Consider the following 71,020-nt stretch of genomic DNA (forward strand, 5'->3'; position numbering starts at 1 on the left):
AAATAAAACATAAAGAAACGTTCTCATGTGGAGGTCTGAGACAAACACAACTCATCCATTTCCGGTGCTTTTATTCACTTCCTGTTTGCGGTCAGTCCAGTTACGCTATCTCCCCACCCTGACGGGGGTCAGTTAGGGCTAACATCATCGTTATCTCCCCACCGTGATGGGGGTCATTGGGGGTCAGGTCATTGATGGCAGACAATATCGTTATCTCCCCACCCTGACGGGCAGGTGTGGGTGGAACGTGTGCCCGACCCCCACGCCCAGCTTCCTGTGTGATTACAGTAACTCAACCTTCAGTGAACAGACGTGTGGGTGACAGTTGGTCGTCTGATAAAGGTGTCTAGTTGTTTGTCTGTCCTGTGGTCAGTTTGTAGTGTCTGTCCTGTGGTCACTTATTGTCCAGAGGTCAGTTTTATCCCGTGGTCAATTGAAAGAGGATTTCACATAACAAAAACAACTAACTAATCTTAACAGCTTGGGAAATTTTTAGTTTATAAAAAAAATTTTTTTGTAGAAACTCATCAGGATGTTTGGCTTCTAAAAATGTGATGAAATTAAAGTTTGAAACTCCGCACTTAAAGCGACTTAACATGACATACCTTGCCCTCTGCGTCCCACAAAATCTAACTCACGAGTCAATCAAGCGTAAAGTTCTTTGCTCACTGACGTGCCTCAAGGTCATTATAATGTAAGCCTTAACGGTTGGCCTATTCGCGACGTTTGTCACGCTGCAATGAATAACGTTAAAACATATTTCCTTCAAAGATTGGTGAATGTGACGTCACAGCGAGGGAGACTATCATCCTAGTGCGAATGGTTCGAACATGTAATCATCGAGTCAAATATTGATGAGCCATCAGTTTTCAAAATCAAATTTCACGCAACAGCTGTGATCCCACCTACTTACAGCTGAGCCAAACAAAATCAATTGATTAAAAATGTGCCTAGATCGATACAATAGATTTGTCCGGCCATCTTGAACTTTAGGCTCTCTCGCAAGATTCTGGTAGAGCCTTGATCCTATTAGCCGTCTCGCTACGTTTGTTAGTCGGTATGATTGGTCTCTTATGGCGGTGCTACATTGATGCGGGAATTCCCTGAAAGTGAGATTGGTTACGGGAATTCCGTTAAAGTGGGATTGGTTACGGGAATTCCCTGAAAGTGGGATTGGTTACGGGAATTCCGTGAAAGTGGGATTGGTTATGGGAATTTCCTGAAAGTGGGATTGGTTATGGGAATTTCCTGAAAGTGGGATTGGTTATGGGAATTTCCTGAAAGTGGGATTGGTTATGGGAATTTCCTGAAAGTGGGATTGGTTATGGGAATTTCCTGAAAGTGGGATTGGTTATGGGAATTTCCTGAAAGTGGGATTGGTTATGGGAATTTCCTGAAAGTGGGATTGGTTATGGGAATTTCCTGAAAGTGGGATTGGTTATGGGAATTCCCTGAAATTGGGATTGATTATGGGAATTCCTTGAAAGTGGGATTGGTTATGGGAATTCCAATGGTAGATACAAATGACAGGCCAATGGTAGATGCAAATGAAAGGTCAATAGCAGTTACAAATGACAGGCTAATGGTAGATACACATGACATGACAACATGCCAATGGTAGATACAAATGACAGGTCAATGGTAGATACAAATGACAGGCGGCCAATGGTAGATACAAATGACAGGCGGCCAATGGTAGATACAAATGACAGGCCAATGGTAAATACAAATGACAGGGCAAGGATCTATGATTGTGGACGAGTGAAGGGCAAAAAGCTAAAGATGCAAACTTTAACACTCTGCACTCTCAAAGCTCTACGGCGATTATTTTGATTGCTTGAAAGAATAAGAAGCCTGGGACCATACAATGGTGTAACATCAAGCCTATGTAACATACTGAGCAAGGCAGACTTAATTTCACCCGTAATTTACTAGGTAGTTAGTCTCGATACACCATATGTGCCGAGATGAAAGGAACTATACCTGCAGCTAGTACTGACAGAAGTATTACTGCTAATTAAAGGAACTATATCTGGATCTAGTATTAGTGCTAATCAAAGGATGAACGTCTGCCAGGTTTGTGACTGGTGGAAGAATAAGTCACGCTAGGTGGCGCTGGCGACATCCTGTAACATCCCAGCACGACATCATTGATCGGCTCTCATAGGGGTGAGACGGAGGCAAGGGGGGGGGGGGGGGTTAGCTACAATTTCAAGGCTAATAGGAGGGCGCTGGAATTTCTCATTGTAATTACATTAATTATGTTTGTTTATGAATGACAACGACGGCGCCATTTCAGAAAATAAGATGTGAAATATTATCACACTTTACTAATGGCACAACAACTAACAATGTGTATAGAAAGTAATTAGTCCTTGAATTAAAACAACAATATTTATAGAAAGTAATTAGTCCTTGAAATTAAAACAACAATGTAAATATAAAGACCTGTACTGATAAACACGTACAATCTCGATTTGTATTTCAACATTTCAATGTGTTAAGTGGGGACTAGCACCCGATTTCATTGCGTGCTAAAATATCAGAAATTACTGTAATGAAGGCAGACAATTTGTGTATGAACAGTTGCAAGAATTGATTAAAGGTGAATCTACCTTTGTAAAATAGATTTAGCCACAGTAAGAGAGTTATAATCGCATTAATTAAATACAGCTAATTAAGTGTCCACCAACACAAATGTGCTACTGTGCACGTGTGCAGCTTATACTTTCCTTATCCCCATTGATGAAAAGCACTAACAAATGTGCAGGTGAACAAACGGTGTCAATAGTACAACTACAGGTGCAAATATGTTCGTTAAATGGTGTCAATAGTACAACTACAGGTGCAAATAGATTCGTTCAGCGGTGTTAATAGTAAAACTACAGGTACAAATACATTTGTTAAACGGTGTCAATAGTAAAACTACAGGTACAAATACATTCGTTAAATGGTGTCAATAGTACAACTACAGGAGCAAATACATTCGTTAAACGGTGTCAATAGTACAACTACAGGTACAAATACATTCGTTAAATGGTGTCAATAGTACAACTACAGGAGCAAATAGATTCGTTCAGCGGTGTTAATGTAAAACTACAGGTACAAATACATTCGTTAAATGGTGTCAATAGTAAAACTACAGGTACAAATACATTAGTTAAATGGTGTCAATAGTACAACTACATGAGCAAATACATTCGTTAAACGGTGTCAATAGTACAACTACAGGTGCAAATAGATTCGTTCAGCGGTGTTAATATTAAAACTACAGGTACAAATACATTCGTTAAATGGTGTCAATAGTAAAACTACAGGTACAAATACATTAGTTAAATGGTGTCAATAGTACAACTACATGAGCAAATACATTCGTTAAACGGTGTCAATAGTACAACTACAGGTGCAAATAGATTCGTTCAGCGGTGTTAATAGTAAAACTACAGGTACAAATACATTCGTTAAATGGTGTCAATAGTACAACTACAGGTGCAAATACATTCGTTCAACTATCTGGTAAAAACTTCTTCAAGCTTCAATTCATCAGTGTATCGTGATAACTAATGCATTGGTTCGTAGATAAGCTGTATTGAAAACATTGTTTTAATTAGCGTAAGATGCCTAGATTAATGAATGCGCATGCACAATGTAAACTATGCAGGCAGGTATGGTTAGGGTTAGTGGTCAGGTATGGTTAGGGTTAGTGGTCAGGTATGGTTAAGGTAAGTGGACAGGTATGGTTAGGGTAAGTGGGCAGGTATGTTTAGGATAAGTTCGCCTAAAGTTTGATGCAGCTACGGAGAGCGTAGGCCCCGGAGTCAAGTTTAAAAATTGTGCAGTATGGGGATGTGTACACTGATGTAGGCATGCAATGACGGATTACGGGGGGTGGGATGTTGAGGCAACAGTCTAGGGCCCCCGATTTTAAATTTTTACTTGTCGGGTGGTCAAGTGAATGTCACAACCACATTGTGAATGTCACAGCCACATTTTTTAAAAACTAGACGACAAACGTACCCTAATATAAACTGCTCTCCGTGAATTAAAAAAAAAACACACCAAGCAAAATATGTGACAACAAAGGCATACCAGATATGAATCCAATGTTTGTATTATAATTATAAATAATATAAAATCCGCAATATGTTTTATAATTAGTTCACTGTTTCATCCAAATGTAAAACCTGAATAAAATGTTTTAATTAATTCCATGCTCCTACTTTATGTAATACATGAATATTAATTAGTAAACTAATATCATCTGATTAAAATCTATGTCTCTACTTCATTATCGTGTCACCTTGCCTGACTAAAATCTATGGGCACCTGGTGCGGCCAGAGGTTGTCACGTGATAACCGTCCGTGTCGTTGTTTCTCTCTAACCTGACACGTGTTTCACCTGCTTTCATCACGTCTTACCTGACATTTACCTGTTTCACCTGCTTTCATCACGTCTTACCTGACATTTACCTGTTGTACAAGTCTTTAAATCAGGCCTTCTCTACTAAGTGTGTCAGATTTTCATTTTTTTTCACTTAAAAAAAATAATTTGGGGACTATAAATAGATATATAAATCTCTATTCACGCCCCCCCCCCCCCCCAACATTCTACATAGCAGCATATGTCACAGGTACCAGGTAGCCTGACAATGAACGCTAACACAGAATAGCTCCCGCTTGTTTGTCGCACCAACTTTGGCTACATTATGAGGATCAGATGTTGATTTTAATAATTAAAAAAAGATTGTAAGGAGAGGAGATGGGGAGGTTGGATTAGGGCAGCTACTTTAGACTGTCCATGTATGTCTGTGTGCTATAGCTAATCAAGTAAGTCTTTAGACAGTCCATGTATGCCTATGTGATAGAGCTAATCAAGTAAGTCTTTAGACAGTCCATGTATGTATGTATGTGTGATAGAGCTAATCAAGTAAGTCTTTAGACAGTCCATGTGTGATAGAGCTAATCAAGTAAGTCTTTAGACAGTCCATGTAGGTCTGTGTGCTATAGCTAATCAAGTAAGTCTTTAGACAGTCCATGTAGTTCTATGTGATAGAGCTAATCAAATAAGTCTCCATCTGACAATTTCACAGTCTACTTACCTACAAGTTACTTCCCTGTTGCCATTTTGCTGACTAAGCAAAAAAAACTAAACTGATTTTGAGTGTTCTACTGTATCACCCATCGTCTTCATTAATAATCAAGTTAAATAGTGTCCGTAAGCATTATTAATCAAGCTAAATTGTGTCCGTAAGCATTACTAATCAAGTTAAATAGTGACATTAAGACTTGTTTGAATATACTATAAAGTAAATATCATTTTAATGCCCAGAAATTTGTAAATGATTTAAAATACGATAATGTTAAAAGTGGTTTGTCACAATTGTCTAGATGCCTGTTGTGTCACAACAATTTTTAATACACTCTAAAATATAACCAGATATAATTCATTATGTACGGCTCTTTGTTTTTAAAATAAGTTTTGAAAATATTTTTTCAATTTTTTTTTTTTTTTTTTTTGCACGTTTTGCATGAGTTTAGATATTATAAGCTCTGGTTGTAGAGCTAAACACCTGTCTAAATAGGTTAGAAAAGTTCACTTACCACACCTGTCTAGATAGGTTAGAAAAGTTCACTTACCACACCTGTCTAGATAGTTTAGAAATGTTCACCTACCACACCTGTCTAGATAGGTTAAAAAAGTTCACTTACCACACCTGTCTAGATAGTTTAGAAATGTTCACTTACCTGGGGAAGAAACTGATGATTTTTAAACACTAAACAATCTTTAATAATGTCTTCCAACAAACATGTGTTTAAATGTTTTCAAACTTTGTGTTGAATATTTTATATTGGTCCGAACGTTTGGCTCAAGGCTGCTTGCTGAAGTCAAAAACTAGGATGAAGGGAGCTAACCCAGCTAGTCCACGCAGTGAGTTCTGTCCCTTTGATTTATTGTCTCGTGTTTATGCTAAACTTGGTTTACCCTCCACACGGCTCAAAGTGTGACTGTCGCGTGTCGCGGGGCGTATTACTAGTCCCCACACAAACCAGCCCCCACACAAACCAGCCCCCACACAAACCAGTCCCCACACTAACCAGTCCCCACACTATCCAGTCTCCACACAAACCAGTCCCCACACAAACCCCACACAAACCCCACACTAACCAGTCCCCACACTAACCTCGCACATTAACCAGTCCCCACACCGATCCGAGAAAAAAATTAGTTCATTATATTAAAAAAATTTTGTTACAAAAATTCTTCGAGTTAAATAATCATACTTTAATTTGAATCTGAAAACTTGTTGAACTGTTTTTAAATATAATTAAATTGGCTGGTTTAAATCTAACTCTTGGGACAGGAGAAATGTTTAGACAGACTTCTTGGATGGTAGCAGTCGACTAGACAAGGGAGGGAACCGGTTGGCTAAGCGAGTCAAGGGAAGCCACTGCACTACACTTTAGATTGTTATTCTTTTTTTTTACCTCCATATTACTTTCTCGTTGAGTAGGTATTGTAGACGTGCAGAAAATAAATATCGCGGTTTTTACAAGCCTCGACGTTCTAGACCTTCATGACTAGCAATTTTCTATCCGTCTGTATGTCTGTCTATTTGTATGTGAGCACAATAACTTGAGCCTAGACCTCATGACTAGGAGTTTTCTATCCGTTGTCTGTCTATCGGTGTGTGTGAACACAATAACTTGAGCATCGTTTCAGTCAGATGGACGAAATTTTTATATGTAAGTTTCATATCGTATATGCAGGTATTTGTCGCATTTTTAGCAATTTCCAATAGCCGGAAGTGGCATTCTATTTCCAATTTCTAAAAAACCTTTAGAATTTCACTTTTTTAAATCGATTTTTGCTAAAGAAACATATTGTAAAAACTTTTTGCCAATGTATTTTCGCAACAAAAAAAAACGTATGTACCATTTCTATAGCCAGATTTCTCTGAAAGTGACATCTAAACACAACGACTATACAATAAAGTTTGGTCAGGCTGACTCCCTTTTTATTTGTTAAGAAAACACATTAAATTAAATGTCATAAATTACCCGTAACTCATATCTTTTTAAAACCACATCGACCTGAGTATTTTATTTACCATCGATTTTTTTCGTGAGTGAAATATAAAACAGAGATTTGTTTGCAAGTAAGAGCAGTTGTCAGGTTGTTTTATCCCTAGTTCTGAAAAATGTTAAGACACAATTTAAGTAAGTGAGGGGATGTTTTTTTTAGAGGGTTTACAGTAGTTTGTAGGTTTCAGTAAACATCTTGAAGTGTAAGCTTCTATGTCATTTTAAATTAGGTTTGTATATAATTTCCTTCAAATTTATAGACCCTATTTTTATAGAAGCCAAGAGGCAAGTTTTTTACAGCCCCTATAAACAACTGCGGAGTGTGGAACAAAAGACACGGTGTGAGGTGGGGGGGGGGTTAAAGCAAGGGTCTACACCCCGGCGTGTTGGCCCGTGGGGGCCACGCACAGGTGGGGGCCGCGCATAGGTGGGTGTAAATCAATAGTTTATAGGCAGGTAAATAAGTCATTTTCATCATCACTACAAATTGGGTCAAACTAGGTCACAAAAGTCGGTCAATGGTGACCCTGACCCTCGCGCATCGCTCATCCCCAAGTGCACCTCTCACTTCCTTATTCCAATACACAAGTGCACATCTCACTTCCGTATTCCACTCCGCAAGTGCACCTGTCGACTCTGAAGTCTAATCCCCAAATGCACCTCTCAGCTCTATTGCACAATTCCCTATTGATACAAGACCAATTTTATACAAGTTCACATCAACAATCAGACGTGGATACTTGCACGTGTATCAAACTTGTGGCCTCTACATCCTGTGTATGATCTTATCTTCGATTTCTTTTTATTGCATTCTGTGCATGATCTTATCTTCGATTTCTTTTTTTTTTTTTACTTTTTTAAACAACTCACACACAAATTAACGAACGGACGATATTTCTCGCTTAAAGTAATAAACCTTTTGAAATAAATCACCACCAACCCACCTCCTCCAACCCACCTTCCCCAGCCCGACGATTGAAGTATGTGCTATGTGATAAACCTCATTGAAATATGATGAGGGTGAGTGTGACGTTTATGGCAAGTTAACAAATTGTCATTGATGCTCCTCTGACTCACGTGATCCCAACAGCCAATCAAAAAATTGTTTTCGCTTTCTGGACTGTGCGGGTTAAACAAAGTGGTACACAGACACACTAGCGTGTGGGCGGGATGGTATGGTAAGGTTGACATATATACATACACATACAAACATCCCATTGTTGGAAGCATTAAAAGAAATATATATATATATATATATATATATATATATATATATATATATATATATATATATATATATATATATATATATATATATATATATATATATATATATATATATATATATATCGATGAGATCTTTGCCGGTCTTTACCAAAAGCCATTCCCATCAATGAATGAATAAACGTGACACCCCCCCCCCCCCCCGCCCCTATTTCAGGCAAACACGTCGTCTGTCAGTGACACATCGTTTCCTGATTCCCTTCTGCTGTCGACAACACCCAGCCGCTAGAAGTGATCTTTTTCTGCTAATGCCAAGGTCATTCAAATAAGATTTCGTGTTTTCTGCATGGGGACATTGGATAGAATTCTAAACATTCGCCGTCATAGAAATCAAGTACCAGTAGTTAAAAAAAAATCACCCACTTGTTTACAAACAATGAAATGATATTTTTTTCAAGATATACTATGTAAATATGTATAAAACTATTGTATGTGGATGTATGTAGGTACAGTTGTAGCTTCGAGAGATACCGGAAGCTAGCAAACCGAAACTAACTCAGATCGTGAAGAAAATCTCCAGAATCTAAGAACTGACTGCTAGAACAATGATGCATTGGAACTGATGGCACCAAAGTCACGGAGTGGATTCTTTGTTTTTATGCTTATAGCTATGCCTGCCGGTAGAAATTTTAAAATTTTACGAGATAGCTGTAACATGACTGTAAGATAGCTGTAACATGACTGTAAGATTGCTGTAACATGACTTTAAGATTGCTGTAACATGACTTTAATCTTATTTATGCTGGCGAGAAGGGTATAGTGTTTTACTACTAGGTATGGAGGGTGTTTCACTGTCATCACTGTCAGATATGGAGGGTCACGTCACGTGGCTAATCGATCACGTGGCCTGCTGATCACGTCACGTGACCAACTGATGTGCCTCCACAGAAAGTTTTTAAAAAAAACGCTGACACAAACACGAGCCACCAATCACTGACGTAGGTCAGTATTAAGTCAGTGACGTAAGTTGCTGTGTCGAATCACCCAATTAGCAGAAGACTTTGAAAATGTCTGCCCAGCTAAGGCGGGGGGTGACCAGGAATTAACTTCCCGCCTTTGTTCTCTCTAACAAAGTTACACATCTAATGTGCCGGGGTGTAGATAGATATACCTGCAGGGTGTTGATATATATACCTGCCGGGGTGTAGATAGATATACCTGCAGGGTGTAGATAGATATACCTGCCGGGGTGTAGATAGATATACCTGCCGGGGTGTAGATAGATATACCTGCCGGGGTGTAGATAGATATACCTGCCGGGGTGTAGATAGATATACCTGCCGGGGTGTAGATAGATATACCTGCCGTGGTGTAGATAGATATACCTGCCGGGGTGTAGATAGATATACCTGCCGGGGTGTAGATAGATATACCTGCCGGGGTGTAGATAGATATACCTGCCGGGGTGTAGATAGATATACCTGCCGGGGTGTAGATAGATATACCTGCCGGGGTGTAGATAGATATACCTGCCGTGGTGTAGATAGATATACCTGCCGGGTGTAGATAGATATACCTGCCGGGGTGTAGATAGATATACCTGCCGGGTGTAGATAGATATACCTGCCGGGGTGTAGATAGATATACCTGCCGGGGTATAGATAGATATACTTGCCTGGTGCTAAGTTTACCTGTTCCAAGAACTATATTACCTGCAGCAGCGAAAGAAATTACTTCTTATATAATTTAAATTTATGCAAACTTTATGACTTAATGTCCGTGAGACATTTAATACAGACATAAAGTGCGTTTGTTTTTGTTTGTACAGCAGCCGACCTACACTACAACAACACCACAACAACACCACACCACCAACAGCGGTTCTTACACTATCGCTAGTGAGGGTCCACAGCTCCACGCTACGTTTGATTCAAACCCTATCGGAATGTTTGGGGCTAATTCAACGACATAACTACAACATTAGTCTAGAGATTAGACGACAGACCGACAAAAGACGTTTAAAAATAAGTTGTGAATGAGATGGGGAGAGGCTGGAATGACGTGGTCCAAAGTGAAGAGGATAGCAAATCGAGTTTGTAAAAAGTTATCCGGACCCTGGACTGTCATAATGGCGGACAGGAATAAGAACTGGCCGGACTTTCCATTACTAATCATTACTTCCATTCCCCAATATTTTGTGTGCATCAAACACGAAGTCACATCATCAAAGTGTGGGGGGGGGGGGGGTTGTACTTTTATTTCTTTCTTCTGTAAACTATTTAAGCTACGTATTGTACGATACGTGGAAGTGACAGCTTTCTGTGGATATTGATCAGCTGATTCAACTATAGCGAAACTTTATTATTGCAAATAATGCTCTGAAAGTTTTTGGGGACGGCACAGTTCAACGTAAGATTAACTTTTGTCTGACCATTGGTCAGAAAGTGGGGGTACCACTGTCTTATGGGACCTCAGTCTCGTTTTACGTATTTTAAACTACTAAGTTCTAGAACTGTTAGTGTGTTCGCTTCGTGATCGCTAGAAAACAGAAGAACGAACTACTAGGAAAACAGAGGTCAGTAGTCGATATGTAGCCACTAACCTGTAAGTACAGCATACACAACATGTGAATAGTGCTGAAGGAAACTAGTAGGTCTACTCGTACAAATAACACCAGCTTTGTTAAACACACGACATGTAAAATGAAACTAGTAGGTCTACTCGTATACATAACACCAGCTTTGTTAAACACACGACATGTAAAATGAAACTAGTAGGTCTACTCGTATAAATAACACCAGCTTTGTTAAACACACGACATGTAAAATGAAACTAGTAGGTCTACTCGTACAAATAACACCAGCTTTGTTAAACACACGACATGTAAAATGAAACTAGTAGGTCTACTCGTACAAATAACACCAGCTTTGTTAAACACACGACATGTAAAATGAAACTAGTAGGTCTACTCGTACAAATAACACCAGCTTTGTTAAACACACGACATGTAAAATGAAACTAGTAGGTCTACTCGTACAAATAACACCAGCTTTGTTAAACACACGACATGTAAAATGAAACTAGTAGGTCTACCCGTACAAATAACACCAGCTTTGTTAAACACACGACATGTAAAATGAAACTAGTAGGTCTACTCGTACAAATAACACCAGCTTTGTTAAACACATGACATGTAAAATGAAACTAGTAGGTCTACTCGTATAAATAACACCAGCTTTGTTAAACACGCGATATGTAAAATGAAACTAGTAGGTCTACTCGTACAAATAACACCAGCTTTGTTAAACTCACGACATTAATGCCACTTGTTTGGGTAATGACTCTAGTAGTCGCAGTATGGCTGTATCAATTTATGATGATAGAATGACATTTATGCTTATTGAAGCGACATTCGTACTTAAAAGCACATCAAACTAATTTATAGCACAGATAATTAATTGACAGGTAAGAGCCAATAAAAACCTAATGCTGCATTGGTATTCTTTTTATATCTATTATAGGGTTTATTTTTCTTTAAATAACGTCTGATGTTATTCAAAAGGAATATTTTTTGTTTAGTTTCTTGTATGTTGGACTACATTGTATTCATCCGCAAGGAAAAAAAATGGGGTGGGGGCTTTAGGTTATATATGAGGCGTAAACTTCAATCGTGGGGCGGGAGGTTGGGGGTGGGGGTTCTAGATATCCACCAAGCATTATCTCCGTTCAGTACCTGTGTTGTGTCAATTGGAAAAAAATATTTGGTGGGTGTTTTTTTTCTTTCATATTAAATTTGTTTTTCTGCGTCTCCCTCTTTTTCTTGAGATTTGTAAACTCCGCGAAATGTCATAGCTAATTATTGTTGCCGATTTCCTTAATTTAAGGCCTATCTATCTCCATCGCCAGCTTCTTTTCCCAATTACTTTCTCCGTGTTTTACACGAGTTCCTTTTTATTTTTTGTTTAGTTTCTTTAAGTAACTGCCCAAATATCGCAACTGATGACGTCAACACAACTGCCTAAATATCACAGCTGATGACGTCAACACACTGACCCCCAGCCCACCTTGACCTTCTACAACTGGTCAAGTTCTCCACGTTCTCTGTTGTTTTCGTCTTCGCGTGCGCTTCATTTCTGCCATTCCTTACGTCATACCATTCGCCCTTACCCTTGAGCAAATAAAACAATGTATCACCTGGTAAGGAACTGATCTACGCTTGTTTTCCTCATTGCCCGGCACGATGTGCAGTAATTAGACGCACTTCTCACAAGCGGTGCATTCTATCTGGGCTGAGAAATAAGCTCTTCACCGGTGACACAATACTCCTAACATAAACATCCGGTAACTCGAGTGGCCAGGACAATTTTACTAAATGTCACATAGCGAGATTTAAATTGGTTTGTTTTTTTCACAACAAAAGGTGATTTTTGGGCCGACAGAAAATTAAGTTAAACTATGCCAGTGTCTGTTCTAAGAAATGTAAAAGCAACGGGCATATTCAAACCGTTTTTTTTTAGTTTTATTTTTACGACACGTGACCGTCAGCATAGACACAAAAATTAATTTTATTACTTCCATACTACAGCTGGCGGTCTCATCATGTATCGCCCCCCCCCCCCCCCCCCAATGATCTCCGAAACAACAAAAGGCCTTTGTTGTTTTTCCGACTAACATTGTGTATTGTACTTAGCCGCCCAATATTGATCAGAATGTATGATAGATAACAGTGTAAAAACATTGTCGTCTGCAGTTACTGGTTAGTTGTGGTACTCAACCTACTAGTTAGATTAGGAGGAGGGGGGGGGGGTAGCTAATGGTGGAGATTTATATACAGTACTGTCAGGAGGGGGGGTAGCACCGTCTATGATTATCTTAAAGAGGTTCGGGCAAATCACAAATCACTAGTTTGTTGTGATGGCCGCGGTGGTTTTATTTTTAGAAAAAAAAAAATTCTACTAACTTTGTATAATATTTTAATAAGCAGTTTATGGGTGAAATTTATTACTAAAAACAATGTGTATACATTTAGAGAAAATCAATCAATAAAACATTGGAGTGATGCCGTATTTAGTAAGAAAATCAATCAATAAAACAATGGAGTGATGCCGTATTTAGTAAGAAAATTAATCAATAAAACATTAAAGTGATGCCGTATTTAGTAAGAAAATTAATCAATAAAACATTGAAGTGATGCCGTATTTAGTAAGAAAATCAATCAATAAAACAATGGAGTGATGCCGTATTTAGTAAGAAAATCAATCAATAAAACAATGGAGTGATGCCGTATTTAGTAAGAAAATTAATCAATAAAACATTAAAGTGATGCCGTATTTAGTAAGAAAATTAATCAATAAAACATTGAAGTGATGCCGTATTTAGTAAGAAAATTAATCAATAAAACATTAAAGTGATGCCGTATTTAGTAAGAAAATTAATCAATAAAACATTGAAGTGATGCCGTATTTAGTAAGAAAATCAATCAATAAAACTTTTGAGTGATGCCGTATTTAGTAAGAAAATCAATCTATAAAACATCAAAGTGATGCCGTATTTAGTAAGAAAATCAATCAATAAAACAATGGAGTGATGTCGTATTTAGTAAGAAAATTAATCAATAAAACATTAAAGTGATGCCGTATTTAGTAAGAAAATCAATCAATAAAACAATGGAGTGATGCCGTATTTAGTAAGAAAATTAATCAATAAAACATTAAAGTGATGCCGTATTTAGTAAGAAAATTAATCAATAAAACATTGAAGTGATGCCGTATTTAGTAAGAAAATCAATCAATAAAACAATGGAGTGATGTCGTATTTAGTAAGAAAATTAATCAATAAAACAATGGAGTGATGCCGTATTTAGTAAGAAAATCAATCAATAAAACATCAAAGTGATGCCGTATTTAGTAAGAAAAAAAATAGCAAGCGGCAGCGATACAAATCACTGACTTTAGAACTAGAACTGTTATTTTAGTTGGGCATTTAGAAATGTCTGGTTAGTAAAAATGTTTCCAATATTTGTGTACTTTTTGGTAAAGGTATTTCAAATTATTCGACTTTTTATCTTTTACAGATATTTTTATAAACATGTGGGTTGTTTTATCTTATTTTGTAATGACAGATGAACGATCTTTCAATTAGAAATACAGCAAAAATGACATTTAATGTTTAACAAATTAAAGCCTCTACCCCTAAATGGTCTCAGTTTTAGATAACAAAGTGGCGAACCCATCAGCGGATGTGGCCGGTGTTCTGAAAATGATAGCAGCTAGGTCTAAGCTTTTGAATAGGAAATTTAAAAAGCTATAAAAAAAAACTACTTACCAGACGTTTCGAGGAGTAGATTAGTGTAAAGCAAATCCTTGAAAAAGTTATTACAGTTCCAAAAATTTTATTTTGTCAGAAGTAAAAAAAATTTTTCCACAAACTCAGTGTGTAATCGATTGCGTGTAAAAATGACTTGAAAGTTTTTTATTTGAGCGAGCCAGGTACGCTGGTGACAGGTGCGCTCTGGGTCCTCGGTCGTTATGGACTTGATTGTTTCAGTGGTGTAGAGGACCCAGGAGACAAGATATGTCAGGTCACGTCTTGGTCACGTGGGACCTAGGCACCAAACATCGAATCAAAATCTCGAATCAGCTGTAGTGTTGGGATGGAACAGATTAACTTAGCCGCAGTAGAATTGGACTGCGGTTAATTTAATTAGCCAGTTGATTTAGCCAGATGAGTTAGCCAGATGAGTTAGCCAGTTATTTTAGCTGATTGTCACTCTGTCATCGGACGGATTCTTACGGTGCTTAGCCTGGGAATTCATCTTAAATATAGAACATGTTTGTTGCAAGTAAAAAACAACAAATCCAGCCTTACCGAATCCACAAAGTTTTTATACCTGAGTGTTCCCTGATTACATTGACATCCACAACAAATCACAGCTAGTCTGTCTGTTTGTTTAACCCTTTAAATCACTGCTAGTATGTTTCTTTAACCCTTTAAATCTCCACTAGTCTGCTTGTTTAACCCTTTAAAACACACCTAGTCTGCTTGTTTAACCCTTTAAAACACACCTAGTCTGCGTGGTTCAAACTGTTGTGGTCCTTTCACAGTACTCTGCCACCAAACTTTAAGATCTCACCAAACTTTACTCTGTCACAAAAACGTGGATTGGATGTTGATCAATGCGTAAAGCTAATTGTATTATGACTTGCAAATTGGTCATTGTCAGTGTAGTCACTACTGGTAAACCAGTTTCAGCTTGTTTTTACTGGAGCAGAAGTGGACCAATCTCGGCCGTGAACGCCAATGTTTTGTCTTCTGACATCAACACGACAGAACGCCTCGATTAGAAATTCATATTTTGTTTTCCCGCGCTTATTTCCTGTGGTGCTACATGCGTAAATAAATCTTAATTAACGTAATGAATGTGAACTGTTAATTTTTCTACATGTTTAATTAGTGACCCAGATGATTAACTACACTTCATCTAAATGTAAATTTAGCTGCACGTACCATCTCTATTATACCACTAAACGTCTAAATACTTTCCCTTAATTTCAATAGTCTTGAAAAGTCTATGTAATCACAGATAATTTTTTTATAAATCTTTTTAAGAATATGACAAGCGATAAAATTATAGTTACATTTTAAAAACTTAAAGCTATTTGGGAACCATCGATTACACTCATTTTCATTTTTTTGGATTGGATATAAGCCGTTGAATATAAACCGTTGAATTATTTCATCAATTCAAATATTTTTAAAAACCTCCCTCTACCTCTCTTTGAGTTCAACCAGATTCAACCAGAATGGCCAGGGAAAGTAAAACAATGAAAGTCAAAACAATTGTTTTCCATGATAAAATTTATATATATATGTGTGTGCGTGTGTGTGTGTGTGTGTGTCTGTGTGTGTCTGTGTGTGTCTGTGTGTATGACTTTTCAAACATTGTAGACTAGACCACGTGACACCATTTAGGAGAAACACCTATTGGAAAAAGTAACAAATTTACTGAGAGTATAATGCTGTATTGAGTTGTACTAATTATCAAATTGTAGTTAAAACGACATTAAGTATTGATGTTTTGATACCATCGAAGTGGTAGGGGCACCACCGAGAGTAAAAAATACCGACAAATCAAAATTAACAACGTATCTGTTACATTTTCACATTTTGCTCAAATTATAGACTAAATAAATTAATTTAATAGCCCGATCAATATCACTGATCAGATACATTCATCAATTTACATAATTATTTTAAAATAAATTAAAATAAAGCTTCAAATATTCCATTTATAAAATATTGTTTTGACGTCACACTTGCTTAACCCCCGTCACAAGCTCAAACAGCCCTCCCCACTCCCCTACGAACCTCCGTCACATATGGTCACAAGCTCAAACAGCCCCCCCCCCCTCCCCTACGAACCTCCGTCACATATGGTCACAAGCTCAAACAGCCCCCCCCCTCCCCTACGAACCTCCGTCACATATGGTCACAAGCTCAAACAGCCCCCCCCTCCCCTACGAACCTCCGTCACATATTGTCACAAGCTCAAACAGCCCCCCCCCCCCTCCCCTACGAACCTCCGTTGTGTGTGGGTTTCAAATAAAATACTTGAGGATTACAATTGTGATTTAACCAGAGACCCCTGCTGGAAGTGTTAAGGAATACACGGTCAATTAACCACACGTCAGCAATGTGTGTCAACAAATGCCGAGATAATTAATTACCAGCTGGAAGTAGTTAGTCAGTTCTTTGAAAGTGGGATGAGGTAAAAACCTTTCAATTAAATTTTAACTGACGCTCAGCACAGCGACCCCAAATTACGACATAAGTTTAGTGTCAGTACGTTCTATTTTTAGTGGCGTCACAGGTTAAAATTGCCAGTTGTTTTTTGTTTGGTTTTTTTTTTGTTTTTTGTTTTTTAAAGATTTGAAAGTTAATCTGATGTTTCTGATGTTAGATTCGCAATTGCATTTGAATTATAGAACCCGGTTTTGTGTTTCGCTTTTTTATGAAAGTAAATGCCAAGTGTATTTTTGTATTGTGAATTGAGTGTTTGCATTTTCTGTTTGTTTTTGTTTCCTGTGTGTTTATATTTTCTGTGTGTTTGTATTTTGAATGTTTGTATTTTCTGATTGTTTGTATTTTCTGTGTTTATATTTTCTGAGTGTTCGTATTTTCTGAGTGTTCGTATTTTCTGAATGTTTGTATTTTCTGAGTGTTTGTATTGTCTGAGTGTTTGTATTGTCTGAGTATTCGTATTTTCTGAATGTTTGTATTTTCTGAGTGTTTGTATTGTCTGAGTGTTTGTATTTTCTGAGTGTTTGTATTGTCTGATTGTTTGTATTGTCTGAGTGTTTGTATTGTCTGAGTGTTTGTATTGTCTGAGTGTTTGTATTGTCTGAGTGTTTGTATTGTCTGAGTGTTTGTATTGTCTGAGTGTTTGTATTGTCTGAGTGTTTGTATTGTCTGAGTGTTTGTATTGTCTGTGTGTTTGTATTGTCTGAGTGTTTGTATTGTCTGAGTGTTTGTATTGTCTGAGTGTTTGTATTGTCTGAGTGTTTGTATTGTCTGAGTGTTTGTATTGTCTGAGTGTTTGTATTGTCTGAGTGTTTGTATTGTCTGAGTGTTTGTATTGTCTGTGTGTTTGTATTGTCTGAGTGTTTGTATTGTCTGTGTGTGAGAAGCTGACATGCTGCTACCAATGGACCACGTCAAAGTTAAGTTAGGCTCATGTAAGTAATGTTTAAGACGAGGCAAACAATGTATCTGTATCTAGAAAAGCAAAGTGGGAGATGTTTGGTTTGTTTGTTACTCACACCTATTAGATCGGGTACTTACAGGTACGTAGTAGGGAAATAGTTCTTGCAAAAGTTTGCTGTTCACTCTCTATTTAACGGGACAATTAGAGTTATCTCAATAATCCAGTTTAAAATTACTGAAAACTGACCTAGAGTGACTGCAGCCTTATATAAACTCAACAGTTTTTTAGAGTGCTTGAATTAGATCCATCACTTGCTGATGCGACAAAAAGTTGATATTTGGCAAGGAGATAGCTCTGGTGCTGTAGGCAACTAGAAAAATACAAGATTCTTAGAAATCTAATATTAAGAGGCTAATACTTGAATGCTTTTACTCCTCAATTGTATCTATTTAAAGGGACGTAACAGTGTCAAAGGAGTTCAACTTCGTCTGAAATTTTAATTTTTAATTTGATTATACAAAAAATAAACGATAATAAAATGTGGAGAGAAGAAAAACATCTAAAATTTATTCTATACAATTTTCAAATAGGTGAGAAAATTAAATCATCTTTAATAATTGCTATTAGAGGAGGCCGCTGTTGTCCAATTTTCGAAAAAAATAAGTAGCTCTTATAGCCTTCTGTACTATGTTGCAATTTAAGTAGAATATTAATTTTTATGCAGAAAGGTATACATTAAAGCAGTCGCCCTTCATATCATGTAAATGTTCCAACATCAGGTAAAATTATATCCCCATTATTATGATGTAACTAACATTTTTTCTGTATATATTAAGAGCGCCTTTACTTGAAAATTGTATAAATTCCCGAACATCAGGCAGCGCATCGTATATGATGTTTAATGAGCACATAAGTCACGGCCGTTTGACAAATAACTTTTCCCTAAAATGCCAGTGCAGGGCCTGGCCGGTACGGCTAGTGTTTTAATAAAATGAAAACTAATTCCAAATTTTTTTGTGTTGTTGTTAGAAGTTTAGTTATTCTGTCACTCGGTTACCATTTGACATCACGTGATGGCCGTACTGATACACGTTTGTATGAAACCACGTGGTCTGATCTCTGCTGTTTTCAACTGCCATTCTCGGCTTCATGTACAAGAATAATCAACGTGCCGGAATTTCTGATTCAATACATCAACCGTATCTACACATCATCTGGTATTATCATCACACATTACACATCACCTGTAATTACCAACACACATTAACCTTAACTACACACCATCTGTAATTACCAACACACATTAACCTTAACTACACATCTCCTTTAATTACCAACACACATTAACCCTAACAACACATCACCTATAATCACCAACATTAGTTACGCCAAGAAATGTTTCACACAAACCAAACAGTGACATTAACTACACAATCACGTGGACTAACTACACGGCATCATTAACTACACAATCACGTGGACTAACTACACATCATCATTAACTACTCCATCACATTTAACATAAGCTACAGTCGAACATCTGTGACGCCCTTCGTTACGGATTAATGCTACGACATCCGTTCACTGCAGTAACAGAGGCAGACGATTTAGCTAAATGTGCGTGGTGTGGTGTGGTGTGGTGTGGGGATAGTGGTCACAGATGTGTGATGGTAGGTCAGTCTTGTGGTCGGGATAGGTCAGTCTTGTGGTCAGGATAGGTCAGTCTTGTGGTCAGGATAGGTCAGTCTTGTGGTCGGGATAGGTCAGTCTTGTGGTCAGGATAGGTCAGTCTTGTGGTCAGGATAGGTCAGTCTTGTGGTCGGGGTAGGTCAGTCTTGTGGTCGGGGTAGGTCAGTCTTGTGGTCGGGGTAGGTCAGTCTTGTGGTCAGGATATAGCCAGTTATGAGGGGAGATAAGTCTGTGGGGTAGGAGGTAAACCAATACACCCATTAGAATGTTTGCAGTTAGTTGCTCCCGAAAATAAATTTAAATCCCAAAGTATGAAAGGAAATTAAATTTATCAATGTGTTGTATTTTTCTTATAGTTTGGCGTTATTATATAGAAACGAGATCTCAGAATGGACCACTATTTGCATGAGGATTCTACCATGTTACACTATTCCCACGAAGATTATTGGTTTACGTGCCTGCCATCTCTTAGTTTAAACTCTGTGTCTAGCTTGTAAATCGATATGATAAACTAGCTCCAAATACATCAACCCTTGTGTGAAAATAGACAACATTGATTGTCACAATAGACGTCATTGATTGTCACAATAGACGTCATTGATTGTCACAATAGACGTCATTGATTGTCGCAGTGTGTTATTGCATCAGTCCTCTAATGTAGACATGAAAACGGGAGGTTTTTATGAAAAGTCAGTTTCTTCAACAGCATCTTTAGCCCCTACCCCAAGAACCACTCGCAACCAATACCATACTAAATTTTAGCCCCTATTTAACTGCCCGTAGCCCATACTAAACTGTGTAAATCCCCCCCCCCCACACACACATTTTTGAAGAGATAATGATAATGATATTACTTCGAAAGGTTAATAATTTTAGAACCGCTTTATGAAAGGCGAAAGTACAAATTATACATAGCAATACAAAAATCTGTTTACAATAATAGCTTGAGTTTTTTCAAAGCTGACTATTGGTCACCTTGGATTGGCTTTGGTGGGCCGAACACCCGAGCTATTGATGTGTACAGCTGGCATCCGTCTTCGTCCTGTATTTCAGTGTAACACATGTTGCTTGTGTTACACGGTTAGACCTGCTCACAACCCCTACCCTCTAGATCCAGTCAGTGTTTCTTCCAGACTTTTTTCTCCATGGGGGGGGGGGGGGGCACTTGATATTTTCGGGGGGGGGGGGGCGGTTAACAATTTCCGGGGGGGGGGGGGGGGGCGGACACTAGTAAAAGTATATGTTTACTATATAAATTCCATCTCATGGGGGGGGCGGTAGACTTTCTTCGGGGGGGGCTCCGTCGCCCCCCCCCCCCCCGAAGAAATGCCTGGAAGAAACTCTGGATCCAGTACCGGCCTTATTTTAGTACAGTCTCGCTAGGCTGGGCTGTCTTACTGAGGAAACCCCTTCTGTGTCGTTACAATAATGAAGCCCCATAAATCATCGAACTTTGTAATATCAAAAAATGAAATATCAAATTATTGATCAACGACCTCCCATTAAGCGGTGAAGGTTGGTAAATATTTATCTCCAAGATGCTGGCCGGGCCTCGCTTACCTCTCCTGTCACAACCTCGTTCTGGGAGTGACGCACTTACCGTGCCCTAATTACATTAAAATCTCGACTTGCCAAATTGACATCGATATGCTAAACATGGTGTTCCAAGATTTCGGTTGGAACAGGTTTGGTCTAGGTTTGTTGTCAACGTTTGACCGTCCTAAGCTCTGGCCAATGACCTACAGTTTTGTTTCGCTCTTTTTTTTCTAATTACAAACATTATTAAAACGTTAATTACACGCATATTAATTAGACTATTTTTACAGTAAGAAATCTTTAAAACGTTTTTGTTTAATTCAGTGGCGTAGCGAGGTCGGGTGTCACCCGGTGCGGCACTTAATGGTGTCACCCCCCCCCCCCCCCAGAGGCGTAGCGACCCTTCCCGGGGACAAATTTTCAAATTTTCGATTTGCACCGCCCTCTCAAACTTTTGATTTGCATCCCCCCCCCCCCTCAAGTTTTCGATTTGCACCCCCCCCTCAAACTTTCGATTTGCACCCCCTCTCAAGTTTTTCTCTATATATTTTGCTATTTTTTGCCTTGGTGTCACCCCCCTAAATGGTGTCACCCGGTGCGGTCCGCACCCCCCTCGCTACGCCCCTGGTTTAATTAGGTCTAGGTCTGATTATGTTTATTTTTATAAATTATATTTCAATCAGTGAGAGATAGGCTCTGATTCAGAGAGAAGGTCACTCAATCTGTCGTGTGTCAGAGAGAAGGTCACTCAATCGACAGTGACTCACAAAGCTCACTCAATCTGTCGTGAGTCAGACAGAAGGTCACTCAATGTGTCGTAAGTCAGAGAGAAGGTCACTCTATCGGTTAAGACAGCCAGAGACTGGTCGTCGTGAAGTGCAGATATATTTAAATAGTTTTTATTTTCATTCGTTATTTTAGTGCTGTTTTTGTAATTCACCACAACACTTTCGAACAATTTATTTTAATATTCCCTGTGGTGGGAGGGGGGGGGGGGAGGGGCACCTGCCATTCCCTGGCCACTATTTCGGTTGTCGACATCAGCAGTGATGGGGTTAACACGTTTTAGTTTGAGAGTCAGCTCTATCTTTGCGCATGCCAAAAAAAACGTTCTCTTGATTTAATTGGACACACAGCGGATCCAAATTTGTTAGAAAAATCTGGTTATAACCAGATCTGTAAACATAACCCCTAAATAAACCATCCCGTTAATTAGTTACACTTCTTAATTAACTAATTTCTCGGATCTAGAAGCGTGGGTTTTTTTTCTGGAGTATGTTTTTTTTGTTTTTTGTTTTTTTTTTTTAGCTTTAAAAATATTAACCAGGGCAACTGTTCACATTAACCCTTGACAGACTGTTCACATTAACCCTTGACAGAATGTTAAACAAGTATTTTAACTTGCACATATGAGCGATTATACTTTTTTAAAGTTGATAATAGTTGATAGAAGTATCTTAGTCAATGGACAAAGATACCGCCCCTAATGATTATAGTTGTTTTTGTTGTTTTTTTTTTTTTTAACTCTTCCCTCGCCGTCGTTAGAGGATGTCTCCTTAAGAGAGAAATAGATGCCAAAATTATGTTAACAGCGGTACGGCATTTTCTGTCAAAGTCGGCCATCTCACTGCAACACGGCCGACTGAGGCCAACATGGTAAAAACGAATATCTCAGGCCAACACGACCATCTCTGCCACCACGACCATCCCAGGCCAACACGACCATCCCAGGCCAACACGACCATCCGAGGCCAACACAACCATCCCAACACGACCATCCCAGGCCAACACGACCATCACAGGCCAACACAACCATCCCTGGCCAACAGGACCATCCCAGACCAACACGACCATCTCTGGCCAACACAACCATCTCTGGCCAACATGACCATCCCTGGCCAACATGACCATCCCAGGCCAACACAACCATCCCAGGCCAACACAACCATCCCTGGCCAACACGACCATCCCAGGCCAACACGACAGATTGAGGCCGCCACAACCATCTCTGGCCAACACAACCATCCCTGGCCAACACGACCATCTCTGGCCACTACAACCATCCCAGGCCACCACAACCATCCCTGGCCAACACAACCATCCCAGGCCAACACAACCATCCCAGGCCAACACGACCATCACAGGCCAACACGACCATCCCAGGCCATCACAGGCCAACACAACCATCTCTGGCCACCACAACCATCTCTGGCCAACACAACCATCTCTGGCCAACACAACCATCCCTGGCCAACACGACCATCCCAGGCCAACACAACCATCCCAGGCCATCACAGGCCAACACGACCATCCCTGGCCGACACGACCATCCCTGGCCAACACGACCATCCCTGGCCAACACAACCATCTCTGGCCAACACAACCATCTCTGGCCAACACAACCATCTCTGGCCAACACAACCATCTCTGGCCAACACAACCATCTCTGGCCAACACAACCATCTCTGGCCAACACAACCATCTCTGGCCAACACAACCATCTCTGGCCAACACAACCATCTCTGGCCAACACAACCATCTCTGGCCAACACAACCATCCCTGGCCACCACAACCATCCCAGGCCAACACAACCATCTCTGGCCACCACAACCATCTCTGGCCAACACAACCATCCCTGGCCAACACGACCATCCCATGCCAACACAACCATCTCTGGCCACCACAACCATCCCTGGCCACCACAACCATCCCAGGCCAACACAACCATCTCTGGCCACCACAACCATCTCTGCCACCACGACCATCCCAGGACAACACGACCATCCCAGGCCAACACGACCATCCCAGGCCAACACAACCATCCCAACACGACCATCTCAGGCCAACACAACCATCCCTGGCCAACACGACCATCACAGGCCAACACAACCATCCCTGGCCAACAGGACCATCCCAGACCAACACGACCATCTCTGGCCAACACAACCATCTCTGGCCAACATGACCATCCCTGGCCAACATGACCATCCCAGGCCAACACAACCATCCCAGGCCAACACAACCATCCCTGGCCAACACGACCATCCCAGGCCAACACGACAGATTGAGGCCGCCACAACCATCTCTGGCCAACACAACCATCCCTGGCCAACACGACCATCTCTGGCCACTACAACCATCCCAGGCCACCACAACCATCCCTGGCCAACACAACCATCCCAGGCCAACACAACCATCCCAGGCCAACACGACCATCACAGGCCAACACGACCATCCCAGGCCATCACAACCATCTCTGGCCACCACAACCATCTCTGGCCAACACAACCATCTCTGGCCAACACAACCATCTCTGGCCAACACAACCATCCCTGGCCAACACGACCATCCCAGGCCAACACAACCATCCCAGGCCATCACAGGCCAACACGACCATCCCTGGCCGACACGACCATCCCTGGCCAACACGACCATCCCTGGCCAACACAACCATCTCTGGCCAACACAACCATCTCTGGCCAACACAACCATCTCTGGCCAACACAACCATCTCTGGCCAACACAACCATCTCTGGCCAACACAACCATCTCTGGCCAACACAACCATCTCTGGCCAACACAACCATCTCTGGCCAACACAACCATCTCTGGCCAACACAACCATCTCTGGCCAACACAACCATCCCTGGCCACCACAACCATCCCAGGCCAACACAACCATCTCTGGCCACCACAACCATCTCTGGCCAACACAACCATCCCTGGCCAACACGACCATCCCATGCCAACACAACCATCTCTGGCCACCACAACCATCCCTGGCCACCACAACCATCCCAGGCCAACACAACCATCTCTGGCCACCACAACCATCTCTGCCACCACGACCAACCCAGGACAACACGACCATCCCAGGCCAACACGACCATCCCAGGCCAACACAACCATCCCAACACGACCATCTCAGGCCAACACAACCATCCCTGGCCAACACGACCATCACAGGCCAACACAACCATCCCTGGCCAACAGGACCATCCCAGACCAACACGACCATCTCTGGCCAACACAACCATCTCTGGCCAACATGACCATCCCTGGCCAACATGACCATCCCAGGCCAACACAACCATCCCAGGCCAACACAACCATCCCTGGCCAACACGACCATCCCAGGCCAACACGACAGATTGAGGCCGCCACAACCATCTCTGGCCAACACAACCATCCCTGGCCAACACGACCATCTCTGGCCACTACAACCATCCCAGGCCACCACAACCATCCCTGGCCAACACAACCATCCCAGGCCAACACAACCATCCCAGGCCAACACGACCATCACAGGCCAACACGACCATCCCAGGCCATCACAACCATCTCTGGCCACCACAACCATCTCTGGCCAACACAACCATCTCTGGCCAACACAACCATCTCTGGCCAACACAACCATCCCTGGCCAACACGACCATCCCAGGCCAACACAACCATCCCAGGCCATCACAGGCCAACACGACCATCCCTGGCCGACACGACCATCCCTGGCCAACACGACCATCCCTGGCCAACACAACCATCTCTGGCCAACACAACCATCTCTGGCCAACACAACCATCTCTGGCCAACACAACCATCTCTGGCCAACACAACCATCTCTGGCCAACACAACCATCTCTGGCCAACACAACCATCTCTGGCCAACACAACCATCTCTGGCCAACACAACCATCTCTGGCCAACACAACCATCTCTGGCCAACACAACCATCTCTGGCCAACACAACCATCCCTGGCCACCACAACCATCCCAGGCCAACACAACCATCTCTGGCCACCACAACCATCTCTGGCCAACACAACCATCCCTGGCCAACACGACCATCCCATGCCAACACAACCATCCCTGGCCAACACAACCATCTCTGGCCAACACAACCATCTCTGGCCAACACAACCATCCCTGGCCACCACAACCATCCCAGGCCAACACAACCATCCCTGGCCAACACGACCATCCCAGGCCAACACAACCATCCCTGGCCACCACAACCATCCCTGGCCATCACAACCATCCCTGGCCAACACAACCATCTCTGGCCAACACAACCATCTCTGGCCAACACAACCATCTCTGGCCAACACAACCATCTCTGGCCAACACGACCATCCCTGGCCAACACGACCATCCCTGGCCATCACGACCATCCCAGGCCATCACAGGCCAACACAACCATCCCTGGCCAACACGACCATCCCAGGCCATCACAGGCCAACACAACCATCCCTGGCCAACACGACCATCCCAGGCCAACACAACCATCCCTGGTTACCACGACACGACCATCCCAGGCCAACACAACCATCCCAGGCCAACACGACCATCTCTGGCCAACACAACCGTCCCTGGCCACCACAACCATCCCAGGCCAACACAACCATCTCTGGCCAACACAACCATCCCTGGCCACCACAACCATCTCTGGCCATCACGACCATCTCTGGCCAACACAACCATCTCTGGCCAACACAACCATCTGTGGCCAACACAACCATCCCTGGCCACCACAACCATCTCTGGCCAACACAACCATCCCTGGCCACCACAACCATCTCTGGCCAACACAACCATCCCTGGCCAACACGACCATCCCTGGCCAACACGACCATCCCTGGCCATCACGACCATCCCAGGCCATCACAGGCCAACACAACCATCCCTGGCCAACACGACCATCCCAGGCCATCACAGGCCAACACAACCATCCCTGGCCAACACGACCATCCCAGGCCAACACAACCATCCCTGGTTACCACGACACGACCATCCCAGGCCAACACAACCATCCCAGGCCAACACAACCATCCCTGGCCAACACGACCATCCCAGGCCAACACAACCATCCCTGGCCAACACAACCATCCCAGGCCAACACAACCATCCCAGGCCAACACGACCATCCCTGGCCACCACAACCATCTCTGGCCAACACGACCATCCCTGGCCAACACAACCATCCCAGGCCAACACGACCATCCCAGGCCACCACAACCATCCCTGGCCAACACAACCATCCCTGGCCAACACGACCATCCCAGGCCAACACAACCATCCCTTGCCACCACAACCATCCCTGGCCATCACATGCCAACACGACCATCCCTGGCCAACACGACCATCCCTGGCCAACACGACCATCTCTGGCCAACACAACCATCCCTGGCCATCACAGGCCAACACGACCATCCCTGGCCAACACGACCATCCCTGGCCAACACGACCATCCCTGGCCAACACGACCATCCCTGGCCAACAGGACCATCCCTGGCCAACACGACCATCCCAGGCCAACACAACCATCCCTGGCCAACACAACCATCCCTGGTCAACACGACCATCCCAGGCCAACACAACCATCCCTGGCCACCACAACCATCCCTGGCCATCCCAGGCCAACACGACCATCCCTGGCCAACACAACCATCCCTGGCCAACACAACCATCCCTGGCCAACACAACCATCCCTGGCCAACACAACCATCTCTGGCCAACACAACCATCACAGGCCAACACAACCATCCCTGGCCAACACGACCATCCCAGGCCAACACAACCATCCCTGGTTACCACGACACGACCATCCCAGGCCAACACAACCATCCCAGGCCAACACAACCATCCCTGGCCAACACGACCATCCCAGGCCAACACAACCATCCCTGGCCAACACAACCATCCCAGGCCAACACAACCATCCCAGGCCAACACGACCATCCCTGGCCAACACAACCATCCCTGGCCAACACGACCATCCCTGGCCAACACAACCATCCCAGGCCAACACGACCATCCCAGGCCACTACAACCATCCCTGGCCACCACATCCATCCCTGGCCAACACGACCATCCCAGGCCAACACAACCATCCCTGGCCACCACAACCATCCCTGGCCATCACAGGCCAACACGACCATCCCTGGCCAACACGACCATCCCTGGCCAACACGACCATCCCAGGCCACCACGACAGATTGAGGCCACCACAACCATCCCAGGTCAACACGACCATCCGAGGCCAACACGACCATCCCTGGCCAACACGACCATCCCTGGCCAACACGACCATCCCTGGCCAACACGACCATCTCTGGCCAACACGACCATCCCAGGCCAACACAACCATCCCTGGCCAACACGACCATCCCAGGCCAACACGACCATCTCTGGCCAACACAACTGTACAGTCAGCTAAACAAATCAAGGAATTCTGTATTAACATGTGGAACTTACTATAGAATGCACACTACTGAAACTATAGGAAAAAAGTAATGACTTGACAAAGACGGCACAAGTATACAAACACGGAAATATTTTTCCTGGTTTATATGCCAAAAACTGGTCTGATTCCATTAATAAACATGGTGAGAATTGACAAGCATATAAAGATAATAATCTGAATTTAAAATGTAACTTTGAGGTAAAAATGTAATTTTTTGTAGGTCTAGTCTGCATACAAACATTTTTTTTTCTCAGTTCCTACAAGTCTTAATGCCTGAATATTTTAAGGTATATATTAATTATCATAATTTAGTTTGTAATGTTCTATACAATATAGGAACTTTTTACTTTGGAGCTACTCTGCATATTTTTTTAAATTAATTTTTAGATAAATAGATACATAACCCAACAGTAGATTTTAAAAATCAAAACAACAATTTTGAAATGCTTGTAGATCTATATGAAATTCATTTTTATTTACAAAAAGTGTCACACAATTTCATGATGTTATAAATATCAATGTATTTAAAAATTCAATATAATATAATAAATAGTAAAACTGACTGGATTTTATTTTCATTTTAAAAAGTACTTAATGCTGTCAAGGCAATTAATATCATGATAAGTTAATGGTACACTGTGTTGATGGAGCTTTGAAAGAAAAAAATATTCATGCCTTGACTGGCTAAAGATGTTCAGCAGTTAATAGTGACCTTCACCTTCTGATGTTCAGCAGTTACTAGTGACCTTCACCTTCACACAGCTGGCTAGAAGAGACCAAGCCAGCCATTCTTTCTCTCTACATACACTGTGTTTTCCTCTGATGGCCAAAAGCTGTTACAAACGCAGTGAATACAGAAGCCCAGGACCAATCCAACTATAAGAAATGGCCAGCCCACTTTCAAGTTCAATGGCTGGATTCTGGGGCAAGGCAAAATCAGAAAAATCAAGCAGAAAAATTGATAAAACAAGTTGTCCACAGCCAAAAGAAAGGTCATTGGTTGGTTTTTGTCGGGCTCAACCTCAGCATCTGGAACATTCTGCACAAAAGTTTCTTTGCTCGTGTCTGGTTCGTGGGGGACGTGGGACACGTCCAGCGGGATCTGCGATGACAGACGAGTGACGTGACTCTTCACAGCCAAAACATTTTTGTTGATCTGTGAAAACCCACTGTGGACAAAGTCCTTAAACTCTTGCAGCATTAGTTGCACGGCTTTTGATTCTGCACACACCTTATTTTTACTCACATCTTGAACCTTGACTAATTTATTAAACATGTCACTCTGAGCAGAGCCTAACTCTTCTCTGAAAAAACTCTTTTCCATTTGGGCAGTGTTGTGCAGCATGTCCTTAACCTCCTGAAGGCCGGCTCTGAGGTTTTGAAAACTTTCAGCCGTGTGAGACTTATTCTCCTCCAGCAAACGCTGGAACAGTTTGGCCTGCTGATGCATCATATCTTCATACTTTTGGTGCCTCTTTTTCTCTTCCTCGTGAAACAATTTAAATTGAGCCTCTTGTTCGTTCAACTTGTTCAGTAGCTCATGGTACTCTGTTGGTGTGTTTGATGTCCCTGAAAATAGTTATTTAAATACAGAAATATAATTTGCTAAATCAACAGAAGTACAGGGATCATAAATTATTTTACAAGTATTATACAAGGGGACTGAACTCAGCTAAAAGAAATCTTGTGACTTTTTCAATCTTTACATTTGAGTTCTTTTTTTGCAGTTTAAAAAGAAATTAATTTAGATCTATTTCCTTTTTATAACAGAATTTTATCTATGCATATTACCGAAGATTTACAAAATGTTGAAGCACTAACTTTCACTACTGTACTAAAATTTATTTTGATGATGTTTCATTTTTAAAGGATTTTTTTAGACTGAATGTTTATTAATGAATGTTTACTAAATAATGATAACTGTATTGACTACAATTGTTTGGTAAAATAAAAAACAATTTTTAAGGACTGTCAGTGTTATCAGCTAAGTAAAAAAGATGTTGACTTACGAGAAGATAAAGTAATTGTACTGTTGGTACTTTTCTGAAATGACACAAAAATATTTGCACAATCTAATATCAGATTACAGTTTAGGAGTCTCACCATGTGTTTAGGTGTATCACCATGTATTTAGGAGTGTCACCATGTGTTTAGGAGTGTCACCATGTGTTTAGGAGTGTCACCGTGTGTTTAGGTGTATCACCATGTATTTAGGAGTGTCACCATGTGTTTAGGAGTGTCACCATGTGTTTAGGAGTGTCACCGTGTGTTTAAGAATGCCACCATGTGTTTAGGAGTGTTATTAAATGGTGTCATAAGTCATATGTAAAAACACATTATGAAGAAAAATTGCAGCATATTACCATAACATAGTGAACAATTACAGTATAGCCATTACATACTGAACAATTACAGTATAGCCATTACATACTGAACAATTACAGTATAGCCATTACATACTGAACAATTACAGTATAACCATTACATGATGAACAACTACAGTATAACACAATTATATTGTAAACAATTACAGTATGACCGTTACATACAGCTGCAGTCTAACCATTGCATACTGAACAGTTACAGTATGACAACTTCAACCTCTCAAATTGACAACATTGTCAGCACAGAGAAAATTGACAACATTTTTAGTATCAAACAAGAGCTAATTTGTGTGATGATCTGTTACGCACCAGTAGCCTTTTGCCCTTCAGCTCTGATTCTACTAAGCGAAAAAACTCTTCCTTGCTCAAGCCGTTTGTCAGTGCATGATTCAAACGTTCCATAATTTCCATATTTCTCTCTGTGCTTCTGCAGATAGAAGATGTATTAGTATTAAATCAATGACTCCAAATTCAACCTGCTTTTCTGTCTGCATGTACAGCAGTGCTTTATCCTCTCCTAGATGGGTTGATGTTCCCAATTAATTAGCCTCATGTGACCAGAGCTTTGGGAACAAAATTCAGACTTTTGGGTCAACAGTTTAGTGCTTTACTATCAGGCAATGCAATCCCTCAGAGGGGCTGATGTTAATTTAGGGCCTAAATACCAAAAGTATTAAAATATGTAGGCCTAACCTACCCCAGCAGTATCTGTTAATTTTTTTTCAGTTAGCATTCTTGTTTTTTGTTTAGTTAATTTAAACCTACCTACATTATTATTATAATTAGGGCCTATGCCTAGATATATATTATATGAAGGAATTTATTTAATTCTAAAATAGTAATTACTATAATATTAACTAGTAATGTATACAAATTCAGAGGCGTCGCGATGTGGGGGCGGGGGTGCGGACTGCACCGGGTGACACCATTTAGGGGGTGACACCAAGACAAAAAAATGCAAGATATATAGAATAAATAAATGGTTTTTTGCCAGTTCAATAAATGGTTTATTAGAGTTAAAAAGTAATTTAAGCAGCACAAATTTATGATCCTGACAAGGGGGGTGGGGGGGGGGGGAGAAAACAATATTACATCCAGCTGTATTAATAACCGAGTATGAATGCACATCATTAGTATTTCAGCTTTTTACCAGGGGGGAGTGAAAACATCTTCAAAATTTACAGTGGGAAAAAAAAGGGGTGACACCGTGAGGTGCCGCACCGGGTGACACCCGACCTAGCGACGCCACTGATACAATCATCATACATACATTCTAGTCATTAATTACAATAGCAACTGAATTAATATGTATTATGTAGCCAGCTGGAGTGATAAGTCCAAATCAAATAGTTAGGCTAGAGTACAGATGTTACTGATGTATCATAATATGATAATGACTAAGTCCGAGACATTATTGTATGTCGTATGACTGTATGATTGGGTAATCTATCGTTTTAGGTACGTAAAATCGCCCGCGACTAGTAATGTGAAAAACAGGTGACTCCTTACATTTTAATAATTATTTCACATTTTGAGGAGGATTTATGTTTTGAAAAATACAAAAATGTTTCCTTGTTTTATTTATGTACCTGTTTTTAAACAATTGAATTAAAACTTTTAAGTAATAAATGAACACCAGCAATATTTCCAACAGATGCAACCATGCTCATTTACTATAGCAGCCATCTTGTTAAAGTTTTATTTTTATAGACTTATACCGCGAGATTCAGGCGGAAGCCACTCTATTTTACAAATGGTTGCTGTTTATATAGCAAATCTTTCTTGCAGACACTGCTGTTTAAAGTTAATTTCTGGCCTATATTGATATATTTAGCGATTGATTTAGGTTTATTATTCATTTATCTATAATATTTGACACAAACATATCACAATATACTTCTATTACAGCCTTGACAATGAGGTAACGTTTTCGTACATTAATAGCCGCGGGCGATTTTACGTACCCAAAACGATAGATTACCTACCTATGAATGATTATGATTGATAATGTTGAGTGTGACAGTTGATGTTAGTTGTGTGTTTACTGAATCAACACCTAGCCAGCTGCTAGAAAAAAATTAGAGCTGGGCTATGAAAACTAAACTAACATGGACATTTTGACATAATCATTGCAACTCCCTCTCAACTCTCTTTTCTCTAGGTCTTACCAACTAATAAATGATGCCGGCCAGTTTATGAGAGGGGATGTAAACAAAAACAATGAAAGGCAAAAGTACAGGGTAAATTAAAATATCGACTATAAGTCGTTGTATTGGTAGTCTAATTGTCGACCATAACTGCACAGAACTGAAAACAAACGTACATTTCTAGTGATGAAAAATTTAGGAAAATTGTTTTTGCAAAATGTTTAAGGAAATATTAATACGAAGACGGAGTTAATTTGTTCAATACATATAATCTTAGATTCAAAACGCAAATAGTTATGTTAAAATAAGTAGGCTAAAATAGATAGGCCTATATTAATTAGGTAGGGCCTATATTTTATTATTTTTGCTGCTTTTTTTGCAATATTTAGGTTGATTGTGGTATTTAAACTGTATGTACAAAACTTGAACTAGCAACAATCAACATTACACGAACCTAAATACTAAACTCACGTATTTCCAGTTTTATTTCTAGATTCTTGATCTAGATCTAGTATTGAATTATTATTTTTTTCATTTAGCATTTAGATTCTAGATCCTAGAAGCATCTAGAAAAGAAAAGATGGAACAGCCGTTTAATGAAAATTATCCGCCACCTTATGAACCTCCGCCCAAGTGGATTCCAGCAGAAGAGGTAAAATTTTAATTTAAAGTTAAAGACTAAAGTGACTAAAGTCTAAAACTCTAAAGTCAACTAAAGTGATAAATAAAAAAGTCACATTTGCGCGGATCGCTCTGCTGTCCGTTAATTTCGTTAAACCTACTCTCTAAAGTCTATGTACTATATTACCACTAGTGACTAGATCTATGTACTAAGTAGCACTCGATCTAAAAGAGAGAGAAGTGAAGACACAGACAATCTCAAATAGAAATTGGGTTCATTATAATATATAAATATAATCATTAGGAGGCCTATATGAATATCTATGACTTATTCTTATAGATCTACTATACGCCTGCCATGGTTGGATTTTTCTCCAGCAGGCTAGAAAACGTAAGCAAGCAATCATGCGAGTGAAAAAGTTTGGAAATTTTATAAAAATTTTAAAAGTTTGAAAAAAAAAATTACACTTGACATTTTCAATATGAAAAAAATAGATTTCAAAAGGTACTGTATATAGGCCATGCTAACCCCGGGTTTGAACTCTGAGCTTAAGGGCTATGAACGTAACTACCGCACGTCGACTCTACCACACCAGATGTGCTAGTAAACAAAATAATAAGCTTTTTTAATTCAGATGGCAAATCCCAAATTTTTGAATGCGTCCTACAGAATTCAAATAATACTCTGAACGATCAGCGATCCGCGTCGTCACTTCATAAATTAAAACATAAGTGCTGATTGGTTTGTTTCATTTTTTTTATTTGCTTAGAAAATTTATTGAAGCTATAGGGCCTTTATGTTTAAAAGAACCAAAATGCTATAAATAATGGATTTTTTAAAAACGTTATTTGTTATTTGAAATATTTTATTGTTATGAATTATTTGAAACAAAAATAGATTTAATTAATTGTTTTTGACTAAAACATTGTTGCATGGCAAACGATTCAAATGAAGTAATTATCAAAATGGCAACCAACGTGTAATTAATATGGAGGGAAATTAGTAATTACTATAGACAGCCAGCCTTCTACCACTTGATGAAGCAAAAATGGACTCCAATTTATAAGGTGGTAGCTATGACTATAAGCAAACAAACCCAGAAAACTGAAATTACCAAACCATTGTTTTGTTTCTTGTTGCTTATTGATCTAGTATCACTCAAGTCAGTCAGAGTTTCTTCCAGGCATCTCTTCGGGGGGAGGGGGGGGCAGAGCCTCCCGAAGAGAGTCTACCCCCCCCCCCCCCGAACGAGATGGATGTTATATAGTAAACATACACTTTTACTATTGTACGCCTCCCCAAAAAATGTTGACACCCCCCCCCCCCCCCCCCCCCCCCGGAGAAAAATGTCTGGAAAAACACTGAAGTCAGTGGCTGGATAACAAGCACGTGTGTTGAAAAAACATGAATGTGTTTGACATTAGACTGTAAGACTTGTTACTGAAATATCTTGAAAAGCTGAATGATGACAAAATTATATATCAATACATTTATTTACCATCCAAAATTTTTAACTAATTAAATATTTTTTTAAGTGAATGCACCATAGAGATTACAACAACGATCTGCAAATGTTTTTACCTCGAACTATATATCTGAAAAGACAAAAGGCTTCTGATGCTGTAAGTACCTGATATTCCAGTGCTCTACACAAAACTACATGGTATCAAGGTTTTGTTCCTTTGTTATTTTGGTTAAGATTGGGGTAGCGATGCCACAAAAAACAATTTCAGTAGTGTCCTGTTGTAGAATAGTTGTTCTTGATCAATGAAATAATGAGTTTTAATTAGCCATTTCAAAACAATTTGTCTGCTCTTAAACGAGGCATTAGAATATACACTACAACTGTTGTTAAACAAAGTTACTCTTTGTAGAAGTTACATATTTGACTTTTTCATCTTTTTCAGCTTGGCTTTAATATCCGAGGTGGAAAAGAACACAATTTTGGATTTTTTGTTTCAAAAGTAATTTTACATTTTTAAGAATATATTTTAAAGCATTGTGTTAATTTTCTGAATAATGCTGTTATCTTCATTTATCTTATTCATTATTTTTTGTGTGTGTTAATCTTAAAAATCCTAAGCAACCGACCTCTAATATTGTTAATGAATTTATGTTGTAGGTAATGCCAAATAGTGAAGCAGAAAATCTGGGAATCAAAGAGGGTGATCAAATACTCAAAGTGAACAATATTGATTTTAGCACCTTAGACCATGCTGAGGTAAACCTAAATAATTTAATAGATCTATATCAGTGTAGTATTTTGACATCATAGACAATGCCAAGGAAAGACTGATTAAAATAAAGTTTAGCAGATGTGCCCACTTTTTCTTTATTTGATTTGTCTATTTAATTAAAACATGTTTGAAACTTTTTAGGCTGTCAGGGTTTTAAAATTCAGTACAAGTATAGAAATGGTTGTCAAATACTTTCCTTTTGGTGAGTACTTTGTTGTAAAAGTAAGTCTTGTAAAATAAATTAATTGAAGCTATTTTGTTTTGCTAAAAAAAAGCCTACTTTTTTTAAAGGTAAAAGCAGTTAATGTTCTGAGGTTACTTGTTTATTTTTTATAGTAAATATAACTATTTTCTGTAGGTTATCAAAGAACTTATGACAGAATGGAATATCACACACAGTCTGTGTCTTCCTCATCTCAACGATGATCACACACAATCACATTTCACACCAGTAAGATGACACAATCACATTACATATGACAGGATGGATCATCACACAGTCTGTGACTTCCCCATCTCAACAAGGATCACACACAATCACATTTCACACCACACAGTCAAATGACACAATCACATTTCACACCACACACACACAAATGACAATCACATTTCACACCACAAACTCTCAAATGACACAATAACATTTCACACCACACACACAAATGACAAAATCACATTTCACACCACACACACTCAAATGACACAATCACATTTCATATGACAGGATGGATCATCACACAGTCTGTGTCTTCCCCATCTCAACTATAATCTCGTACAATTACATCAAACATATTCACATCACACAACTACATTACATGGTCATATTACACACAATCTGCATATGTAAGCAATGGAGACTCACTATCTCTTATTTATAGCACATAGACTACTGTGCATGAACTTAGAGCAGGTTGTATTATTTATATGTACATATAACACTGATGAACCTTTTTTATCCAAAGTTGTTTTTTGATGACAGTAAATGATTTTTGTTTGATTTTGATAAAATATGTAAGGTATTTAATCTTATACCTTTACAAATTTATTATTTTTATACTGAATTCTCTCTATGCCTTCTTGTGTTAGATGAATCACTTAACATTTAAATAGCTGATTGTCAACTAAACCTGCTGGCTAGTATCAACTCTGTTAGTGGAAATGATGCTTGCATGTATGAAAATATTCAATTGATAAAGGTTGGTTGGAAACAGAAGTGACAGTTTGATTTATGTTTTTCGTATGGATTTATTTTGCATTAAAGGATGAAAAGCGCACAATATTATTTTTTAAGTTCTATATATAAATAAATAAAAATATATTTTAATAACTTGATCCACATTGCATTTCTGTTTTAAAATAGATTTGAATTAAAGTCTTGTGAGCCTTGTGTAAGTCAAAGGATTAAGTTTACTGTGACACTGCTATTGATTAGATAGAGGAGAGGCTCATCCTACTATGGATGTGACCAGCCATACTAATAGGGGTGTGACCAGCCATACTAATAGGGGTGTGACCAGCCATACTAATAGGGGTGTGACCAGCCATACTAATAGGGGTGTGACCAGCCATACTAATAGGGGTGTGACCAGCCATACTAATAGGGGTGTGACCAGCCATACTAATAGGGGTGTGACCAGCCATACTAATAGGGGTGTGACCAGCCATACTAATAGGGGTGTGACCAGCCATACTAATAGGGGTGTGACAAGCCATACTAATAGGGAAGTGACCAGTGGTTTAGGAGAGGGTCATCCTACTATGGATGTGACCTGTCATACTAATAGGGGTGTGACCTGTGGTTAAGGAGAGGGTCATCCTACTATGTGGTTTCCAAATTTGTCATCGTTGCTCCAGCCTTGTAAAAACAATAAATATTGTCACCTCCCCACTCCTAATTTACAAATTATATATTTACTCAAATGTTTGTAATAATTAGGATAATCCATCCTAATCGATTGAAACATCTGTGGATAAACAATGTTGGAGACAAAAAAAATTTTAATTCAAGTTTTTCCTTATTTTCTATATTGGTGTATTGCTATTCATATTACGTGTGCATTATGTGAATATTTTTGCAATGTCACTGGATCCGTCTGGATGTACCTCCCACCTTTGATACTGAGGCAGAGGTAAACACGCTTCAAATTATGGATTATATCTGGGGAAAAACAATAAGTATAAAATATGTGTAACACTCCAACATCAAGTAGGTAACAACTAATTGTTTCTTTGCTTAGCACTGCAACATTGTGAAGGAGGATATTTTCTATATTGGTGTATTGCTATTCATATTACGTGTGCATTATGTGAATATTTTTGCAATGTCACTGGATCCGTCTGGATGTACCTCCCACCTTTGATACTGAGGCAGAGGTAAACACGCTTCAAATTATGGATTATATCTGGGGAAAAACAATAAGTATAAAATATGTGTAACACTCCAACATCAAGTAGGTAACAACTAATTGTTTCTTTGCTTAGCACTGCAACATTGTGAAGGAGGACGCAACATTTTATAGCAATGTAGTGGCCAACATCAATATTTTAAAACAACGTAACAGTCAACATTTTATACCAATGTAGTTGGCAATTGGAATTTAATATCTGGCAGTTTACCCATAATTAAAAATGTTTTAAACTTAACCATATTTTAAATATACAGATATACATATATATATATATATATATATATATATATATATATATATATATATATATATATATATATACATATTTATATATTTCACTAGATTCATCTGTTTATCTGGATGGAATATTGCAATATATATTTTCCAGAAGAATTTATTACATGTAAGTATTGTAAGGACGGAAATATGTTTAAAATCTATGTGAAAATTGTCATCAATTAACTCAGAACCATTAGGTTCTATCAACTATTTATAACAGTTTCATCTTCAGTGAGGCTCTAACTGTAACAGCTAACCACAAAATAGTTTTGGCTGACCACCACCAAAGTTGTAGCACCCTGTTTAAATCAGTTAGATCTTAACTTGTTGATAAGTTGAGTTAAATATTTACTGCAGTGCAATACATGGGGCACATGATTGGTTTTAAAACCACATTATTAATATTTTCATTCAAAATTAATTACACCTACAAAACTATAATTAAAAACCTTGACCACAAGAGAAATATTAGCGTTAGCCAATTTTATTTTTTTTCCACCTGATGACAGATGTGTAAAGGGGAACAACTTCGATAGCCTATCGAAAGGAGAAATGCATCTGGTCTATGGAAGACACTCGCCTTGGGCGGAGAGGTCACTTTTTGTGCTTTCATATTTATTTCCCCCCCCCCCCTCCCCCCCCCCCCCCCCCCGAACGAAATAGAAAAAAAAATGTATACAGAAAAAAATATACTTACTTTAACTAGTGTACCCCCTACACAATAATTATTAATCAGGGTATCATATCATTCATACATGTTTCCTGGGGTAGAGGGTGGTAGATCTAGATTTAGACTTTCTAGGTCTAAACTAAACGGTTTCATTTTTCAAAGTGTATGTACTTGATTCTAGTAGGCGAGATTTTGGCCTACAATGTAAAGCCTGGATACATTCCGCGCTAAGACGGAAGTATTATTTTAATTATTTATTAGAGCTAGGCTACCTCCGTAGTCCGTCATAACCTGTAAGGAAAAAAAAAAGGGGGGGGGGGTACGCAACTAGACCAAAGTACTGCTCAGATCTACGAGGATGTTTATTAAATAAACTGAAAGTTTCCCCTTCACTTAATTGATTCACTTCATTTTGAGTGTCCAGTAATTTAAAAAAAAGCAATGTTAACCTAGTTCTACTAACTCATGAGTGTCATTTTCACTTCGGAGTTTATTGCAGACGTTGAATTAGGGCTAGGGCCTATATTAGGCCTAATATTTTTAAATGAAATATTTATTATTTTGTTGACTGTTTTTTTCTAACTTGAGTAAGTAGTAAGTAACTAGATGTCTAGATCTAGATCTCTAGATTAGGTGACAGTGATTAGGGCTTAGGGCCTACACATCAGCAGACATCTAGTTAAGTAGTAAGTATAGGCCCTAAATACACTAAATAGTTTAAATACTAAATAGGCCTACACACTACACTAAACTAAGCTGACCTACTAAACTGTAGAGTAGTTAGATCTAGAACTCAGTTAGTAGATCTATGTAGTCTAGATCTAGATCTAGATCTATTTATAAAATAAATTAAATTGGCCTAACTAAATTAGCAGTAAACAGTAGTAGTACTGTAGTAGGCCTACTTATTTAATTAGCTAGACTAGTATTAGATCTGGTACAGCTTCTTCTAGTTATCAGTTATAAACTTACATTAATAATTAAGTAAAGTTAGATATCCAAAATTTAATAATTTATCTACAATAGCCTAGAACTAGCTGGACTCTAGATGCTGTGCCTTAATGGATGCCTTAATCTCAAATCTAGATTTTTTATAGAGAAATCTTAATCTAGCTAATCAATTTCATTAATGTAGATTGTAGATCTATATACACTATATTACTATATAGTATATATAGGCCTATAATAGCCTATATACTATATAATAAATATGCCTAATTATATATAAAAATAAAGTTCCCTTTTTGAGGCTGATAGTCCATGGTGTAAATGTTTATAATATAGGCCTATATATGTAATAATAATATATATATAGGCCTATAAACTATAAACATATATAAAAACTATAGGCCTATATTGTACTATATACTTTATATATTATATAATATATAGGCTTATATAATACTATATATATATATAGTCAGAGGCGTAGCGAGGGCGAGGCGAGGAGCGCGGACTGCACCGGGTAACACCATGTAAGGGGGTGACACCAAGGCAAAAAATTGCAAAATATACAGACTATAGATAAACATCGTTACCATCAAGTCTGCAGTGATTAAAGCTTATACACATACATGTACCCGTATGTTGAATATATTTAAATTATAGGCTTATGTAGACTGACACACACACATACACACTAATATATATATATATATATATATATATATATGTATATATATATATATATATATATATATATATATATATATATATATATATATATATATATATATATATACTTTGTTTCTGGGGGGGGGGGGGGTGAGACCATGAAGTGCCGCACCGGGTGACACCTGACCTAGGGATGCCACTGTATATAGTATATACCTATATACTATATATATTATATAATATATAGGCTTATATAATACTATATATATAGTATAGGCCTATATATATTTATAGATAGGCCTATATATATATATATATATATATATAAGGCTTATATATATATATATATATATATATATATATATATATATATATATATATATATATATATATATAATTTCAATGGCCAATAGTGTATGTAGGCCAGTGTATGCCTAGATGCAAATGATAGAGGAAGGTAATACAGATATAGATCTAATTATTTGTAGATCTAGTTTGTTGCATAGACCTGCTTCTTTTTTTTAATCAATTAGATCTAGTGCCATAGACACTCATTGACAGTAGGCTCACTGTGTTAAAGTATAAAGTATTGTTATAATTGGTGATGCTGTGTTAACATTTTGTTATAATTGGTGATATTGTGTTAAAGTGTATGTTCTAGTACTCTAGTAGTAATGAATTTAGTTGTCAGGTTTTTCTTTTATTTTTTAGTATACTCATACATCAATGACTTACCTGACTGACTGAGAGAACCACACAACTTTAACTAGATCTTAATATTTGTAATGCATTAGTTATTTTTGCAGAATGAAATCTATTTGAAACGAAGTGGTTGAGCTGTTAGCATCAAAATGTCTGGGGAAACAACCACTCTGAAGGACGCCCTTCAAAAAGTGGAGGAGTTGGGGGAAGTTCACCTCAGGGATCAGCAGCCATGCATTGAAGCCGTCTCACTCTCCATCCAGTACAGAGCTAATTTTGACACAAACTTTGAGGACAAAAATGCTTTTGTTACTAGCGTGGCCAAGTATAAGGAGCAGGCTACTCTACAGGCTGATCTGGTAATCAATCCGTTTTTATTTTAATACACAATTTACCCTCTAAGTATATTAAATTGTTTTCACAAAATTAGAAATATTTAAAACGTTTGAAAAATTGTGTTTAACTGTCGACAGAATCTTTTGCTGGAAGAGGGGGAAGAATATGCAATTATGCTCTACACATGGAGGTGCTGTTCACGGGGAATTCCACTGTCTGAGGTAATTTGTTAGTCTGTCATAGATAGGTAATTGGTAATGTGTTAGTCACTGGTAATTTGTTAGTTACTGGTAATTTTTTTAGTCTGTCACAGGTAATTTGATAGTTCTGTCACCAGTAATTTGTTAGTCTGTCACAGGTAATTTGTTAGTCTGTCACCAGTAATTTGTTAGTCTGTCACAGGTAATTTGTTAGTCTGTCACCAGTAATTTGTTAGTCTGTCACCAGTAATTTGTAGTCACTGGTAATTTGTTAGTCTACCACAGGTAATTTGTTAGTCTACCACAGGTAATTTGTTAGTCACTGGTAATTTGTTAGTCACTGTTAATTTGTTAGTCTGTCACAGGTAATTTGTTAGTCACTGGTAATTTGTTAGTCACTGGTAATTCGTTAATCCCTCAGTGGTCGTTACCCTACCTTGGGAGTTAATGAAAATGTTTATCATTGACTCATTTAATGAATAACAAAAGTTCAGGATACTGTTTTATTGTAACTTGAATTTCCAAAAAAAATCTATCAAATGAGATATACAATATAATAATTTTTATCTTTCTCTTTTGCCATGGAAGATCATTAGTTGATAATGTAAACTGATTTCCAATATAAAAATATTCACAACTAATTAAACTTGTGACATGAATTTTTTTCTCTGTCTCGTGATATTATTTAATGCACTGTAGGCCAAGACTCTGATTTAAATTTTGCTTTCAGGTTAAAAGCAACAGCCAGGAGAACAGAAAAGAGATCTATGAACACACTGTAGAAGTGTTGGAGCCTTACATCCTCAAACTTAGAAAGTTTTTAAACTTCCAGGTCTGAAGAGTCTGATTTTTTACATTGGCCATTATATTTTGTTTTTATTTATTTCATTTTACATAGGCCATTATATTTTGTTTTTATTTATTTCATTTTAATTTTTTACATTGGCCATTATTTTATTTTTTTAGTTATTTCATTTTTTTTTTAAAATTCTGAATCATTTTTTTGATGGCATCATTAAGATTTTACCCATCTGTAAATGCCTGCCAGTTAAGGCATGTTATAGAACATAACTGCATGTCATTTGTGATAGAATTGTATTTGTATTGTAAATATGTTGCAGCTTTGTCACTAAGTTCTCTAAAATGGCACAAGGGATGCTTGAATGTTTGTACTTGAATGATAAAAAAAGAATTTAAAATCAATATTAAAAAAACAAACATAAAAATTACTAGTACCACATTTGTCAGCAGGTTTAACTTTAAGGTTCTAAAACTCTATCATGTTGACTGCCACTTAAAATAAATATTTCAATACATTTTGTTTGTATTCATTATAATTTTTTTTTAAATATTAAATATAGAATATAAACATATAAAATACAATTTGACATTAAGGCAAGCTAGTTCCAGCATATGTCACTATTTTTATAGGGAAATGTTTTACAGGTGAAAGCAATTGTCACTAGTTTTATAGGGAAATGTTTTACAGGTGAAAGCAATTGTCACTAGTTTTATAGGGAAATGTTTTACAGGTGAAAGCAATACAGCTCTTCTGTGATGAAATCAAGCGTTTGTCTAATAAAGGTGCCAAAAATGACTTTGTATCTGAAGCGTACCTTCTAACTTTAGGCAAACTGCTCAACATGTTTGCCGTCTTAAATGAATTAATCAACATGAAGTCCAGTGTCAACAATGACTTTGCTGTTTACAAACGGTAACAGTCGCCTCCCTTGGAGAAAAACCCAGATGCTATTTTTAACATCACCCTTTATAACCGCTCTTTACAGCTTTAATTATTCAAATAACCGCTTCCACCAAATATTTTCAACAGCTTCATTTCCTTTTTTCAACACGGCTAGAAAAATTTATATATATATATATATATATATATATATATATATATATATATATATATATATATATATATATATATATATATATATATATATATATATATAAGCTGAACTTTCAAATTTCCCTAAACTTTTTAAAAAATTACTTTGGGTCAGTGACATAGGCAGGATTTTGTTTTCAAAAAAATCTTTTTTGATATTAAACTATCTCTATGTTTAGAGGTATCATTTTGCATGTTTGGGGGGGGGGGTGTTAACACCATTCTGCCTACACCACTGCCTTGGGCTATAAAAATGCATGTTTCCTGTTATAGGCAAATCCTAAGCAAGAGCTTCATGACATACTGAAAATACTAAAAATTATGCTTTTCATGTAGATTGCTAAACCCAACTAATGTATAGTTAAAGAGACTATTTTAGTCTAGAAAGTACACCAAAAACTGGTTTACATAACTTGCAGTTCAAACTTCCTTGTTTGTTATATTTACATGTGTCTTGTACTGGTGAAGTGAGAAGTTCAATCAAAGATAAAATGTAGCTCATCTGATTGTACAACCATGGCATATGAAGGGCTTGTATGGTCTATGAAAATTTGCCTTTTTATTTTCCCTAAATTAGAGCTGGGAGGACTGACATGGCATCCTTTGGACACAAGTCCCAGATAATCACATTTATTGTTAGATCTTCCCTTGTCATATACTATTGACCATATGACTACATATATTGTTAGATATTCCCTTGTCATATTCTATTGATCCACACGACCACGTATATTATTATATCTCTCATACTAACCCATGGCTTTTATCTCTAGACTAATTTTTCTGTTTGCTGTCCCCATGATTTCCACTCACACTATTTAGTGCAGAAATGTCATTCTCTACCTGCGTGGTAGTGATTAGAAATAAAATAATTTACAATCAGATTCTGCTGTGATGGCCTCTGACAAATGGGAACATAGAAATAGTGGGCTAATCGGCCATATTGTAAGTGTGTGCTAAATGGCTATCTTACCACTGGGGACATGAGATGACCAACTGACCTCTGAAGATGCAGTACTTAAGTGTATTGAAGTGCATCTGTTATTACCTGTTAAAGTATCTTGCATTTTATCTCTGTATATTTGCATACTGCATCATTATTAATGGACATAAAGGCTCTATCATATTAATTGACATAAAGGTTCTATCATATTAATTGACATAAAAACTCTATCATATCAATTGATTTAAAGGCCCTATCACATTAATTGATTTAAAGGCCCTATCACATTAATTGATTTAAAGGCCCTATCACATTAATTGATTTAAAGGCCATATCACATTAATTGATTTAAAGGCTCTATCACATTAATTGATTTAAAGGCCCTATCACATTAATTGATTTAAAGGCCCTATCACATTAATTGACATAAAGGCTCTATCATATTAATTGACATAAAGGTTCTATCATATTAATTGACATAAAAACTCTATCATATTAATTGACATAAAAACTCTATCATATTAATTGACATAAAGGCTCTATCATATTAATTGACATAAAGGTTCTATCATATTAATTGACACAAAGGCTCTATCATATTAATTGACATAAAGGCTCTATCAAATTAATTGACATAAAGGCTCTATCATATTAATTGACATAAAGCTCTATCATATTGATTGACATAAAGGTTCTATCATATTAATTGACATAAAAACTCTATCATATTAATTGACATAAAAACTCTATCATATTAATTGACATAAAAACTCTATCATATTAATTGACATAAAAACTCTATCATATTAATTGACATAAAAACTCTATCATATTAATTGACATAAAGGCTCTATCATATTAATTGACATAAAGGCTCTATCACATTAATTGACATAAATGCTTTATAATTATTAATTGACATAAAGGCTCTATCATATTAATTGACATAAAGGCCCTATCACATTAATTGACCAGACCTGATTCTACCCTTGTTGATTGCCTTGTGTGGCTGCTCCGTATAATCTACACTAGCCTGTACTGCTCCGTATAATCTATACTAGCATGTACTGCTCCGTATAGCCTATACTAGCTTGTACTGTATAACAACACCACGTTTACCATTAGACTGCACTTACAAGAGAATGAGTTAGCTCACATAACATAGCCATAGGACACCTTTGATATTTATTGCTGTAGATTGCTCTAACACTAAATACAGCCATAGGACACCTTTGATATTTATCTCTGTAGATTGCTCTAACACTAAATACAGCCATAGGACACCTTTGATATTTATCTCTGTAGATTGCTCTAACACTAAATACAGTGGGTATTGACTAAAGTCATGAAGGATAACTCTAGCGTAGATTAGACATTCTGATTTAGTTACTTTAGAGTGGAAAATATGTTGTTTAAATTTACATTTGTTAAATTATCTTTTGATTGTTAAAAAGTTTGGATAAAGTTAACAGATAAATACATCAATAAACTATTATTTTGATAAGTACTGAATTGTTAAAAGACTTAATTATTTTAAAATTTTCTCAATAGTGCTGCCCAGCTAGTAAATCCTGATCAAAATGAGATGCAAGAATTTGGGATCTTGTCCCTGAGTTTAGCCACACAAAATAAGATCAGAGACACCTTAAAATCATCTTTGTCTCAGATTCAGGTAACAGCTAAGTTTTAATTTTCACTGCATGCAAGCATTAGAACTCTCTAGCATTTGAAACAGTTAAGTGTGTACACACATGCTTCCAGCTTAGGTTGGAGTACCAGTCATTACATACAAACTTTTTATCTGTAGGGCTATGAGGAGATTTTGGCCGACGTCGTCAACATCTGCCTCAACATGTATGAGAAGGATTTGTACCTAGAACCCTCTGAGAAACACATGCTGGTTAAGGTAAGGAATTGTGTGGTGTGACTGGCAATTCTAGTTCTATAAGTCTCATAGCTCTATGGCACTCATAAATTATCTGGCTTTTTAGTTTCATTAGTTATTTTATTTAAATGTGTTTAACCTTAAAGTTTAAGTTTTATTAGTCTTTTAGCTCTATGGATTTTTACTTTTATTAGTTTAATTATTAATGTGTATGTTGCTGATTCCAAACTCTTAAAAATATTGACTTGTGTATAGGCTTATGTGATTGGGTGCCTGACTCAAGTGTTGAAAAAACTTTCAATTAAACCAATACAATTGAAAGTGAATTTATTGACTAAGTAGTTCCTGGTTGAGGAATTCAGAGTAATATCCCCTGACAATCTTGATTGTTTGAGGATCAAAATGTAAATTTAAAAATCCTTACTTCCATACCAGTATTGGTTATCTTGGTAACCCGCAAAAATATTGACTGTTACAGGTGATAGCTTTTGGTTTGTTTATGACTTTGTTTATTACAGGTCATAGCTTTTGGTTTGTTTATGACTTTATTACAGGTCATAGCTTTTGGTTTGTTTATGACTTTATTTGTTACAGGTCATAGCTTTTGGTTTGTTTATGACTTTGTTTGTTACAGGTCATAGCTTTTGGTTTGTTTATGACTTTGTTTATTACAGGTCATAGCTTTTGGTTTGTTTATGACTTTGTTTGTTACAGGTCATAGCTTTTGGTTTGTTTATGACTTTGTTTATTACAGGTCATAGCTTTTGGTTTGTTTATGACTTTGTTTGTTACAGGTGATAGCTTTTGGTTTGTTTATGACTTTGTTTGTTACAGGTCATAGCTTTTGGTTTGTTTATGATGAACCTAGAAACTGGTCCTAACATTTATCGGATGAATGAAAAAAAGAAAATCAACCTCTCCAGAATAGACAAAGTTCTAAAGGTACTTTTACTTTGAATGCTAGCTATTGGCACGTTATATTTTAAATTATAAGTGAATAATAAATATTTTCTGAACCTTACCTTATTTGGCTCATCATAGTCCGCTTTAAACTTAAAAATATATTTTTGCTGTCATAAAAACCTTATAAAACATCAACTACTTAAAAAAAATTTAATCAATTTTTTTTAAAATCAATTTTCAAAAACCTAAGACTTTTAAAATTGAAGCTACAATTTACAAACTACTTTCCAGTGTTTAATTTCTATATTATGTTTGAGTAAAGCTCATAAATCTAGCTTGCAAACAATACCCAGTATAATAAGTGGAGACAAATATTATCATTAACTAGAGTAAATATTTATTATATTGTGGTAAAAATGGTTTAAAAAGGTTGTATGGGTCATAGGAAATGTTCTGCAAACAACTTTTTAGTCAACTGTAGGTATCCTAGTTACAACTTTCCCTGTTTTAGAACTTTACTATTGGTTAAATCAAAAACTTGTTTTTGTTTTCCCAGCAATTGGAAATGGTCCCATTATATGGCGATATGATGGTTGCGCCCTATGGTTATATTAAGAATGGTCCACACTTTGACCCATCCAAGTGGCCAGCATGTGAATCCAGTCAGCCGAGCCTTCAGTCCAACATCCTGGCCGGGCTGGACACAGTCAGAGAGAGCCACATGAAGTACATCAGCCAGATCTCAAAGTACTCTAATGAGGTTAGTTGGTTATCATTTAAATTTCTAATGCCTTCTTTCTATTTTATGTAAAACTTTAAGTGTTTATTGATGTTTGAACATTTATGTTGCAGACGGCTTCAATGGTGCCAGACTCACTGAGAAGAAATGAAGAAAACAAAACGCTGACAGATCTGGCATTACGAGGGTTAACTCTTCTGTCAAAGTGGACACAACACATCGTGGAACTTGTAAATTTATTTTAATTTATAGGTTAAATCAAATGTACATTTTTATTTTGACTTGAGTTGAATCAAAGTTGACATAACACATCATGGAACTTGTAAATTTAATTTAAGTTAGAGTTTAGTTAAAATTTGTTATAATTAATCTATTAGTAAGGCACAGGCTTATTATCTTAAATCTTTGATTGTACCAAATATTTTCAACAAACAAAAAAGGTTGACTGAATGTAAAAATAAAACACTGCCACGTTTTTCCTGTAGTATTCCTGGAAGTTGATGAACCCCACAGATCCTGCAGTAAATAAAAATTGTCCAGAAGAAGCAGAAGGGTATGAGAAAGTAAGTTGTTTTGTTTTATTGGGTATTTAAAAACTTGGATCTGGTATTTTCCTTCTCCAATTGTTAAATATTTTTAATATACAAAATATTTAATTTTTGGCTGCCAAAAATTAAGACTTGTTTTGTAAATAGCCTATATTTTTATTATTGCTGTAGTTTCTTGTTATATTTGTTCCTATCATAGTGCTTATCAATGGATTTTTTGTCATTTTTAGGCTACCCGCTACAACTATAGCAGTGATGAAAAAGTAGCAATGGTTGAAATCATAGCTATGATCAAAGGGCTGCAACTTCTGATGTCAAGAATGGAACCCATTTTTGTGGATGCCATTAGATACCACATATACACTGAACTTCAGGAGTTCATTCAAGTTTTCCTAAGAGAACCACTGCGTAAGGCAACAAAAAATAAAAAGGACATAACCAGGGCGTAAGTATATTTGTTATATTTCTTGACCTGCTTTCAAATAAATTGTATTTCCAGTTGGTTTTTAACTAAATGTGTTCTATGTTTAGCTTCATTTCTCTGTACATTTTTCTATTTAGCATTATATTTGTTCTAAATTGAGATATTTAGCATTATATTTGTTCTAAATTGAGATATTTAGCATTATATTTTATCTTAATTTAGATATTTAGCATTATATGTGCTGTAAATATTTAGAATAATTTTGGCTGTGCGGGAGACGTGTGTTGATTGGCTGGATGGGGCGGAGCCAAAGAATGATCCAGCACTTAGTGGCAAGAAGGACCCGCCTAATGGAACTTCCATCAAGATCAACCACAGAAACATTGGACCCTCATCCACTATGGTAAGTCAAACTTTCAATTGAGACCACCATATGTGGTAACTTTCAATTGAGACAGCCATATGTGGTAACTTTCAATTGAGACCACCATAAGTGGTAACTTTAATTGAGACCACCATATGTGGTAACTTTCAATTGAGACCACCATATGTGGTAACTATCTATTGAGACCACCATATGTGGTAACTTTCAATTGAGACCACCATATGTGGTAACTTTCAATTGAGACCACCATAAGTGGTAACTTTCAATTGAGACCACCATATGTGGTAACTTTCAATTGAGACCACCATATGTGGTAACTTTCAATTGAGACCACCATATGTGGTAACTTTCAATTGAGACAGCCATATGTGGAAACTTTCAACTTTCCAGCTCTACATGGTGCGTACAATGTTGGAGTCACTGATTGATGAAAAAAGTGGAGGCAAAAAAAACTTGAGGAAGGAGCACATCGCAGCCATTGAGGAGTTTCACAGGAAGTCTTTTTTCTGGCACTACCTGCTCAACTTCAATGGTAAGTGCTATTGATGGTCAGTTTAAGTGCTATTGATGGTCAGTTTAAGTGCTATTGATGGTCAGTTTAAGTGCTATTGATGGTCAGTTTAAGTGCTATTGATGGCCAGTTTAAGTGCTATTGATGGCCAGTTTAAGTGCTATTGATGGCCAGTTTAAGTGCTATTGATGGTCAGTTAAAGTGCTATTGATGGTCAGTTTAAGTGCTATTGATGGTCAGTTAAAGTGCTATTGATGGCCAGTTAAAGTGCTATTGATGGCCAGTTTAAGTGCTATTGGTGGTCAGTTTAAGTGCTATTGATGGTCAGTTAAAGTGCTATTGATGGCCAGTTTAAGTGCTATTGATGGCCAGTTAAAGTGCTATTGATGGTCAGTTTAAGTGCTATTGGTGGTCAGTAATTTATAACACAATAAATAAAAGCTTGTTTTTTTTAATAATTTATGTGGCAAATAATTTTTGGTTGTTTATCAGTTTTTAAAAATAATTGTTGGTTGTTTATGTTTAATTTATCAGTGTTTAAATGTTTTCTCTTTAATTTTTAAAATAGATTTTTTAAACTATATTCTAAATGTTTTATTATTAGCTTGTGTGTTTTGAATATTGTTCCATAATTCTTTAAATGTATGTTTTTAGAGTCACTATTCAACTGTGGTGACCTCTCACAGCTGTGGTACCGAGAGTTTTTCTTGGAGATGACCATGGGCCACAAGATACAGGTAGATTTGGCTTGAGAACTTCTAACATTTGTCTTGATGTCTTCCGTGACTTCAAAGTAATGTTAGCGTATAGAAAAAGAATTCTCGTTTAATTTCCCTTAACTGTTTTGAACACAGTTAAAATGTATTTTTAAAAACTTCCCAGTTCCCCATTGAGATGTCGATGCCTTGGATACTAACAGATCACATCCTGGAGACCAAGGAAGCCTCAATGATGGAGTGAGTTGTTTGTTTAAATGTACAGAAACTCATTGTTCAAGCAGTGGTTAAGACAGCTGATTGTGTCTGGGAGCTGTAGAACAAATAGGGAATCTTATAAAATTACTCTAGGATTTTGTGGCCAGTTGAGCACCCTAGAACAAAGTGGGGGTTTTATAAAAGTACTCCAGGAGTTTTTAGTCTGTTTAGCTGTTGAGTGATTGAATGATAATACAATTTTTTCCTGATGTATATTTTGTCCCCTCCTTGTACATGTAGGCCTATATTTTGTACCCTCTGTATACAGGTATATTTTGTACCCTCTGTATACAGGTATATTTTGTACCCTCTGGATTTGTACAATGACAGCGCTCAGTATGCACTTCTCAAGTTCAAGAAACAATTTCTTTACGATGAGGTTGAGGCAGAGGTACATATTTTTTTTCCTCACCATCATTTATTGCTCCACTAGATGCAAAAAAAAAATATTTAATTAAATTTACATGAAAAGAATTTGATACAATGCCAGTTTATAAAGTTGATGGTTCCTACTCTGGTAGCTACTTTCAACTAAAAACTGACCTGTAAAATAAAAACGATACAACAAATGTTTGATCTCGTGCTCAGTTCACGAACAATTCTCACACTAGGTAAACTTTTTATTGTAGGTGAATTTGTGTTTTGTCCTCTAGGTAAACTTTTTCACCTTTTTGCTGTAGGTGAACTTGTGTTTTGTCCTCTAGGTAAACTTTTTGTTGTAGGTGAATTTGTGTTTTGTCCTCTAGGTAAACTTTTTGTTGTAGGTGAATTTGTGTTTTGTCCTCTAGGTAAACTTTTTGTTGTAGGTGAATTTGTGTTTTGTCCTCTAGGTAAACTTTTTCACCTTTTTGTTGTAGGTGAACTTGTGTTTTGTCCTCTAGGTAAACTTTTTGTTGTAGGTGAATTTGTGTTTTGTCCTCTAGGTAAACTTTTTCACCTTTTTGCTGTAGGTGAACTTGTGTTTTGTCCTCTAGGTAAACTTTTTGTTGTAGGTGAATTTGTGTTTTGTCCTCTAGGTAAACTTTTTCACCTTTTTGTTGTAGGTAAACTTGTGTTTTGTCCTCTAGGTAAACTTTTTGATGTTCTAGTTATAGGTGAACTTTTGGTGTTTTGTCCTCTAGGTAAACTTTTTGATGTTCTAGTTATAGGTGAACTTTTGGTGTTTTGTCCTCTAGGTAAACTTTTTGACCTTTTTGTTGTAGGTGAACTTGTGTTTTGACATGCTGGTGTACAAACTTAGCGACCAGATATTTGCCTATTACAAGCAGCTAGCAGCAAGGTAGGACAACTGCGTCATCAGTACAACATTCAACATGTGCATCTTGCTGGTTCTAGAGTTGTACATATTAGCTCTGTTATTCCATCCATCTCAAACTTTTAGTCCACTTACATGCTATGAAAACTGTTGAAAAATTCTTGAAATATGTTTAGTTTTTTTAGTTTTTATCAATTTGTTTTATCCTATTTTTAGCATCATGCTAGACAAAAAGTTTTATGCGGAGGCGAAGCGCCAGAATCTGAAGGTGAACTACCCACCATCCAACAGATACCAGACATTGCTGAAGCTAAGGCACATGCAGGTCAGTGCTGACATTCTCCCTCTAGCACTCATACTTTGACAGATTTTGTATTCTAGAAATTATTTTATTTTATTCTAAAATATTTGGCCTTGTTTTAGCTGCTGGGTCGCAGCATTGATCTGAACAGTCTGATCAGCTCAATGGTCAACGGTTTGATTCAAAAGTCTCTAGATGTCGCTATCACAAGGTTTGAAGCAGGGGACATAACTGGAATAATGGTACGTTCAGGGGACATAACTGGAACAATAATACGTTCAGGGGAAATAACTGGAATAATGGTACGTTCGGGGGACATAACTGGAATAATGGTACGTTCAGGGGACATAAATGGAATAACAATACGTTCAGGGGACATAACTGGAATAATAAGACGTTCAGGGGACATAACTGGAATAATAATACGTTCATGGGACATAACTGGAATAATTGTATGTTGAGGGGGGGCCTGATTAGAATTAGTGGAATAGTAGTAAATGAGTTTGGAGAGGGTGGGGGAAGCAGGGTTAGATAATGTAAAAGAATAATAGGACCTAAAGTATTTATCCTTTTCTTGTTCAATGACCCAACTCAATGGCTGCTCAAAGTGCAAATAGTTTCTGCCATTGGCCAATGTTTACATAAAGATAGATTTGATCTTATTTTTACCTGGCATACAGGAGCTGGAGGGTCTGCTAGAGGTGAACCGCAGAGCCCACAAGTTGATGAGTGAACACCTGTCACTGACTGACTTTGATGCCATGCTCCTAGAGGCCAACAACAACGTCATCGAGACCCAGGGGAAGAATATCAGGAGGATAACTCTACAGGTTTTTCTGGAAATCAAGAGTGACCTCCTGCCTAACTACTGCTACAACAGCTCCACCTGCAGGTGCGTTCTTTAAGTGGTCCACAGGGAATACATTCCATCTTTCCTCTCCAAAAATAAATTGTATTTTGGTATTTATACAGCTTGAAAAGTCGGCCAGACTATTAAATAAAAGTGGGTCAAACTATTTTTTATTTAAAATTGGCCCAGTTATTAAATAAAAGTTGGCCATGCTATTACATACATTCAGCATTCCTTGAAATGCTGCTACATGTTAAAGTTGTCTTATGTTTTGTGTGTATGCTGATCAACGTATCATTTCAGATTTGTGAAGGGTGTGTTAGAGTTTGAAACTGTCAAAAGAGAAAAGCTCCCACAGATGTCAGTTCAATATGTCTGGGGAACAAAGGTGATGTTCTCATTTGACTCTAGGCTGAACACATCTCAAGACGCTTATTCTTATTGAAATGTTGTAGGCTAGCTGTAGATTTGTTGTACTCAAAGTATGTTAATAAACAAAAATATTCTACTTCTTCCTATTTTCTATCATTTAAAAAACCATTTAAGGTAGATATCACTAATGACATGACGAGGCGTTATATTTTCATTGGTATGTGACATCAGTAGAGACATTATTTTTCTAACTTTCAGGACTTGAACCGGTCTTTTAAATTGATCTACGGCCTGTACAGTGGATTTATTGGAGCGCCACACTTTGGTGCCATGTATCGTCTACTAGGTTACCAGGGTATAGCCACAGTCATCTCCCTTTTGTTGGAGATTGTTGAATCTTTGGTAAATCAGTTGTTTTTATTTCACCGCACTTTTCACTTTCTTGGTTGAGATTCTTTAATCTTCGATAGGTCGTTTGTTTTTGTATTTTATTTCTGCACTTACATAATTATTTAAAACATTGATGGCTTGTAGCACAACATTAGAGAACTTAAATTTTAAATTGTAAATTTTTTTTTCATATTATGTAACCATTAAAACCGTTAAATTATCTGTTGTGTTTACAACTTTTAATTTAAAAAAACTCTGTTTCCATCAGCTGAAAGGAACAACACTGGAGTATGTTAAAACAATCATGAATGTCATGCCACCACAGATGAAGCTGCCACTCTTTAACTATGGCTCACCAGGTAATCACAGCTATACACTAGACCAGGTAATCACAGCTATACACTAGTCTAGGTTGTCGCTTCTTTTACCGTCATCATTTTTTAAAACTATGGCTCACCAGGTAATCACAGCTATACACTAGTCTAGGTTGTTGCTTGACCTACTTCTTTTGTAACAATGTTTGATAGTCATTTAAAAAATATATACTAATAATCATTATTTTTGCGTATTATTCAACGATACCGATCTAATTTTAACAATGGACGATTAGTGTTTAATGCAAGCTTGCCATTCGTACCTTTTTTGTCTAATCGTTGAGAATATCAAGCAGAACATAATAAAAGTAAGCAAAACGTGAATGGCTTTATTTAATTTTGTTGTAAACTCACTCAAAAATATTGTAAACTATAGAAAATTATACATTGTATCCGACTAAAAAATGTCATCGCAAAAAAATCTTTTTATTTCAGTGGTTTATAATTTCATTCATAAGCAAAATTTAATGAAAACTGCTATTTTATTTTGAATACATTCTTATTTTTACCTATTTTACTTTCTATAGTCTATTCAATAGAGTAATATATAATGGGTTTAAGATTGTTAACCAATATGTGAACTTTAAATTAATGAAAACACTCATTTACCTCTGTTTGCAGGTATCCTGGGCTTCTATCAACTAAATCTTGTCGATTTGATTTCCTATTCTGATTTGAAAACAATGGTCTTTAATGATTTCAATCAGATCGGCAACGCTATTTTGTGCTGTATGTTGATTGAACAGGCATTGGTGAGTTCTAAGGTTCTTCTCATTGTGACCATAGATTGAATGAATTTGTGCTCTCACTCATTGTCCCCATAGATTGAACGAGTTTAGGTCTCATTCATTGTGCTCTTAGATTGAATGAATTTAGGTCTCAATCATTGTGCCCATAGATTGAATGAATTTAGGTCTCATTCATTGTGCCCATAGATTGAACGAGTTTTTTGTCTCATTCATTGTGCCCATAGATTGAATGAATTTGTGGTCTCATTCATTGTGCTCTTAGATTGAATCTCAATCACTGATGCCATTTTGTTTCAGTTTCAAGATGAGCTGTGTGATTTGAAACAAGCTGCGCCATTCCTAAACCACATTCCTCGGCCCATCAAGCCAAAAGGTTTTAGTGATCAGCCATTTTTATTTTCAGCATGACTGATTGATATAGTTATCCTCCCCTTTAGATGAAATCAATGATTGAAATATTTATCCTCCCTTTTAGATGAAATCAATGATTGAAATATTTATCCTCCCCCACGAGATGGAATCAATGATTGAAATATTAATCCTCCCTTTTAGATGAAATCAATGATTGAAATATTAATCCTCCCTTTTAGATGGAATCAATGATTGAAATATTTATCCTCCCCCACGAGATGGAATCAATGATTGAAATATTTATCCTACCCTTTAGATGAAATCAATGATTGAAATATTTATCCTACCCTTTAGATGAAATCAATGATTGAAATATTTATCCTACCCTTTAGATGAAATCAATGATTGAAATATTTATCCTACCCTTTAGATGAAATCAATGATTGAAATATTTATCCTACCCTTTAGATGAAACCAATGATTGATTTATCCTCTCCTTTAGATGAAGAGAAGAAAGTTGACGTGCAGGCCCAGGCGGTGATCAATCACCTGGAAAAATATTTTTCTAACCTGAATGTAGTCACAGTTGTGGAGAAACAGGGCACGCAAAATGTAAGGTTTTTTTTTTTTTGCTGAGACTGTTTTCTATGGGGGTAACAAGCCTATTGTTTTAGGGGTGACTCACCTGTGGTTATGGGGTAACACACCTGTGGTTATGGGGTAACACACATGTGGTTATGGGGGTAACACACCTGTATTATGCAAATGGTAAACTAAATTTCCCCTTATTTGTAGAGAGGAATAATTTTTTTAGCCAATCTTTCATGTACAGAGTACTGTCATTTTTGTTGCTCTGATAAAAGCAAACATTTGGCTGTTGTTGTATTAAGATGATTTATTTTGTTAGCAAGCTAAAGAAACAATTTATTTTGTCAGCAAGCTAAAGAAACAATTTATTTTGTCAGCAAGCTAAAGAAACAATTTATTTTGTCAGCAAGCTAAAGAAACAATTTATTTTGTCAGCAAGCTAAAGAAATAATTTATTTTGTATGCAAGCTAAAGAAACAATTTATTTTGTCAGCAAGCTAAAGAAACAATTTATTTTGTCAGCAAGCTAAAGAAACAATTTATTTTGTCAGCAAGCTAAAGAAACAATTTATTTTGTCAGCAAGCTAAAGAAATAATTTATTTTGTATGCAAGCTAAAGAAACAATTTATTTTGTCAGCAAGCTAAAGAAACAATTTATTTTGTCAGCAAGCTAAAGAAACAATTTATTTTGTCAGCAAGTTAAAGAAACAATTTATTTTGTCAGCAAGCTAAAGTGGCCACTGATGTGATAGAGCTGACGAAAGAAAGGCTGTGTCGAGGTTTGACCATCTTTGAGTATTTTCTCAAGCGCATCAAAACTTTCCTGGTCGACCCCCTGTGGAGGGGTGAACCCCCAGCCAACGGGGTGATGAATGTGGACAGATGTGACGAGTTTCATCGCATTTGGTCAGCGTGTCAGTTTGTCTACTGTATCCCAACAGGAGAGCATGACTTCAATGTTGAGTATGTCAAACTTGTTGTCTCGTATGTTTAGTATGTCAAGCATGTCTCAAATGTTGAGTATGTCAAACTTGTTGTCTCGTATGTTTAGTATGTCAAACATGTCTCAAATGTTGAGTATGTCAAACTTGTTGTCTCATATGTTTAGTATGTCAAGCATGTCCCATATGTTGAGTACGTCAAACTTGTTGTCTCGTATGTTTAGTATGTCAAGCATGTCTCAAATGTTGAGTATGTCAAACTTGTTGTCTCGTATGTTTAGTATGTCAAACATGTCTCAAATGTTGAGTATGTCAAACTTGTTGTCTCATATGTTTAGTATGTCAAGCATGTCCCATATGTTGAGTACGTCAAACTTGTTGTCTTGTATGTTTAGTATGTCAAGCATGTCCCATATGTTGAGTATGTCAAACTTGTTGTCTTGTATGTTTAGTATGTCAAGCATGTCCCATATGTTGAGTACGTCAAACTTGTTGTCTCATATGTTTAGTATGTCAAGCATGTCTCAAATGTTGAGTACGTCAAGCATGTCTCAAATGTTGAGTACGTCAAGCATGTCTCAAATGTTGAGTACGTCAAGCATGTCTCAAATGTTGAGTATGTCAAACTTGTTGTCTCATGAGCATGACACCAGTGTGATTAGGTTAAACATGTGTCACTGAAAATATTCATTCATTGAAGAATTCCATCAGCTGACAGCTATTGGATGCACTAATTTTGTGTTTTAACAAAGTTTTGTCATTTGTCAGCTTTTTCACCAAAACTGTTTATCAGTCTCTTTAAGCTTGAAATATTTCTTTGTTGTAAAAACATTTGCCTTAAGTCATTTGTTAAATGTAGTTTTAAATTATTTAAACATAATTTTAAAAAAAAAAACTCAATTATGTGTCTCTGGATGATTGTTTGCCTCTTGTGTTTGTGCACAAATGGGAAAACATGAATATAAGTATTTCAAGTAAACTGGACAATAAATTCTTGTACACTTTTGTAAACAACCCAAAAGTAAAAATGTTGATGTTTGATGTCCAGAGCTTTGTTTGGTGATGGACTGAACTGGGCGGGGTGCACCATCATCACGTTGCTGGGGCAACAGCGGAGGTTTGAAGCTCTGGACTTCAGCTACCACCTGCTCAAGGTCAACAGGATAGACATGAAGGATGAGAACAAGGGCATAGTAAGTCTGTCTGGTGTCTGTCATTACATAGTAAGTCTGTCTTCCGCTCTTTTTGGTGTCTGTCAGTCATAGTAAGTCTGTCTTCTGCTGCTTGATTGATGTCTGTCAGTCATTGGATGTTTTATCATCAACTAGTTTTGTGGTTGCCATCAACTCAATAGATTAGTGGTTGCCATCAACTCAATAGATTAGTGGTTGCCATCAACTCAATAGTTTTGTGGTTGCCATCAACTCAATAGATTTGTGGTTGCCATTAATTCAGTGGAGTCCAATTTTGAAAAGTTGAATTTAGTATTTTGTATTGTTTTTGTTCAACAGCCACTGAAAAAAATGGCCGACAGAATCCGTAAGTTTCAAATTGTAAACAATCAGATCTTCGACGTACTGAACAGGCATCTGAGCTCAGGTGAGAATGGTGACCACGAACCTGCCACAGAACACATCCAGCTGTTCCAGCCACCTGTCCACCCCTCACTAGCCGTGGCTACCTGAGGCCCTCACTAGCTGCGGCTACCTGAGGCCCTCACTAGCTGTGGCTACCTGAGGCCCTCACTAGCTGTGGCTACCTGAGGCCCTCACTAGCTGTGGCTACCTGAGGCCCTCACTAGCTGTGGCTACCTGAGGCCCTCACTAGCTGTGGCTACCTGAGGCCCTCACTAGCTGTGGCTACCTGAGGCCCTCACTAGCTGTGGCTACCTGAGGCCCACACTAGCTGTGGCTACCTGAGGCCCACACTAGCTGTGGCTACCTGAGGCCCACACTAGCTGTGGCTACCTGAGGCCCACACTAGCTGTGGCTACCTGAGGCCCACACTAGCTGTGGCTACCTGAGGCCCACACTAGCTGTGGCTACCTGAGGCCCACACTAGCTGTGGCTACCTGAGGCCCACACTAGCTGTGGCATGGTACACAGTCACTCCAGCAAATTACCCAGTCATTAGAAAAACATGCATAATTTCAGGTGCTATTAACCAAAGCCAAAAACTTTTTGAATAATCTAAAAACAAGTGCTGCTAGAAGTATCCAAAAGGTGAATGTGCCTAGATCGTTTGTGTGCTGCTGTAAACTAAATATTTAAGCTACCATTGAGGCTCATCATGTGATGTCTAATCTGTGTCTGATCTGTAGTTTATGACAGCTGTCATTTAGCTGGCATCATGTGATGTCTGTAGTTTATGACAGCTGTCATTTTGCCGGCATCATGAACTAGTTTTGTTGAAACCTAAAGTGTTTCCTTCCCCATTTTATCCCCACCCACCAGTCCGGCCAGTCCAGCAAATATAGGCCTTGACATATTAGATCTGAGTGTGTGTCTTTCACATCAGACAATGTGATACTGTCTTAAGCATTTCACTTCAATTTGCTGACATTTTTCTTGTTGAAACTTGAGACAAATGTGAAAGTTTGATTGAGGCAGAGCCTTAGGATAGTGGCAGTGCTGGTACTATTGTTATGGTCAGAGTATAAAGTTTATAACAACTTTGTTGTGGTAACCTTTTTTTACCATTTATTTCACAGCTGTTTGAAGATGTTTGTAAAGTTTGAAAAACGAGAATAAAATAACATTCCATAAAAATCAAATTAACTATTATAATTCACACTGTAAATAAATTTCACTTAGTCTTTTTACTTTCTCGTATATACGAAGTATAGAGAAAGTCTTGTAATCGTGCAAAAAAAAAAAAATCGAGATTTTTGCAAATCTCGACGTTTTGCATCTCACTGATACGGAAAAACATAATTTTGCAATCTTGTCCGTATGTCTGTGTGTGTGTGTGTCTGTGTGTGTGTGTGTCCGTGTGTAAACACGATAACTTGAGTACCGTTACAGCTAGGTTAGTAGTATATTAGGTCACTTTTGGGTAGTATGGGTGAGCAGGATGCGGATGCGGATGCGGAACAAAGGCTATATAGGAAAATACTCCCTGCCTGGGTGAGCCGCAGGAACAATGACATATAGCAAAATATTCACCCACCAGGGTGAGGTGGGTGATCCGCAGGAACAACGGGATATAGTAAAATACTCCCTGGGTGATGCGGAGGTACACCGACATATAGTAAAATACTCACCCACCTGGGTGAGGGTGGGTGAGCCGCAGGAACAATGACATATAGTAAAATACTCACCCACCTGGGTGAAGGTGGGTGAGGGTGGGTGAGCCGCAGGAACAACGACATATAGTAAAATACTCACCCACCCTAGGGTGGGTGATGCGGATGCGGAGTAGGTCAGTAGGTCACCTTTTGGTGACCTTGTGACGTAATTAGTAACATTATGACGTAATCATTGACCTAGTTACGTAATTTTAATGCGTTTTTTAATGAGTTTTTTAAATTTTAATTAATTTTTGACCTAGTTACGTAATTTTAATGCGTTTTTAAGGAGTTTTTAAATTTTTAATTAATTTTTATTATCGAGTTACGTAATTTAATTACTTTGATTGTATTTTTATTTTGTTTAATTTGTTTGTTTACTTGTTGTTTAATTTAATTACTTTGTTTATATTGTGTAATTTTTATTAACGAGTTACGTAATTTGATTATTTGTTTACTTTTTTAATTATTTTTATTGACGAGTTACGTAATTTGATTATTTTTTTACTTTTTAATTATTTTTATTTTGTTTATTTTTAATTTTATTTTATTTTATAATTAGTTAAATTATTATTAACTAGTTACGTAATTTGATTTTAATTACTTTTGTTTATTTATTTATTTGATATATTTCTTTTTCTTTGTTGTTTAATGTTGTTTATTTATTTGATTGTATGTATGTTTAATAGTAAACGGATAGGGGTGTTGGTGGATGAGAGGGGGGAGTAATGATGGGGTTTGGGGGTAGGGGTGCGTTAGCGTGTACTTTGTGAATAACATTCATTAACCAGACATGTAACACCTGTTACGTATTGATCGCACCCACTGGGCCATCACAGCATGATGTCCCACCTAATTAATTTTTTTGTCCGTGATCCTTTGTTGACACGCGCTGCGCTTTTAATGGGAATGTATTGATCGCACCCATGGGACCATCGGGACAACGGGCGCGTTAATATTGATTCCACACACGGCCATCAAATGATGGTCCGCCTAATTAATTTGGTCATGCATCGTGGGTTTATGTCGACTACAAACATCCATTAGAGACACCTGTTACTCGCTAATGGCACCCGACACGTATCGATCCACATGCGATCCTTTGTTCTTGTCAACCACCGTACAAGGGCCAAGTTAATATTGATCGAACCCACTGACCATCAGTATGATGGTCCACCTATGTGTAATTTTTATTAACGAGTTACGTAATTTGATTTTAATTTTTTTAAATTTTTAAATTTTTAATTTTATTTTATAATTAGTTTAATTATTATTAACGAGTTACGTAATTCGATTTTAATTTTTTAAATTTTTAAATTTTTTAAATTATTATTTTTAAATTTTATTTTTAATTGTTGTTTACTTGTTGTTTAATTTAATTACTTTGTATAATTTATTTGTTTGAAATTCATTTTAATTAGTTTGCTTTTAATTTCTTTGTTGTACGCCGTTTAAAATAAAAGACTAACACTAGCGTGTACTAGAAAGTGTCATTGTGTATAACATCCATTTAACCACAGCTGTTACTTATTAGTGACAGCTTGTACTTATCGATCCGCCCGTGATCCTCCCCGGCGCTCCCCGTGGTTGCTTAATAGCGGGCTCACTGAAGCGATCACAACAGGTAATTAATCGAAGCCATTAAGTCCCTCTCCGCGTTAAGTGTGGCGACAGCTGGTGCTGTAATTAGTCACGGCTCTCGGCTTTTTTCATTAGACTACAGCTGTACATGAACTATGTTCACATATCGTACGCCCGGTCATTCTTTGATCAAATTAAAAAATTTTGTTTCCACATGTCCTGCGAACCGTCCCTTGCTATGTATGAAAGATTAATGGTTGTAACTATTCGCTTATAGCGAGGGTCAGCGAAAACAAAAATATATTTAAGGGTCGGAATTTTCTTTCAACCACCGTTAAGTCAGGTTTTGAGACGAAACGAAGTCTCGGTAGGTTCGTGTTTTTTAATGGGCGACAGGGCGACTTGGTGCGTTGGTACGTAGGTATGCGTGGGTAGACATGTTTTTTTACAAGTCTGGAAAAGTAATTAAGTTTTTTATGACCGTTCCGATTTTCTTTTGATCTGACCACCATTTGACCACACTGAGCCAGATAAATTTAACAATTGTCGCAGCGGGGTTTATTTTAAGTGCACCCCGTGCACGCTTGTTTACATTTTAAAAGACGTGTCGCGTGTCTTCCCCTTACGGCTTCCCTAATAGAGAAACGAGAGGAAAGACAACTGTTCTAAAATTAGAACAGCCTTGTCTACGGACACGAGTATCGTCCCTTGTGAAAAAATTCGCGTCAGAATCCTTAACTAAACAGTCAATTTCTTTAAAAAGTTAAAAAATAATTTAGGAAGACAAGGGTTAACAAAATATATATCTTAGTCTTGCAGCAGATTACCTTCCCATGTTCGCTTTAGTATTACAGTTTTCATCAATCTTCTTTTTGACTTGAACTTCTTTAATTTTTAAGAAAGTTTACTTATACATAATACATTACGTCTAATGACAATTTTTTATTTTTACCACTCAATGTATTTTCTTTTTCTATATCTTACATTGTCATCTTAATTTTTTTTGATCACCTTAGGTGGTGGTAAGGTGGTAAGGTGGTGGTAAGGTGGTGGTAAGGTGGTGGTAAATTTGCTTAAGATTATAAACTTCAAGTTTTAAAAATCAACAACGTTATAATACGTCGTCAAAAAAGACAATGAACCTAGAAGGAAGACGAATATATATCTTAGTCTTGCAGCAGCTTACCTTCCCATGTTCACTTTAGTATTACAGTTTTCATCAAACTTCTTTTTGACTTGAACTTCGTTAATTTTTAAGAAAGTTTACTTATACATAATACATTACGTCTAAGGACAATTTTTTATTTTTACCACTCAATGTATTTTCTTTTTCTATATCTTACATTGTCATCTTAATTTTTTGATCACCTTAGTAAAAATTTGCTTAAGATTATAAACTTCAAGTTTTAAAAAACAACAACGTTATAGTACGTCGTGTCAAATGACACACCGTTTAAAATGTCTACATTTAAAGTTCACCAAAATAATGACGTAAAAACTAAATATGATATGACGTTAGCATACATATCATTCAATCTAATCACTCTAAAGTACAAATCAATAATTTTTATTGATTAAGGGGCTGGGTGAGTTATTTTTATTCGGGTGCCCAGGGAAGGTTTGGAGTTGGTTGGGACAGATTTTATACACGAGTCGGTGACGTTTTCACCGAGGCAGGGTTCGAATCTAGACCATGCATGTTTTGGAATTGTTAGGGAGAGTTAAACTAAGGTCGGTGAAGTTTTCACCGAGGTTGGTTTTGAACTCGGAACATGCATGTTTTGGAATCGGTAGGTGTAGAGTCCATACTAGGGTCGGGGAGTTTTGCTAACACTGAGCCAGGTTGCAAAGTTGGCACATGTATGTTTAGGAATTGATGGTAGCCGAGTTCATACTAGTGTCGGTGAAGGTTGGTTTTGAACTCGGAGCATGCATGTTTTGAAATTGTTGGTAACCGAGTTCAGACTAGGGACGGGGGTGTTTTCACCGAGGCAGGTTACAAAGTTCGTATATGCATCATTGGAATTGTTAGGTAGAGTTAAACTAAGGTCGGTGAAGTTTTCACCGAGGTAGGTTACAAAGTTGGTACATGGATGTTTAGGAATTGATGGCAGTCGAGTTCATACTAGGGTCGGGGAATTTTGTTAGCACTGAGGCAGGTTGGAAAGTTGTTACATGCATGTTTGGGAATTGTTGGTAGCCGAGTTCATACTAGTGTCGGTGAAGGTTGGTTTTGAACTCGGAACATGCATGTTTTGGAATTGTTGGTAGCCGAGTTCATACTAGTGTCGGTGAAGGTTGGTTTTGAACTCGGAACATGCATGTTTTGGAATCGGTAGGTGTAGAGTCCATACTAAGGTCGGTGAAGTTTTCACCGATGGTGGTTTCAAAGTTAGTACAGGCCTGTTTTGGAAGTGTTAGGGGCCGAGTTCATAGTAGTGTCGGTGAAGGTTGGTTTTGAACTCGGAACATGCATGTTTTGAAATTGTTGGTAACCGAGTTCATACTAGGGACGGGGGCGAGGGCGGCGGACAAAATTGTCGATGTAGGTAGGGTGCAAGAGATATTCAACGAGGAGTGGTGTCTACAAGTTATGTATCCCAGTCTGTTGGAGTGGTTTCTAGGGGGTTGTGATATTAGTTGAATAAATATTTGTCTGTAGGATTGTCATACAGCCTTTGTCTCTTAAATGGCATAGGTATAGTGCGGGTAGTAGTAGTAGTACGGTCTGTTTATCTAACGGTTGGTATTGAGGTTAGTGTGATGACGCAAGGTTGGATGGGAGAAGGGGAACGGGGTTGCGGACAAAGGGAAGGGGAAGGGCGAATAGTGATAAAAATAACTCACCCAGCCCCTTAATCAATAAAAATTATTGATTTGTACTTTAGAGTGATTAGATTGAATGATATGTATGCTAACGTCATATCATATTTAGTTTTTACGTCATTATTTTGGTGAACTTTAAATGTAGACATTTTAAACGGTGTGTCATTTGACACGACGTACTATAACGTTGTTGTTTTTTAAAACTTGAAGTTTATAATCTTAAGCAAATTTTTACTAAGGTGATCAAAAAATTAAGATGACAATGTAAGATATAGAAAAAGAAAATACATTGAGTGGTAAAAATAAAAAATTGTCCTTAGACGTAATGTATTATGTATAAGTAAACTTTCTTAAAAATTAACGAAGTTCAAGTCAAAAAGAAGTTTGATGAAAACTGTAATACTAAAGTGAACATGGGAAGGTAAGCTGCTGCAAGACTAAGATATATATTCGTCTTCCTTCTAGGTTCATTGTCTTTTTTGACGACGTATTATAACGTTGTTGATTTTTAAAACTTGAAGTTTATAATCTTAAGCAAATTTACCACCACCTTACCACCACCTTACCACCACCTTACCACCTTACCACCACCTAAGGTGATCAAAAAAAATTAAGATGACAATGTAAGATATAGAAAAAGAAAATACATTGAGTGGTAAAAATAAAAAATTGTCATTAGACGTAATGTATTATGTATAAGTAAACTTTCTTAAAAATTAAAGAAGTTCAAGTCAAAAAGAAGATTGATGAAAACTGTAATACTAAAGCGAACATGGGAAGGTAATCTGCTGCAAGACTAAGATATATATTTTGTTAACCCTTGTCTTCCTAAATTATTTTTTAACTTTTTAAAGAAATTGACTGTTTAGTTAAGGATTCTGACGCGAATTTTTTCACAAGGGACGATACTCGTGTCCGTAGACAAGGCTGTTCTAATTTTAGAACAGTTGTCTTTCCTCTCGTTTCTCTATTAGGGAAGCCGTAAGGGGAAGACACGCGACACGTCTTTTAAAATGTAAACAAGCGTGCACGGGGTGCACTTAAAATAAACCCCGCTGCGACAATTGTTAAATTTATCTGGCTCAGTGTGGTCAAATGGTGGTCAGATCAAAAGAAAATCGGAACGGTCATAAAAAACTTAATTACTTTTCCAGACTTGTAAAAAAACATGTCTACCCACGCATACCTACGTACCAACGCACCAAGTCGCCCTGTCGCCCATTAAAAAACACGAACCTACCGAGACTTCGTTTCGTCTCAAAACCTGACTTAACGGTGGTTGAAAGAAAATTCCGACCCTTAAATATATTTTTGTTTTCGCTGACCCTCGCTATAAGCGAATAGTTACAACCATTAATCTTTCATACATAGCAAGGGACGGTTCGCAGGACATGTGGAAACAAAATTTTTTAATTTGATCAAAGAATGACCGGGCGTACGATATGTGAACATAGTTCATGTACAGCTGTAGTCTAATGAAAAAAGCCGAGAGCCGTGACTAATTACAGCACCAGCTGTCGCCACACTTAACGCGGAGAGGGACTTAATGTGGCTTCGATTAATTACCTGTTGTGATCGCTTCAGTGAGCCCGCTATTAAGCAACCACGGGGAGCGCCGGGGAGGATCACGGGCGGATCGATAAGTACAAGCTGTCACTAATAAGTAACAGCTGTGGTTAAATGGATGTTATACACAATGACACTTTCTAGTACACGCTAGTGTTAGTCTTTTATTTTAAACGGCGTACAACAAAGAAATTAAAAGCAAACTAATTAAAATGAATTTCAAACAAATAAATTATACAAAGTAATTAAATTAAACAACAAGTAAACAACAATTAAAAATAAAATTTAAAAATAATAATTTAAAAAATTTAAAAATTTAAAAAATTAAAATCGAATTACGTAACTCGTTAATAATAATTAAACTAATTATAAAATAAAATTAAAAATTTAAAAATTTAAAAAAATTAAAATCAAATTACGTAACTCGTTAATAAAAATTACACATAGGTGGACCATCATACTGATGGTCAGTGGGTTCGATCAATATTAACTTGGCCCTTGTACGGTGGTTGACAAGAACAAAGGATCGCATGTGGATCGATACGTGTCGGGTGCCATTAGCGAGTAACAGGTGTCTCTAATGGATGTTTGTAGTCGACATAAACCCACGATGCATGACCAAATTAATTAGGCGGACCATCATTTGATGGCCGTGTGTGGAATCAATATTAACGCGCCCGTTGTCCCGATGGTCCCATGGGTGCGATCAATACATTCCCATTAAAAGCGCAGCGCGTGTCAACAAAGGATCACGGACAAAAAAATTAATTAGGTGGGACATCATGCTGTGATGGCCCAGTGGGTGCGATCAATACGTAACAGGTGTTACATGTCTGGTTAATGAATGTTATTCACAAAGTACACGCTAACGCACCCCTACCCCCAAACCCCATCATTACTCCCCCCTCTCATCCACCAACACCCCTATCCGTTTACTATTAAACATACATACAATCAAATAAATAAACAACATTAAACAACAAAGAAAAAGAAATATATCAAATAAATAAATAAACAAAAGTAATTAAAATCAAATTACGTAACTAGTTAATAATAATTTAACTAATTATAAAATAAAATAAAATTAAAAATAAACAAAATAAAAATAATTAAAAAGTAAACAAATAATCAAATTACGTAACTCGTCAATAAAAATAATTAAAAAAGTAAACAAATAATCAAATTACGTAACTCGTTAATAAAAAATTACACAATATAAACAAAGTAATTAAATTAAACAACAAGTAAACAAACAAATTAAACAAAATAAAAATACAATCAAAGTAATTAAATTACGTAACTCGATAATAAAAATTAATTAAAAATTTAAAAACTCCTTAAAAACGCATTAAAATTACGTAACTAGGTCAAAAATTAATTAAAATTTAAAAAACTCATTAAAAACGCATTAAAATTACGTAACTAGGTCAATGATTACGTCATAATGTTACTAATTACGTCACAAGGTCACCAAAAGGTGACCTACTGACCTACTCCGCATCCGCATCACCCACCCTAGGGTGGGTGAGTATTTTACTATATGTCGTTGTTCCTGCGGCTCACCCACCCTCACCCACCCTCACCCAGGTGGGTGAGTATTTTACTATATCTCATTGTTCCTGCGGCTCACCCACCCTCACCCAGGTGGGTGAGTATTTTACTATATGTCGGTGTACCTCCGCATCACCCAGGGAGTATTTTACTATATCCCGTTGTTCCTGCGGATCACCCACCTCACCCTGGTGGGTGAATATTTTGCTATATGTCATTGTTCCTGCGGCTCACCCAGGCAGGGAGTATTTTCCTATATAGCCTTTGTTCCGCATCCGCATCCGCATCCTGCTCACCCATACTACCCAAAAGTGACCTAATATACTACTTAGGTTGATGAAATTTCATATATAAGTATTTTATCAAAATCGTAGATCCGTATCAACTTTTGAGCGATTTCCGACAACCGGAAGTGGTACTTTTTCTACTTTGAATTTTTCAAAAGCCTATAACTTGAGTACTATTTCAGATAGATAAATTAAATTTCACATGTAAGTAAAAGAGATAAATTAAATTTCACATGTAAGTAAAAGATCTAATTCTCTACCTTCTGTTAAATTTTGAGTAATTTCCGTTGACCGGAAGTAGTAATTTACGCTACTTCCGATTTCTCAAAAAACTAATGTAAATTTTTAAAGTACTAATAATATTGCGCACTATTATGCGCTTTTTTATTTCGCGTTCACTTGGTGTGCAATTAATTTGTCTAATGGAAATGTATACAATACGATTTTCTCGGCCTAAACTTTTATAACTTTTTACTTTATCTAATTAAATTCTAATTAGATTCTAGATATAGATCTAGATCTCGATTCTAGATCTAGACTAGATCTACGGAAAAACTATACGTAGTCACTAAGATCTGGATTTAGACTATCTACTAAAAACAACATAACTACCATTGAACAGCCGGGTTTTTTGTAGAAATCTTTTAAGTCTCTTAATTTTAAGTCTCTTAATCAGCGAGTGCATTTAATATGGTATGGTTACCGGTGAAGAAATGAACTATTTCATTTAAATCTATAGATCTATTCATAAAAACCTAATAAAAATAAATCACTTTAAAAACAAGAAGAATACCGTGGAATAGCCGAGTTTTTAACGGAATCATTTAAGTCACTTAAGTTAATCAGTGTGTGACTGTGTTATGTTAAATGTGTCGGATTTTTAGCTAATTAGTCATTTCTTTGCTTTGTCAGTAATATCGTTCAGCGTGTAATAAAGCACATTGCGTTTTGACCCTAACTATTTTATAAATTATTTTTCTAAACAAGTTCAACATTTTAAAATATATAGGCCTATGATTCACGTGAAACGGGTACCGATGGCTAGTTCTACTTATAAAAGTTGGAAAATTAAAAATGGATTAAAAATCATTTCTCTATCCCGTGTCACCGTAGTGTTATATAAGAATATATTTTTAAAATAGAATAGTGCAAAATGATATAAACGCTTCTTACTAAAACTTTTTTTAATGAATTTTATTTTCTACTCGATTATATTTTTATAAAAACTGTAATAATGTGTAATTTGGGTTATGTCACAAATGTCTATACCCCGATTGCATTGGAAGTGCTATGCCTGTTTCTGTCATATAAGAACATATCCTATGTAATACGTGCACAATCACGATTTTACAGCCGCATATTGTGTTCGGTTATGCTGGTGTGATCGATGTAGGCCTATATGTTTAGGATTGAAGTTAAACATAATTGGACTAACAGTAGACTATATGGTTAGAGAGTATTTGCTGCTTGTTTTGGCTGTAATAAAACATTATTGCTATATACTATATATGAATATACGAGAAAGTTTAGGGGAGATCACTCCCGGTTTATTTTAAATTTATTTTAAAAGTAGCACATACTTTGAATTAAATTTTTGTCCTTATATATATTTACAGTCTCCTAGCATTCGATCTATTTTGTATCAATTTTTTTACCTCACTAGTTTGGTATGATGATTTTTTCATCATACGTATCTTTTACTTTATTTTTTTAAAATATCGTGTAACAAATTCATTTCTATTTAAACATATATAACATGTTTTTAAACATTTATTTTAATCTTTATAGGCATAAAGATTGTGTAATCAAATGCCTAGTTAGAAAAATATTAAAATGTATGTCATAAATCTCTTCCTGTAGATCTGCTTGAATTATAATTATAATAAACATAAAGTATGGTACACTATAAAATGTCACCTTCTTGTACTTGCGTTATTTTATTTTGAGTATGATTGGCTAAAGGTTTAAATTGAGATTGGATGTTTTTAGCCTGTTGAGATAATGAAGCAGCTATGAGAAGGCTCTAAAGTGTAATCGGAAACCCCCCCCCCCCCCCTCAAGGACTAAATGGGGGGAAAAAAATATTTTTTTTTATAAAGAATATATAGACTACTTTATTAAGCTTCCGACCAGAAAGTTTTAAGTGCTTCATTTTCCAAACTTATATTGTTAATTGACGGCATGTGCATTAAACAAAATTAAAGAAAATGTATCACCCTTCACAAAAATTCTAATGTGTCCTAAAAAATTATTTACTTTTAGTCATTTAGCTTTCATTACGTCCCTTGATAAATTAGGAAAACACAATTACTTCCCTTTTTAAAAACCACTACATCGGGGGGAGGGGGGTTACTTTTTATTACCTTGTTTTGATGTTGGGGAAAAATAATTACATAATTAGCGTGGATTGGTCAAGTGAAATGTGGTAAATAAAACACAGATATTTTAGCTACTGCATTTATTTATTTTA

At 37.3% G+C, this 71,020-nt stretch overlaps 4 protein-coding genes across 10 annotated transcripts in view; 2 read left to right on the top strand and 2 right to left on the bottom strand.

Annotated features, from left to right (window-relative positions):
- Positions 1 to 14,783, bottom strand: part of LOC131937351 (prestin) — a 58,064-nt gene extending 43,281 nt beyond the window's left edge. The window contains exon 1 of the mRNA XM_059294725.1: positions 14,632 to 14,783. The gene's annotated coding sequence lies outside the window, so the exon portion shown is untranslated. The remainder of the gene's footprint in view (positions 1 to 14,631) is intronic.
- Positions 14,784 to 28,933: 14,150 nt separating this feature from the next.
- LOC131937536 (uncharacterized) lies at positions 28,934 to 33,149 on the bottom strand. Of its 2 annotated transcripts, none has more exons than XM_059295047.1 (4): positions 33,029 to 33,149; positions 31,170 to 31,287; positions 30,486 to 30,519; positions 28,934 to 30,045 (listed from the first exon to the last, which is right to left on the bottom strand). In XM_059295047.1, exons 2-4 carry the CDS (start codon positions 31,269 to 31,271, stop codon positions 29,243 to 29,245), a joined length of 939 nt encoding a protein of 312 aa, XP_059151030.1. In that variant the 5' UTR covers positions 31,272 to 31,287; positions 33,029 to 33,149; the 3' UTR covers positions 28,934 to 29,242. The 2 variants fall into 2 exon arrangements, with proteins under 2 accessions (XP_059151030.1, XP_059151040.1); XM_059295057.1 differs by having other exon boundaries at positions 31,170 to 31,275; positions 33,029 to 33,147.
- Positions 33,150 to 33,272: 123 nt separating this feature from the next.
- Positions 33,273 to 37,204, top strand: LOC131937656 (PDZ domain-containing protein 11). Of its 3 annotated transcripts, XM_059295268.1 has the most exons (7): positions 33,273 to 33,315; positions 33,547 to 33,659; positions 35,165 to 35,251; positions 35,537 to 35,593; positions 35,752 to 35,850; positions 36,008 to 36,068; positions 36,225 to 37,199. In XM_059295268.1, the coding sequence occupies exons 3-7, from the start codon at positions 35,168 to 35,170 to the stop codon at positions 36,290 to 36,292; spliced, it is 369 nt and encodes a 122-aa protein (XP_059151251.1). In that variant the 5' UTR covers positions 33,273 to 33,315; positions 33,547 to 33,659; positions 35,165 to 35,167; the 3' UTR covers positions 36,293 to 37,199. The 3 variants fall into 3 exon arrangements, with proteins under 3 accessions (XP_059151251.1, XP_059151243.1, XP_059151235.1); XM_059295260.1 differs by lacking the exons at positions 33,273 to 33,315; positions 33,547 to 33,659 and having other exon boundaries at positions 36,225 to 36,290; positions 36,392 to 37,204; XM_059295252.1 differs by lacking the exons at positions 33,273 to 33,315; positions 33,547 to 33,659 and having other exon boundaries at positions 36,225 to 37,201.
- A 2,238-nt stretch (positions 37,205 to 39,442) lies between these two features.
- LOC131937224 (cytoplasmic FMR1-interacting protein) lies at positions 39,443 to 60,475 on the top strand. 4 transcript variants are annotated; one of them, XM_059294499.1, is made up of 30 exons: positions 39,443 to 39,461; positions 41,644 to 41,898; positions 42,013 to 42,096; positions 42,806 to 42,907; positions 43,608 to 43,789; positions 46,464 to 46,584; positions 46,720 to 46,818; positions 47,632 to 47,739; positions 48,257 to 48,460; positions 48,553 to 48,669; positions 48,925 to 49,002; positions 49,218 to 49,432; positions 49,667 to 49,814; positions 50,187 to 50,328; positions 50,962 to 51,044; positions 51,190 to 51,263; positions 51,576 to 51,672; positions 52,484 to 52,560; positions 52,753 to 52,861; positions 52,960 to 53,079; positions 53,518 to 53,729; positions 53,991 to 54,075; positions 54,318 to 54,461; positions 54,718 to 54,808; positions 55,445 to 55,575; positions 55,870 to 55,945; positions 56,426 to 56,535; positions 57,237 to 57,475; positions 58,502 to 58,646; positions 58,965 to 60,475. In XM_059294499.1, exons 2-30 carry the CDS (start codon positions 41,689 to 41,691, stop codon positions 59,136 to 59,138), a joined length of 3,777 nt encoding a protein of 1,258 aa, XP_059150482.1. In that variant the 5' UTR covers positions 39,443 to 39,461; positions 41,644 to 41,688; the 3' UTR covers positions 59,139 to 60,475. The 4 variants fall into 4 exon arrangements, with proteins under 4 accessions (XP_059150482.1, XP_059150465.1, XP_059150473.1 ...); XM_059294482.1 differs by lacking the exon at positions 39,443 to 39,461 and adding an exon at positions 39,552 to 39,810; XM_059294490.1 differs by lacking the exon at positions 39,443 to 39,461 and adding an exon at positions 39,552 to 39,646.
- Positions 60,476 to 71,020: the final 10,545 nt, after the last annotated feature.

This window comes from Physella acuta, unplaced genomic scaffold, assembly GCF_028476545.2.
Source record: "Physella acuta isolate Inbredline_101_S28 unplaced genomic scaffold, ASM2847654v3 ptg000017l, whole genome shotgun sequence".
NCBI lineage: Eukaryota > Metazoa > Mollusca > Gastropoda > Physidae > Physella > Physella acuta.

Coding starts and splice junctions, on each gene's coding strand:
- LOC131937536 (XM_059295047.1), bottom strand. CDS start 31,271: ATGGAAATTATGGAACGTTTGAATCATGCACTGACAAACGGCTTGAGC. Junction 30,520..31,169: donor TGAAGGGCAAAAGGCTACTG/GTGCGTAACAGA, acceptor GTGTCATTTCAG/AAAAGTACCAACAGTACAAT. Junction 30,046..30,485: donor TACAATTACTTTATCTTCTC/GTAAGTCAACAT, acceptor AACTATTTTCAG/GGACATCAAACACACCAACA.
- LOC131937656 (XM_059295268.1), top strand. CDS start 35,168: ATGCACCATAGAGATTACAACAACGATCTGCAAATGTTTTTACCTCGA. Junction 35,252..35,536: donor GACAAAAGGCTTCTGATGCT/GTAAGTACCTGA, acceptor CATCTTTTTCAG/CTTGGCTTTAATATCCGAGG. Junction 35,594..35,751: donor TTGGATTTTTTGTTTCAAAA/GTAATTTTACAT, acceptor TTTATGTTGTAG/GTAATGCCAAATAGTGAAGC.
- LOC131937224 (XM_059294499.1), top strand. CDS start 41,689: ATGTCTGGGGAAACAACCACTCTGAAGGACGCCCTTCAAAAAGTGGAG. Junction 48,670..48,924: donor CACAACACATCGTGGAACTT/GTAAATTTATTT, acceptor TTTTTCCTGTAG/TATTCCTGGAAGTTGATGAA. Junction 50,329..50,961: donor CTACCTGCTCAACTTCAATG/GTAAGTGCTATT, acceptor GTATGTTTTTAG/AGTCACTATTCAACTGTGGT.